This window comes from Schistocerca nitens, chromosome 6, assembly GCF_023898315.1.
Source record: "Schistocerca nitens isolate TAMUIC-IGC-003100 chromosome 6, iqSchNite1.1, whole genome shotgun sequence".
NCBI classification, from domain to species: Eukaryota; Metazoa; Arthropoda; class Insecta; order Orthoptera; family Acrididae; genus Schistocerca; species Schistocerca nitens.
This window is the reverse complement of record NC_064619.1, coordinates 473,176,100-473,248,188: the sequence shown is the minus strand read 5'-3', so window position 1 is coordinate 473,248,188 and position 72,089 is coordinate 473,176,100. Positions and strand designations below refer to the sequence as shown.

General features: G+C 42.4%; 1 protein-coding gene across 1 annotated transcript; it reads left to right on the top strand.

Moving 5' to 3' along the window:
- Window positions 1-26,178: 26,178 nt before the first annotated feature.
- Window positions 26,179-43,818, top strand: LOC126262965 (ejaculatory bulb-specific protein 3-like). The gene is made up of 2 exons (XM_049959914.1): window positions 26,179-26,413; window positions 43,382-43,818. Exons 1-2 carry the CDS (start codon window positions 26,218-26,220, stop codon window positions 43,576-43,578), a joined length of 393 nt encoding a protein of 130 aa, XP_049815871.1. The 5' UTR covers window positions 26,179-26,217; the 3' UTR covers window positions 43,579-43,818.
- Window positions 43,819-72,089: the final 28,271 nt, after the last annotated feature.

Genomic DNA, 72,089 nt, shown 5'->3' with positions numbered 1-72,089 from the left:
AGCATTCGAGATATAATAACGAACAATATAATAAAAGCTATTAAACAAGTTGGCAGTTACCAGTTTAACGTAACGAAGTATATCGTCTTTCTGTAGCTTTTTACGAGATGGATAGTCAAATGGGCAAAATAAAAGCCTTGCATTTCTTCTCAAGTAACAACATTGCAGAATTAGACAGAAGTATCTCAGCTTTATTATGTCCGAACAGGCCTGTTAAGGCTCAACGGTACCGACTGACAGTCATGTCATCCTGAACCCATAGGCGTCACTGGATGCGGTTACGGAGGGGCATGTGGTCAGCACACCACTCTCGTGGCCGTTGTTAGTTCTCGTGACCGGTGCCGCTACTTCTCAATGACGTTGTTCCTCAAATGGCCTCACAAGTTCTGGGTGCAGCCAGCTTACCAGCAGCGCTCGGCAGACACAGACGGCGACCCACCCAAGCTCTAGCATAGCCCTACTGCACTTAATTTCGGTGATCTAACGGGAACCACTGTTACAAATGCGGCAAAACCGTTGGCTGAGTCTATAAATCGGTTTGTGGAGGAACTACCGAAAATTATTTGGTTGGGTTACGTCTCTTCATTTTAAGCACACACTGGAGATGCCGTGCCGGTTTATCTTGGATGTAGCTCGGTCTTTCGCAGGTAGCAAGGGACAACCACAGCGGAAGTGACCAGGAAAAAGCTATATCACTAGTGTCATGTCACGATAAGTGGGAAACGACTAAAACTCTTACCCGGCCGGGAATCGAATTCGGGCCCTTTGCTTATCAATCTGATGCGCTGACCGACCAGCTACAGAGGCGACTGCGGAACTATGAGGACCGTTTAATAAGTAATGAAAAACAGTTTTTTCTCTCTGCTGATTTTAGTTGAAAAATGTAGAATTTGTTGTGAGAGACATCGTGGAATATTTCCGCTTCAGCCTCTGTGGTTCATGAAGTTCCGATAAGTGGCGACGCTATCAAAATGGCATCGGTAACAGAGGTGCGTTCCCAGCAGAGAGCTGTCACTCAATTTCTTTGGGCAGAAAAGCAGGTCATGACAGATATTCATAGGTTCTTGTAGAATGTCGATAGAGACCCGGCAGTGAACAAAAGGACAGTTGAGTGGTTGGGCGAGGCATCTGCCATCATCGCAACAGGGTCGCGCAAATCTGTCCGATCTCAGGCGTGCCGGACTGCTGCAATGTGATGTCGCCACAGAGATGCAAACAAACTCGTACTTCTTCACTATAACGCAAGGCCTCATACAAATCTGTGCACCCGAGAGAACTTCACAGAAATTCATCGTACTGTTCTTCTTCATTCAGCTGCCGAGAATTCTTCCGGGTTGTATGGCCGTGGTCCATGGAACTCTTCTACCCTGACGTTTCGTACAAAGCTACGTTGGACATCTTCGGAGGTGCTCCTGGTTGTGCTGAGTCTTGCCGACTGACGAGTCGGACGTCGAAGAACGGCCTTAATACCATGGAAAGTGGGCGTAGCCTGGATTTCACGGGATAGCAGAGATAAACCTTGTCAAGGATAAAATATAACTAACGATCATAGTACGTCAAAGATAAAAACTTCTCATCGATTCTGTAGCGCCACTATCCATATATCGCTGAGTTTCATAGCTTCTTCTTTTCTGTTAAAATTATCCCCATGTTTATATATTTCGAGGGCTTCTGTATATAGCCGTAGATAATAGTTCGTCATAGTACATAAAACTTCAGTTTCCGAAAATTTCATTACGTGATCACGCCACGGCCACGGCTGACTTGTCTGTTTTCCCTAGTCGGCAAAGACTTTTATGTTCCTTCAACCGCGTATTCGCACTTCTCTATGTAGGTCCAATGCAGACCCTACCACATGTACACAGAATCTTGTACACACCACTTGCAGACAGAGGGGGACGTTTATCCTTAACGGAACGAAGTGCATGGCCTATTTTCTTAGTTGGTCTGCAAATCGGTCGAACATCATGTTTCCTTAAAATATTACCAATCTGAGTGGTTACTTTTTTGATGAATGGTAGAGAGACCGTGTTGTTCCATCGCTGTGTCCTATTGTTGTCCGTAGGCCTCCTGTTATTCGGCCGCAAAACTCTATTTCTTTACCAGAGTACCAATTCTTCCCAAAAGCCAGCCTTAGATGTTTTAACTCGGCGTCCAGGTATTCCCGCGCACAAATTCTTTCAACTCTGTCCACTATACTTTTATTTACCTCTTTTCTGTTGTGGATAATGACTGGAGTACTTATGCAAGTATCTGTCGGTATGTGTAACCTTCCGAAAGACATTATGTTTCAAGCTGCCATCAGTCTGTCCCATAATGAAGACATTATGGCGTTCGCTGGGTTATTCAGTGATTTGGTATTTAACTAATTTGTAAATGGAAATGATAATCTTATTTTATTACATTGAGTAATTACTAAATAATTTTTCTCCCGGCTAAAGATTTGATCAAAAGTGTCACTAAATCACAGTTCATACAACAGATTCCTTACGACTATTGATTAAGATGGAAGCAGTTATCTTCAGCAAAATGATCATTAAAACCACCGAATATCAGCCGCGCACAACACTGACGTATGTTACCTGAAACAATATTCTTCGCAACTCGTGCGCAATTAATTTCGGCTCCATACATCAGCTGGAAAAGTATGTTATAACGTTCGTGCTATGAGCACTGTATTTTAAGAACCAATCCGATTCGAATTATTTTCATTAAAATGAGTTCGGGACCACCAGTGAACATTTATTTTTTCACATTTGTATCACCGTCGGCATTTATTCTGCAGAGTTACGTAATTTGAATTTGTCGCTGAGATAATTGTTAAGATGGCGGCAGACAATTGATAGAGACTTTCTATTGTTAGAGCAAATAAGTAAATATTTAAAATGGTTATTAAACGCTATAAAATCTACTTTCGTATTGTGCACTATTTAGACTTCATCAAGCAAACATTTGATTTGTTTCTAAGGAAAACACAGACACGCGATACAAATCGCTATCATCAATGGCTGCGCTCGTTGCAGCGGAAGGAAATAATTAACACAGATAATGCTTACTGAGAGAGGAGTTAGAGTTACAAATGATTAATCACTCATATTTATAATAATAATGAACTCTATTTTCAAGTAATACTTAACAAATGGTTCTAGGCGCTGCAGTCTGGAACCGCGAGACCGCTACGGTCGCAGGTTCGAATCCTGCCTCGGGCATGGATGTGTGTGATGTCCTTAGGTTAGTTAGGTTTCACTAGTTCTAAGTTCTAAGGGACTAATGAGCTGAGGAGTTGAGTCCGATAGTGCTCAGAGCCATTTGAACTATTTGAACTTAACAAATAATTACAATTTCTTAACAGACCTCAGTTTGATATGCGTCCGCAACTAACAAAAGCAACCAACAAAAGGTAAAAACAAAGGAAGACAAACGCAGATCAAAGGAATTTACAATTATCATTGTCTTTGTATGATACACATCGATATGTCTAATTACATCATAGAATATTTTATAAATAATTAATATTTATAAGTTTTCACTGCTTTTTCGTACGTCGAATACATAATGTTTATAACTGTTACAGGCATAATTTCCTCTCGTCGCACTGTAGCCAAAAATTTATCTCGTGGATGTTACAACATCCAAGAAGGATATTGCATTGTCTTTCTCCATCCATGGTAAACTGGATTTTAGGATTTATACTATTTAAATCACAAAAGAATTCCTCTAAAGCTTTTTTGCCATGTGACCAAACCACAAATGTATCTTCCACGTATCGATACCATCGACATGGTTTCTTATTCGCTTTTTACAGAGCTAATTGTTCGAATTTTTCCATGTAAAAATTGGCGAACGTAGGACTCAATGGGTTACCCATGGCCACACCATCAACCTGCTCATAAAAGTCATCCTCCCACTCGAACTGACTAGAGGTGAGACAGTGTCTGAAAAGAGCAGTCAAATCTGTTGGGAAAACATCCGCTGTCTAAACCATAAATTCGCTAAGTGGAATCACCGCAAGTAAAGACATTATGTTAAAACTGACAAGAACATCCTGCTATCACGTGAACTTTCCACGGTATTTAGGTCGTTCTTCGACATCCGATTCGTCAATCGGCAAGACTCAGCACAACCTGGAGCACCTCCGAAGATATCCAACGTAGCTTTGGACGAAACGTCAGGGACAGAAGAGTTCCATGAACCACGGCCATACAACCCGGAAGAATTCTCGGCAGCTGAAACATCCGGTCGTGGAAGCCTTCATTGTACTTCCTCATTCACCCTACAACTCGAATCCGATTGTCGCTTCTTTGCCCAATAAAGGACGCACTCCACAGAAAGCAGTACGTGGATATGGAGACGTTACTGATGCAGCAAGAGGTTGGCTCCGATGTCGACCAGTGCAATGGTAGCATGTGAACAGTCCGGCACTCACGGTAAAGTGGCTTAAGACCGTCGCATTGAATGGCGGTTACGTTGAAAAGTAGGTTTCTGTAGCTGGGAGTAATATGATATACTGGAATACTGAATAAAACCAACCTGCTTTCAGAAAAAAAAAATGCTTTGCATTACTTTTTGAACATTCCTCGTACATATGATCTACCAGCACGGGCTCGAGTTCACCACCTGCAATGGAGAATGAAGCTTTGGTAACGCCACTCACTTGTGCTGGCGAAACACCAGAGAAATCATCTAACACACTTTCAAACACTTGGTGCCGAAGAATCCGAGACAGAAGCCAACAGGCGTTATGTTAACAAGTCTCAGTAATTTTGTAATTATGTATGACGTATTTCCAGTGGTATATCGAATTAGAAACAAGGAACCGAACATTCAGTGTGTGCTTCTGTGTTATACACAGAAACTGCTGTATAATACACCCTCGTCCATCAGCGCCGCTGAAGAAGTTGTTCGAGCACTCTATGGATTCAGCAGGGGAAACAAACTTCAAAAAATAAGAGAGGAATCTTCTCGAGTTGTTATGGAAGATCATCCGCGAAGGAGTAACATATACACGACAGAGAGGACTGCACTACGGAACCTTCGACAGGATACCCAAACGGTAGTTCTTCCACCTGATAAAGGTTATGCCTTTGTTGTAACGTCTCTTGACGACGCGGTTATGTGTACTGTTAAATGTCTTAAGGCAAGTATCGGAAGGTCGATAAAGGACCGACTGACTGGTTGGTACGGAGGACAGCTTCGCTTCTGACCGCCTCCTCCTTCCCACCATAAACTGTGCGAAGACTGGAACAAAGGGCTACTGTTCTTCCGAAGTTTTCTGAACTTACAAAGCTCCGTAAGAAAGAATTTCATTAAATTGCTTTTCCACATTATGAGTGCGCCCAATACTTAGCCTTGTTATTGAGACGTCTTGTGGGGAAATTATACTCACCACATACGTAACTCTGCGGGGTTTGTTGGCAGTTTAAGGCACTGGAACTCAAATATTGTGATTTATTAGTTAGCTTCTATATGTTATCATTATTCACAAATGTTTCCATCTGAGTCTTCATCTCTTATTGGCAAAAGGCTAGATAAAAAGGTTTCAGCTTTGTTCAGGTTTGTTGTGACATCAACTTACTGTTTATTTAATAAGGAGTTTTTTGAACAGACTGGATAGTTGGATAGTTGATCATCGTTGGTGGCGAATTTTTTTATGCATGTCTTCGAGGAAAAGGCGCTGGAACCTGAAAGTCTGAAGTCCACTGTATTTTCAATATATCTTGACGACACGTTAGTAGTGTGCCCGCATGGTGAAAATAAATTACAAAAATTTTTAAACTGTCTGAAATTTGAGCAACAAATCCAGTTTACGATGGAAACAGAAATGCAGGAAGGTCATTTTTAGATGATTTCGTCTGTCATTGATCGGGAACACATTTACGTGCAGAGAACTGTCACTGTCCTTCCTAGACAATTAGTGATCCCAGAACTTTGGTTCACACATAAAACCTCATTGTTGAGGAACTCAGTCAGCAGGATGAGTTTCTACATATAAACTGAGTTTTCAAAGCCGGCGGGTGTTCTCCACAGCACAGCGATAAGGCGCTACGACATAATCCCGAGTTGGGCGTAAAGAATGCAGGAAAAGGCATACAAAGGTTTAAATCCACGAATTTCCTGCCATTCTAGGGACGCCTCCCGTCAGAAATAGGAGGGATCCCCAGCAAGCGCTAAGTGAAAGTGATTTTATGCCCTTCACCGAAGGCAGCAGCACTCTTGAATTCCGTTAACGATTGTTTGATACTCCGGTAAGCTGGGGTTTGCAAGATATCTTGCGAGTGTGGCCCTTCGAACGTCGGGCAGACAATCCATGAAACGTCCGATGAACACCGTAGATACACGCGGCGCCTACAGCCCAATAAATCAGCGTTAACAGATCACTGCGTTGACTTCGACCACCCTATGCTGTTCAAAAATATCAAAATTCTAGCGTTGACATCGTCATTTTCAGACCAGACGGTAGAATAACCAGTTGAAATTCATTTGCCATAGAGTTTTTTAAGAGAGATAACGATTTCCACTTGGAGAAGTTGCGAAATCTGGCGCTGTCTTTAATAAGCTTTCAAATCGCAAAAATTTTGCCACATTGCAATTCACGATGCATTGACTTCCCAGGGTGGATCGACGACATAGGTACAGTCAATTCATGCCTGCTTCGTAGGTGGCAATCGACGTCTCTGACTCACGTTTATCTAATTAGATATTTTGCTACTCATTTTCGCAATTCTTGTTGGTATACTAGACAAGTGTGCTAAACTCAATGATGAAAATAACTTTCGTATGATATGTCACTGCAGAATAACATATTTCTGTGAAAGTTAGACCACACATAGAAAGAACGGCGATATGTAGTACAGAAGGTTGCTGAAAGGAATATTCAGTGAGACGAACAGAAATGAAAATTTTATTCAAAGTCATTAATGAAATTGATATCACTACGAATCCCGATTTAGGTTTTCCGTGGGAACCACGGATGGGAAAGAAACCTTTGCAACCGTGCCCCATTCCGGCCATAAAGCTGGTCAGGAGTTCTTGCGGCAGGGCATGCGTTGAAGTCGTGGAGACAGAAGGACCACAACGCCCAGCGGCAGCGCCCTCGCTGGTGGAACTGCAAGACTCAGCTGCCGTCGGTACTGTCGCTGGCTGCAACAGACGTAGTCTTCTGGCCTCTTCTTCTCGAGCAAATTTTGGGGATGGCGGGATTCCACGCGTTATTCAATTGGTAACCACTGTCACGGTTCATTAGATTTCCTGTGATGCGTGTTTCAACGATTCCTTGATAATGGAGTCCCAGAAAGTTCTTGTTGTTGTTGTTGTGGTCTTCAGTCCTGAGACTGGTTTGATGCAGCTCTCCATGCTACTCTATCCTGTGCAAGCTTCTTCATCTCCCAGTACCTACTGCAACCTACATCCTTCTGAATCTCCTTAGTGTATTCATCTCTTGGTCTCCCCCTACGATTTTTACCCTCCACGCTGCCCTCCAATACTAAATTGGTGATCCCTTGATGCCTCAGAACATGTCCTACCAACCAATCCCTTCTTCTGGTGAAGTTGTGCCACAAACTCCTCTTCTCCCCAATCCTATTCAGTACCTCCTCATTAGTTATGTGATCTACCCATCTAATCTTCAGCATTCTTCTGTAGCATCATTTTCGAAAGCTTCTATTCTCTTCTTGTTCAAACTATTTACCGTCCATGTTTCACTTCCATACATGGTTACACTCCATACAAATGCTTTCAGAAATGACTTCCTGACACTTAAATCTATACTCGATGTTAACAAATTTCTCTCCTTCAGAAACGCTTTCCTTGCCATTGTCAGTCTACATTTTATATCCTCTCTACTTTGACCATCATCAGTTATTTTGCTCCCCAAATAGCAAAACTCCTTTACTACTTTAAGTGTCTCATTTCCTAATCTAATACCCTCAACATCACCCGACTTAATTCGACTACATTCCATTATCCTCGTTTTGCTTTTGTTGATGTTCATCTTATATCCGCCCTTCAAGACACCATCCATTCCGTTCAACTGCTCTTCCAAGTCCTTTGCTGTCTCTGACAGAATTACAATGTCATCGGCGAACCTCAAAGTTTTTATTTCCTCTCCATGGATTTTAATACCTACTCCGAATTTTTCTTTTGTTTCCTTTACTGCTTGCTCAATATACAGATTGAATAACATCGGGGAGAGGCTACAACCCTGTCTTACTCCCTTCCCAACCACTGCTTCCCTTTCATGTCCCTCGACTCTTATAACTGCCATCTGGTTTCTGTACAAATTGTAAATAGCCTTTCGCTCCCTGTATTTTACCCCTGCCACCTTTAGAATTTGAAAGAGGGTATTCCAGTCAACATTGTCAAAAGCTTTCTCTAAGTCCACAAATGCTAGAAACGTAGGTTTGCCTTTCCTTAATCTTTCTTCTAAGATAAGTCGTAAGGTCAGTATTGCCTCACGTGTTCCAGTATTTCTACGGAATCCAAACTGATCTTCCCCGAGGTCGGCTTCTACTAGTTTTTCCATTCGTCTGTAAAGATTTCGTGTTAGTATTTTGCAGCTGTGGCTTATTAAACTGATTGTTCGGTAATTCTCACATCTGTCAACACCTGCTTTCTTTGGGATTGGAATTATTATATTCATCTTGAAGTCTGAGGGTATTTCGCCTGTTTCATACATCTTGCTCACCAGATGGTAGAGTTTTGTCTGGACTGGCTCTCCCAAGGCCGTCAGTAGTTCCAATGGAATGTCGTCTACTCCGGGGGCCTTGTTTCGACTCAGGTCTTTCAGTGCTCTGTCAAACTCTTCACGCAGTATAGTATCTCCCATTTCAGCTTCATCTACATCCTCTTCCTTTTCCATAATATTGTCCTCAAGTACATCGCCCTTGTATAGACCCTCTATATACTCCTTCCACCTTTCTGCTTTCCCTTCTTTGCTTAGAACTGGGTTTCCATCTGAACTCTTGATGTTCATACAAGTGGTTCTCTTATCTCCAAAGGTCTCTTTAATTTTCCTGTAGGCAGTATCTATCTTACCCCTAGTGAGATAAGCCTCTACATCCTTACATTTGTCCTCTAGCCGTCCCTGCTTAGCCATTTTGCACTTCCTGTCGATCTCATTTTTAAGACATTTGTATTCCTTTTTGCCTGCTTCATTTACTGCATTTTTATATCTTCTCCTTTCATCAATTAAATTCAATATTTCTTCAGTTACCCAAGGATTTCTACTAGCCCTCGTCTTTTTACCTACTTAGTCCTCTGCTGCCTTCACTACTTCATCCCTCAGAGCTACCCATTCTTCTTCTACTGTATTTCTTTCCCCCATTCCTGTCAATTGTCCCTTTATGCTCTCCCTGAAACTCCGTACAACCTCTGGTTCTTTCAGTTTATCCAGGTCCCATCTCCTTAAATTCCCACCTTTTTGCAATTTCTTCAGTTTTAATCTACAGGTGATAACCAATAGATTGCGGTCAGAGTCCACATCTGCCCCAGGAAATGTCTTACAATTTAAAACCTGGTTCCTAAATCTCTGTCTTACCAGTATATAATCTATCTGATACCTTTTAGTATCTCCAGGGTTCTTCTATGTATACAACCTTCTATCATGATTCTTAAACCAAGTGTTAGCTATGATTAAGTTGTCCTCTGTGCAAAATTCTACCAGGCGGCTTCCTCTTTCATTTCTTAGCCTTAATCCATATTCACCTACTACGTTTCCTTCTCTCCCTTTTCCTACACTCGAATTCCAGTCACCCATGACTATTAAATTTTCGTCTCCCTTCACTATCTGAATAATTTCTTTTATTTCCTCATACATTTCTTCAATTTCTTCGTCATCTGCAGAGGTAGTTGGCATATAAACTTGTACTGCTGTAGTAGGTGTGGGCTTCGTATCTATCTTGGCCACAATAATGCGTTCACTATGCTGTTTGTAGTAGCTTACCCGCATTCCTATTTTCCTATTCATTATTAAACCTACTCCTGCATTACCCCTATTTGACTTTGTGTTTATAACCCTGTAGTCACCTGACCAGAAGTCTTGTTCCTCCTGCCACCAGCCGGCCGAAGTGGCCGCGCGGTTTTGGCGCTGCAGTCTGGAACCGCGAGACCGCTACGGTCGCAGGTTCGAATCCTGCCTCGGGCATGGATGTGTGTGATGTCCTTAGGTTAGTTAGGTTTAACTAGTTGTATGTTCTAGGGGACTAATAACCTCAGCAGTTGAGTCCCATAGTGCTCAGAGCCATTTGAACCTCCTGCCACCGAACTTCACTAATTCCCACTATATCTAACTTTAACCTATCCATTTCTCTTTTCAAATTTTCTAACCTACCTGCCCGATTAAGGGACCTGACATTCCACGCTCCGATCCGTAGAACGCCTGTTTCTTTTCTCCTGATAACGACATCCTCTTGAGTAGTCCCCGCCCGGAGATCCGAATGGGGGACTATTTTACCTCCGGATTATTTTACCCAAGAGGACGCCATCATCATTTAATCATACAGTAAAGCTGCATGCCCTCGGTAAAAATTACGGCCGTAGTTTCCCCTTGCTTTCAGCCGTTCGCAGTACCAGCACAGCAAGGCCGTTTTGGTTATTGTTACAAGCCCAGATCAGTCAATCATCCAGACTGTTGTCCCTGCAACTACTGAAAAGGCTGCTGCCCCTCTTCAGGAACCACACGTTTGTCTGGCTTCTCAACAGATACCCCTCCGTTGTGGTTGTACCTACGGTACGGCTATCTGTATCGCTGAGGCCCGCAAGCCTCCCCACCAACGGCAAGGTCGCTGTGGCCAAAATCGAAGTTTTGTCATACTCCATTGAATGTCCGTTGGAAATACAATGTTCTGCAACTGCAGACTTACTGGTTTGCAGTAGGCGAGTGCCACGTTGATGTTCCGTACAACACTCTTCCTCTGTACATGTTGTCTGTCCTGTATAGGCCATACCACATTGGCACGGTATTTTGTAAATTCTCGTCTTCCGCATTAACAAATCATCCTTTACTGATCCCAACAAATTCGAAATCTTAGAAGGTGGACGAAAAACCTCTTTCACATGAAAATTATTAAGAATCCTCGCATTTTGAAAGAGATATTTGCAACAAAGGAAAGGAAAGCTAGGGACTTGGCTGGGGCGTTCTCCTCTTCATCCACATCCCGGGTCCTGGCTCTAGTTGCAAAGGCCATGTTGATTTGCCAGGTCAAGTATCCATTGTCTCTGAAAACCATCCTTAAATGTGTAAGTTCCTTAGGCAAATGCTCTGCATCCGAAATCGTATGTGCCCTGTGCACAAGGGTTTCAATTACACTCATGGTCTGGGATGGGTGATGGCAACTCGTGCAGAGGGCACATACGGCGTCGGATGCAGAGAATTTGCCTAAGGAACTTGCATATTTAAGGACGGTGTTCAGAGACAATGGATACTCGACCCCGCAAATTAACAGGGCCTTCGCAAGTAGAGCCGGGAACCGGGATGTGGTTAAAGGGGAGAATGAGCCAGCCAAGTCTCTAGCTTTTCTTCCATTTGTTGGAAATATCTCTTTCAAAATAGCGAGGATGCTTAATAATTTTCAAGTGAAAGTGGTTTTTCATCCACCATCTAAGATTTCGTATTTATTGGGATCGGTGAAGGATGATTTGTTACTATGGAAGGCAGAAATTTACAAAATACCTGAGCCGTGCTCACTCCGAACTATGCGTTTCCTCGAATTTGGCTGTCTACACTACCGGCCATTAAAATTGCTACACCACGAAGATGACGTGCTACAGACTCGAAATTTAACCGCCAGGAAGAAGATGCTGTAATATGAAACTGATTAGCTTTTCAGAGCATTCACACAAGGTTGGCGCCGGTGGCGACACCTACAACGTCCTGACATGAGGAAAGTTTCCAACCGATCTCTCATACATAAACAGCAGTTGGCCAGCGTTGCCTGGTGAAACGTTGTTGTGATGTCTCGTGTAAGGAGGAGAAAAGCGTACCATCACGTTTCCGACTTTGATAAAGGTCCGATTGTAGCCTACCGTGATTGCGGTTTATTGTATCGCGACATTGCTGCTCGCGTTGGTCGAGATCTAATGACTGTTAGCAGAATATGGAATCGGTGGGTTCAGGAGTGTAATACGGAACGTCGTGCTGGATTCCAACGGCCTCGTATCACTAGCAGTCGAGATGACAGGCATCTTATCCGCATTGCTGTAACGGATCGTGCAGCCACGTCTCGATCCCTGAGTCAACAGATGGGGACATTTTCAAGGCAACAACCATCTGCACGAACAGTTCGACAACGTTTGCAGCAGCATGGACTATCGGCTCGAACACCATGGCTGCGGTTACCCTTGACCCTGCAGCACAGACATGAGCCCTTGCGATGGTGTACTCAACGACGAACCTGGGTGCACGAATGGCAAAATGTCATTTTCTCGGATGAATCAAGGTTCTGTTTACAGCATCATGATGGTCGCATCCGTGTTTGGCGACATCGTGGTGAACGCACACTGGAAGCGTGTATTCGTCATCGCCATACTGGCGTATCATCCGGCTTGATGGTATGGGGTGCCATTGGTTACACGTCTCTAGCAGCTCTTGTTCGCATTGACAGTACTTTGAACAGTGGACGTTACGTTTCAGACGTGTTACGACCCGTGGCTCTACCCTTCATTCGATTCCTGCGAAACCATACATTTCAGCAGGATATTGCACGACCGCATGCTGCAGATCCTGTACGGGCTTTCTGGATACAGATAATGTTCGACTGCTGCCCTGGTCAACATATTCTCCAGATCGCTCACCAACTGAAAACGTCTGGTCAATGGTGGCCGAGCAACTGGCTCGTCACAATACGCCAGTTACTAATCTTGATGAACCGTGGCATCGTGTTCAAGCTGCATGGGCAGCTGTACCTGTACACGCCACCCAAGCTCTGTTTGACTCAATGCCCAGGCGTATCAAGGCCGTTATTACGGCCAGAGGTGGTTGCTCTGGGTACTGATTTCTCAGGATCTATGCACCCAAATTTCGTGAAAATGTAATCACATGTCAGTTCTAGTATAATATATTTGTCCAATGAATACCCATTTATCATCTGCATTTCTTCTTGGTGTAGCAATTTTAATGGCCAGTAGTGTAGATGCCAAGCTGTTGATGTGTTTCGAATGGTTCTTTTTAGTCGAGTCCATGCAAAACATACTTTCTCCCATGCCAAAGCTGACTGCCGTGTTTCTTGATTCTTCTAGCCGTCCAGTCAATGCGATACGCTACCTTGACGAATTTCGGCACCATGCGTCCTTCACGTCACCTCACAAGCGATGTAAAGACATTCAGCAAACGGTTCTTCCAGTGGTTCAGCTTGTCAGGTCTTTTCTTGCTGCGGTACATCCCTGGGTAAGGACTTATGACGTGATTTTTTAACATCTCCCAGCATAAGCCATGACGAAATAGTTCGTGGGTGAAAGTGACCACATCATTTTCGCAACTCGATATGTTTTGTAGGGCGTCTTAACAATTTTAAGCTTAGTGATTATTAAATTCTCGTGAGCCTCAACGTTATCTCTCTAGTCACCAGAGTATCTTTAAAAGAATACTTGAAACTTATTCGTCAAATATTTGACGTACAGATGACTGACATTTTTGGGAGTATCTTGACGTGACTGCCTACTACGAGAAAAAGTTACTACGAGAGAAAGTTGGATGAATCATCGGGAGTCGGCTTCTACAAGTTGTCGCCAACACGTGTATGAAACGACTCGAGGAGGAAACCCTGGAATCAGTCCAACGGAATCCTATATATCTTTTCCTTACGTCAACCACACCCGCGTCATATGGCCACATGCTGGAGACAAACAGAATGATAACATCTCACATCCTGAGTGCAATAGTGTATGAAATTGCTAGTGGCGGAATACTGCCTATCCTAATTACACGGAATGAATTATCGTCATATTAAGGGACTGTCGCACTCGTCTCTCTTCTGGAACTGTGTTATTGAAGAACCCATTGTGGTTCGATAAATGGAGCAGCTGATCAATCGTGACGGTGGCTGCATCCTTTGTAAGGCCTGGAAACACACACTTTGACTATTTAAGAAGAGGATGGGTTAATGGGTTGTTTGGGGAAAGAGACCAGACAGCGAGGTCATCGGTCTCACCGGATTAGGTAAGGACGGGGAAAGAAGTTGGCCGTGCCCTTTCAAAGGAACCATGCCGGCATTTGCCTGAAGCGATTTACGGAAATCACGGAAAACCTAAATCAGGATGGCCCGACGCTGGATTGAACCGTCGTCCTCCCGAATGCGAGTCCAGTGTGCTAGCCACTGCGCCACCTCGCTCGGCGAAACCATGGACAACACAACACTCAGTCCACGAGCGGAGAAAATCTCCAACCCGGCCGGGACTCCAGCCTGGGCCCACTGCATGGGAGGCCAGCACGTTACCACCCAGCTAAGCAGGCGGACGAAGAGGAAGGAGATATCCCACAACGAATTTACTGTGGGCAAGACGGAGCAATAGCCGAAACGCTACAAGCTTCTGTTCTACAGCGCGGATCGGGGTCGGAGCGACGTGTCGACGGGAGGAGTGAAAATAAGATGCTGGACACGTGAACACAGGTGGGTGCGGACAACGACCAGAGACTGAGATGCAGCGAGAGGGAGAGGTGATATGTAAGCCTTGTGCCAGCTCCTAGGCAATCACTTCAATAGCGCATCTGATAACAGCAAACATGGTCACTTGTCGAAATAATGTGCCCATAGAACACTGACATCCAGTCTTTCATTCATGAACATATTTGTCATTCCACCTCCTGTTAACCTACCCTGAAGTGCAGAAGTTAGGGCGGAAGTAACTTTCGAATGATGAATCACACCCATGTAAAATAACTTGATGAAACAGGTCATATTACGTGGAAAGAAGTATTACAGTATAGTACAGAAGCTAATTAAAAGAAATACACAAGTGACTAAGAGATATAAGCTTTTATTCAAAGACTATCACACTGAAGTCATCGCGATTCATGATGGAACTATGGACGTTGCTAAGGGCGGGACATGCTTCTCAGTTAAGTGAGTGACCACCACGGACGGCAATGTATGCTATGCAACAAGCTCCAGCTAAAACGATCACGTTCACCAACGTTCGTGGGTGCATTACGTGTTTCAGCCAGTCGCCATGAGAGAGTACGTTATTGTCTATCGTGATCATTTTGGTGGTCTAGGTGTTACGTTGTGGTGAGGCATAACGTTGCGTGAGCGCACTGACCTCTAAATATTTGAACACGGTTCACTTACCTATAAAAGTTCTTGTGACTACGCCTTCCCCTTTATGCGTTTTTTGAAGGGCGAATGATAACACATGGCCGCATGGAACAGCGCAGATGTGGGAGTTCTTGGAAAGAGGGAATATTCGGCCACCGTAGTGGCTATCCCATGGATCACGTGTCAGATGTGGTGGGAAAACGCACTGCAGCGCGTCGGTTTACACCAAAGACCATCCAGCAGTTTTCAGCCAAGCTGAAGTTGTGTTTTTCAATCATAGGCTTTCAGCTGTCTTAAAATTAAAATTCCTTACTTGTTAAGAATTAGATTGTTTGGGCCTTCAGCCTCCTTTTCTTAAAAAATCATTCAAGGATAAAGCTTTGGGACGTCTGCCTTTGAAAATTTATTGTAGTGCCAGTTACACTCGAACACATATAACTTTATTTAGTTGGCGAAATATTACAGTCCAAATTTCCGAGCTTAACTATCGACTGAATATGTCACACAGTCTAATGGCTTAAAGGCCCAACCTCTTTGATTTTTAAAACGGCTGAAGGCCCATGATTTCCAGCACAACTACAATAACTTTTCAAAAGGCAGAAAGCGCAATGTTTTATCCTTAAATAATATTTCAAATGAGGCTAAAGGCCGAAAAAATCTAAGACTTGACAAGTAACGAATTTTAATTTTAAAATGGCAGAAGGGCTATGATTTAAAAACACAACACAATAAATTTTTCGTTTGTTTGTAGGTACATGTCAGCGGCCCTGATATGAACTCAAGTCCTCGCCGCTGGAACAGGCAAGACATAATGGTGCAACCATTGATCAAGTGGGCCGTGGTGCAGTAATTCTGTGTCTGTTTTTGGAGGGGAAGATTACTGCAACAATCCATTCTAAGTTGGTGGAAATGTACGGCTGCGAAGCTCCACCACGTGACACAATCAGTCCATGTTGGAGGCGCTTCAGGTCTGCTCAAACAAGCTTGAGTAACGAAGAACGGAGTGGCGGATCACCAGTCTGTGAGGAACCGGGAACCACAGGAGAAGTGAAAGCCTTGGTGCTCGAAGACCGGAGCATCACAGTGGAATAAGTGAGATACAGTCTTCGATTACATTGTAACATCTTGCGCGTAATTTTGGACAAGACAATATCGCAGCCCGATGGGTTGCGGAACTGTCCGCACCAATTTTATAAGACCGCCAGAGCATGACCATAGCGAAAATGTTGCAGCCGTAGTAGATGAATCCCGATGGCTTCTTTAGATGCCTAATCATTATGGACGAGTCGTAGGTGTATAACAGTGACCTAGAATTACACGAGCAAAGCAGGCAGTGGGAAAAGTCAAACACCCGACCATCATCAGAAAAGATCATACTGTGTTTTGGGAATGCCATGGTGTGGTGCTATTACTCGTAGATCAGATTCGTAAGAGACAAACCACCAGACGACCATCTTACCTCGATTTATACGACGTCACGGGAGGCTGTAAAGACGTAGCCTCAGCTTATTCTGCAAAGGGCACAGTTTCATTGAGCTATCGAGTTTTGCCTCATCCCCCCGTATTCTCCTGAAATGACTTCCAGAGCCTTCTTCCTCGATCCTCGGGCGAAGAAACCATATTGTTGCACGAATTTTCAGAATTCGTTGAAATAATCAGCAGGCAATCGAACAATAGAAATTTTATTCCTTTGCCGGATTCACGCACCTAATGCCCTTCTTCAGTAGTTTATAACTATCACATTATTAGCCACCGTCAAAAATAACATGTGTTCGAATGCTTCATACATCAGCTTAATTTCGACGCTCACGAATAATGCAAATTTTGAAGGAGGACATTAGGTGTCTGAAACCGGTAAAGGAATAAAATTTCTTTTGTGCAAATGGTTGCTAATTATTTCAACAGAATAAGTATAGATGCTGAAAATAGATAAAACATTACATTTCCAGAAAGACGACGATTTGATTTTTCAGGTGGAAGTTTTCTCAATTATCAAAGTGAAGACTTCTAGCAACAAAGTACCGCCAAGTCATAGAGCTCTGATAAAAATGTGCGTCATTGAAGCGTTATTATGTAGAGAAGTGCTAGCACCATGGTTCCTTGTCGCAGTTTGATTATTTCGAGGTGATAAATACAATTTCATCGGTAACCTATTATTTCAGTTAACAAGTCTTTGGGAAAATGGGCAGAATGTTTTAACCTTACCCACACCATGGCGTACTGCCATCTGCTTTCACCTGTTCGGTTCAATTAGGGGCAGTTTTCACTCACAACGAGTTACTGACGCGGACGACGCGAATTGGGCTGCGAAGGAGTCAGTATTAAATTCCACATCGTACTCGTTACAAGTACAGTTACAGTGTTAGCTTCAGAGAGTATCTAAATGCATAGCACTGAACTCTCACACCGTAGACGGCGTCGCTAATGCTAGTCTATGCTGTGACGGTCAATTCGGAGGCATGACGCTTCGAATCCTGGTGGTGGATAAACTTTCACTGCCATAATTTGGCCAGAAGAGGAGACATAACCATCCCCAACAGTAGTCTTGGCGACAATGCCACGTGTTAAATTCCAAACCCATCTGCAGCGTCAAATGAAATGAGTACATGTAACATCCGTTCTTCGGATGAGGGCACTGAGCTCAATGGAACCCTTGGTGGTCTTCTAGAGCAGTAGGCTGTGGACGAGCACCGGCTTACACCCTCTCCCTTCTCTCATAATTATACAACCCAAATACATCATCAGACCACCATTAACACATGCGTTAGTCACTTTCTTAATAGTCTACAAATACATATCAGAGTTAACTCCCACATTTCCGCAAGGAGAGAGGAGCGATATGCGCGAACGAATAACAGCATTTCTGACATGTGCTGAACACATACCGTAGAAAAACTTAGCCAACAAAACCATAAGCTACTTCCATTTTTATATACAGGGATTGGACAAAAGTATGGAAACAATGCGAGAAATGCGCTTCGATATAAACGCAGATTCTAGCCTACCCTGAAGGTTGCACCGATGTATGAGAACACGAACGGCACCTATGCATTGTCATCAGTACGTTGCAAATGTCACTCGCGGACAGAAGACTGTTCCGTGTAGTTGCAAGTGCATTATGTCTGAGCTAAGTGACTCCGAACGTGGTGGAATCGTTGGTGCTCCTATCGTGGGTGCTTCCGTGACCAAGATAGCCGAAGTGCCTGGTGTTTCAAGAGGCACTGTATCGAAGATTTATACCGCAGAAAGGAAAATCGGGGAAACATCAACCGCTAAGTTTTATCGAAATGATGTGGAATGAGTCGGTTTAAACGATATGTGTATATGGTTACTGTTAACTTTAACGAACACATTGTCATTTTATTCCTACTCATCCAACTACGCTTAAAAAGTTAACAGTTTTTAAGTAGAAATTCGTCAATGGCATGGAAGGAGGTGTCCCAGAGAAATGATTTAAATTAGATTTGAAACTTCTTTCGCTACCCGTCAGATATTTTATGTTATTGGGCAAATGATCAAAAACTTTTATTGCTGCATATTGAACTCCTCTCTCAGCCATGGGTAATAAAGGTCCTAATTCCCTCTAGTGTTTGACACATTCCTTTACCAACAGTATGTATTGTGATGGCACAGTTATAATGCCTAGCTCCTTGAAATGGTACCTACGTAACGTCCGTGGGTAAACACAACATATTACCACCGACTGCGACATAGTCGCGCATACAAACAGTGATCCAATACTGTCAAATGTTTTTTTATTCCAGTCTTTGATCACAATATCAATTCTTTAGACGATGACCGGTTTCAGTCCGTAATGACCATCCTCAGATCTACAGTATACAAATATATACACCTAGAGAGCAGTATGTCTTTCAACATAATACACCAATACGTATGACAATACACTATCATGCAACCAGGGAAATGTGCAGATTAAATACAGTAAAACGTACCTTTTTTACACCATGTCCTAAAGTGATAGGGCCATAATGGCATCGTCAAAACATATAAATATGATCAGCACTGCATCGTCTAAAATAAGGTGCAGAATGGGCCACATCGTCCACACAATCAATAGTGCAACTAGCTACTGAAGTACAGTAGCAACCAGAAACCTGTATGCCTTCATCCTCCCTAGATGTCGCTACTGTGGGCTTAGATGTAGTCATCGTTTACGCAAAAACATAATCTGATAAAAACACATTATGTAAAATACATGCAGCAGACTTTTAAAATTGATAACTATCATAGAAACCAATTGTGATACATTAAAAGACAATTACAGTTACCCATATAAAAGTATTAAAAGGAAATATATGAGTGGAATAGGTCCGACCCTTTTTATGGTGAATTTACAGTCAACAATTAATATACATAATACACTGTCTGTAGCAACCTATAAATTGCCTATGAAAGATAAAATGCCTATATGACAGCTGAAAAAAGACAGATCAACGATCAGCGCCCTCTGTTGGGTCTGCCGCCAGGATGTTATGTAGGTGCGCACCGATCGTAAGAACTTCACCACTAGAGGGCTTTACATACATCGTGATATGTCTCCAACAGAAAACGTTTAAGCAACATATCAACAGTCAATAATTAAAGTTATTTAGTGTGGCTGTACATTCCATGAGTATGTAGGACATAATCAGTTACAGGATTAGAGCGACTAATGTATGGAAGTAAGGCAAATGCCTACTGTTCTCGACATAAATCAAGTAAGGCTAGGTATAAATACGCGATGCATTTTTCGGTTATTCACTTCCTCCGGCAGTGCCCTAATCTCCAATCCCCTCCCTCCTGCAATACCTGCAACCTCCCCCATCCCACGTACTCCCAAAAATGTAAAGCCCGACCCCCTCCCACCACTCCTGAACTCACCGTCCCTGTCCGTCCCCTGGACGCCCCCACCCCTCCTGGCAATTCCCTTCGTCCCCCCCCCCCCCCACTGCTGAGGACATCATCAGGTTCCTCACCATCGTCCTCCAGAATGTCCATCCCTTTCAGCGCCCCCACACCCTACAACAGATCTCCCTCGCCGCCCGTTCCATATTCCACCTGAAAATGTTCGCCACCTATTCCAATAACCAGGCCCATTTCACCTTCTCCCGCCTTGACACCCTCGTTTAAATCCTTGTCATGGCGCGACAGCATCGTATCCTTTTCAACAACATCCGCTCCCTCCCCGCCAACAAGAACCTCTTTCTCCATACCCTTGCCTCCCACCGCGTGGACGCCTTCATCCTTAATGAAACCTTCCTCCAACCCCACCACACCGTCCACACTTCGCCCTACCTCCTCCACCGCTCCGACAATCCCCTCCCCATTGCGCGTGGCGGAGTTGCCATTGGGCACCATCGCCAGATCCCCGTTCGGCTCCAACCTCTCCTTCCCGACCCCACCGAACACCTGATCCTTAGTCTCTTCTTCCCTGGCCTTACCGTTACCTGCGCCACCATCTATGTCCGCCCTAACGCCCCTATTCCCTTCGACTTCCTCTCCCACATTGACCGTACCTTCTCCTCCTACGTGATCGCCGCCGACCTCAACATCCATAGTCGTTCCGCCGCCCAGTTACGGCGGTGGCATCGGTTCCTCTCCTCCCTTCAAGGCGACCTCATTCCCATCCCCCAGCACACCCGTCCCGAATCCAACTCCACTCCTGATGTTATCCTCTCCTCCCCCAACCTCCTTGGCCGCATAACGGTGGATGTCCTGGAGCCTATTGGTAGCGACCATCTCCCTGTCCTCCTCACCGTTTCAGACGGTCGTCGCCCTCGCCCCGACCCTCGTACTGACCCTCCCCCTAAGTATGTCCACGACTATTCCCGCGCCGACTGGAATGCCTACCGGGATACCCTTTCCGCCCAGGTCGATAGCCACCCTCTCACCTACCACCACCCGGACGATGTCACCCAAGCCGCCTCCTTTCTCCAGCAGACCTTGTCTGAGGCCGTGGAGGCCCACGTCCCTACTGTCGCCATCCACCCCCACCGTCCTACCTTGCCCCCACAGGCCGTTCTCCTCCTCCGTGAATCCCGTCGTCTCTACCGTGCCTTCCTCCGCACGCGTGACCCGGACACACTACGACGCCACCGGCAACTCCAGCGACACATTCGTAATTTGCTTGCGGCTAAGAAACGCCGGGACTGGCGGCAGACATGCACCCGGTTAAATGCTACCCTACCAATCAACTCGTCCAAGTTCTGGTCGGCCTTCCGTCGCCTTACCGGAACTAAACCCTCCCCCTATTATCCTCTTCTCCATGATGATCACCCTTTCCCTGACTCCCTTAGTAAGGCCAATCACTTTGCCTCCTACCTCTCCGATGTATCTTCCATCCCCGATGATCCCCAGTTCGATTACTCCCTCTTCCCGGATATCCGCGATCGAACTGACACCTCTTCCCCTCCCCTCGCTCCTGGTTTCCAGTACTTGGACAACATTGCACACACGGAACTCAATGCCCCTATCACTACACAGGATCTCATTGCTACACTCCGCACGAAACGCAACACCGCTCCTGGTCACGATCGTGTCACCTACCGTCACCTTCGTGAAGCTCCTGTCTCTTTCCTCTCCACCCTGGCCAGGCTCTACAATGTAGTCCTGTCCACCGGTTACTACCCCGACCTGTGGAAAACCTCCCGTATCCTCATGTTCCTTAAACCCGGCAAACCACTGTCCGCCGTCTCCTCCTACCGCCCCATCAGCCTTACCTCGGTCTTCAGCAAGGTCCTGGAATCTATCCTCACCCACCGCATCCACCAGCATCTCCGCCAGCACCGCCTTCTTCCCGTTACCCAGTGTGGCTTTCGGCCGTCCTTCTCTTCCAACGACCTTCTCCTTCACCTCACTCATCTCCTTTCCGAACAGCTAAATTCCCGTCGCTCCGCAATCTTCCTCTCCCTGGACCTCGAACGTGCCTATGACCGCGTATGGCATTCCGGTCTCCTCTTCAAGCTCCAAACCTTCGCCCTTCCCATTAACTACGTCCGTCTGATCGGCTCCTTTCTCTCCCGCCGTCCTTCCTATGTCACCATCCATAACGCAGATTCCTACACCTTTTTCCCCTCTGCCGGTGTGCCCCAAGGCTCCGTCCTCTCCCCCCTTCTGTACCTTTTGTACACGGCGGACATGCCGCCGCCGCCAGCCCCCGTCCACCTTCTCCAGTTTGCCGATGACACCGCCTTCCTTGCCCTTGCCCCCACCCTGCAGCGCTCCCAACACCTTCTCCAATCCCATCTTGACCGGTTCACCGCTTGGTGCAACCAGTGGTTGCTCAAGGTCAATCCCTCCAAAACCCAGGCGATCATTGTAGGCAACACCACCCCTTCCTTCCGCCTCCTTGATTTCTACATCACCATCTATGGCCGTCCTATCGCCCTCACTCCTACCCTTAAGTACCTTGGCGTCACCCTCGACCGTCGCCTCTCCTGGACTCCCCACCTCCGGACAATCCAAGCCAAGGCACGCTCCCGACTCAGTCTCCTCAAGCTCCTCTCCGGCCGTACGTGGGGTCTGGACCCCTCCACCATCCTCCACACCTATAAATCCCTCATCCGCCCTATCCTTTGTTATGCCCATCCGGCTTGGATCTCCACCCCCCCCTCCCTTTTATAAATCCCTCCAAATCCTTGAACGCCATGCTCTCCGCCTCACCTATCGCATCCGTCTCCCCTCCCCCACGCGGATCCTGTATGATCTCATCCCCTTCCCCCACCTCCTCCTTTTCCTTGAAAGGATACGTATCCTGTACACCTCCCGTAAACTCGACCCTCCTCACCCGCTCGTCTCCCCGATCCTCTCACACCCCCGCCCGCTGCCGCGCCTGTATTCCCACGTCCCGCCCGGTCTCCATCTGTCCACCCTCCTTACCCTCTCCCAAGGTGGCTTCCGCCAGCTCCCCCTCCCTGATGATGCCCTCCTCCCCTCCATCTACCCATCCTACCAACTTTGATCCTCCCGCCCTCCTCCTGTGCTTGCTCCTCTGGGCGCCCTCCTCTCCCTCCCTCCTCCTTCTCTCCCCCCTCCTCCCCCGGGCCTCCCCTCCCCTGTCCCTCTCCTCCTGCCCCCGTCTCCTCCGCCATTGGCATCCTTTTTCCCCCCTCTCCCCCACCTCACCCCTGTTCCCCTCTTGGCAGGTCCCCGGACTCGCACACGCTAAGTGGACATTCGCGCGCCGGAGATCACCGCCATCAGTGTTTCGTGTGTGCCGTCGTGTTTAGTGTTCAGTGTTCCCCGTCACACTCCCTCGTTCACCAGTGCCATCGTCATCTTCAGTGTTTGTGCGTCGTCTCATCAGTTAGCAGTGTGGTTTATCGACGAGTGTGAACGGCTCCGTGTTTGTCTCTCTGTGTCTCCTGTTTTATTGCCCACCATTCTGTAACTTATGTGTCTTCACCTGTTTACTGCTTGTATATTCTATGGCTGAAGAGCAGCGCAGTGTGCTGCTGACAGCCTGCCTGTTGTCCGGGCTTTAAAATAACAATAAAGTAAAAAAAAAAATTCGGTTATTCTAGTACGTAATCAAACAAAGTAAAGTAGGTGATAGGCCCAAGTGGGCTCATGCTCTTTGTCTTTGAAAATCTCCAACAAGTCGACAGCGCAACCCTTCTCTGCCCTGTGTAGAATAAGCATACAACTTTCGATGTTACCTGCAGTGTTGCCGGTTTCTGCCAAATGTATTCCCAATGCAGTTTTGTTATGTGGCTGCGAATGCTCCCTGAATCTAATTTTAAAAGAACGGCAAGTTTGACCGATGTCAAATTGGTCACTACTACTACAAACAATCTTGTGAACCTGGTGTAAAACATAGTTTGAGTAAAGATTCTGATAAATATGACGGTTCTGGGGTTGGGATGTAGGCAAACAGATTTATGGTAGCTACTGTGCTTCAGTAGCCAGTTGCAAAAATGACTGTGTGGACGATGTGGCCTATTCTACACCTAATTTTAGATCTATGTGACGATGCTGTGCTGATTATATTTATATGATTTGACGATGCCATTATGGCCCTATCACTTTAGGACATGGTGTAAAAAAGGTACGTTTTACTGTATCTTATCTGTACATTTCCCTGGTTACACGATAGTATATTGTGATACGTATTGATGTATTATGTTGAAAGACACACTGTTCACTAGGTGTATATATTTGTATGTTGTAGATCAGGACTGAAACCGGTCATCGTCTAAAGAATTGATATTGTGATCAAAGACTGGAATAAAAAACATTGGACAACATATTATTCTTACTGTTAGCTTTAGTGCAATCAATATTTTCATCCTTTGTGTGACTGATTACATTATGCCATACCTAATTATAGGGTGGAAATCTGCAAAATATGTCAGGAGATTAATTGTTTCTTTGCAAGGTTTCGCAAATATACGAAGAGCAAAAGTGGTCAACTTAACTGCTTGAGAAACTCACTAGTAGGCGTCTCATATTTCAAGTTTTCATCTTTATTTATACCCAAACATTTGGAACATTCTACGCTTCTTATTGATTCCCTGTAACGCACTACATCAATTGTTGGAATGACACTATTTCTTGCAATGAACGGCATGTAGTGTGCTTTTTCAAAATTTAGGGAGCATACATTTTCAGAGAAACAGTTAACAATATTTTGTAAAAATTATTTCCTAACTCTTACGTTGCTTTCTCTGTAATGGGATTTATTATAACAATAGTGTGGTCTGTAAAAGGTTCTAATGTTGAATGTTGAGTGGAAGGTCATTCACATATATAAGGAATAGGAGTGGACCCAAAATTGAACCGATTGGGATTGCCTTTGTGATTTTACCCCTATCACTAAAATGTCGTACTCGCCAATCCTATCAGAACCAAAACATGAAGGAACTCCATAAGCAGGGAAATGCAGGGCCAGCTAGAATTCCAAGACCACTCATCAGCGATGAAAATGTCCTTAAGAGGAGAAGGTGGTGTCCGAATCAGGCAGTGGAGCAATGGAAGAAAGTCATCTGGTCGTATGAGTATTGTTTGACACTGTCTCGAACATCTGGCCGAGTTTACGTCCCAAGAGTCAAACTTGACGTGGGTTTGGCTAGCCATATCATGGTACTCCATGAGCCCCATGCTTACTCTGTAAGGTAGCATTACTGTCAAGGATCATGTGACCGATTTGGCCGATGAGGACCATCCTCTTGTACAATGTTTGCTCCCACATGGTAATGCTGTGTTCCAAGAGGACAGTTAACACAAACTCACATCGTCCAAGATTGATTTTTTGAGCACGACGATGTTAGTCGCCACGTCTACCAAATCTCAGTATTTTCTAGCCTTTTGTCTACTTTGGAGAGAAGGATGTGCTCTCCACTTCCATAATCGCCACCAGCATCTTGTTTTGCAGGAAGAATGATATAAGATTTCCTTCATAACCACACAGAACCTGCATATGTCAAGTCCAATACGACTGGAACCTGTTTTGAATGCGAGCTGGTTTTTTCACCATATTAAGTGTGGTGGGGTTTCCATAGTTTTGTCGAACCCCTCTAGTATCGAATAGGAATGACAGGGAGTGGTAATTTTGTATTCAGGAAGTATCTGTAGCATTCAGGGAAGACAATAAGTAGTTTTAGCGTTACTTTCGGAACAGCTCTCGTATTATCATGAAGGGAAGCAGTGTTATGCGGCAATGTTACATGCGGCGTGTGGAAGGCAGTCACATATCTACCGAGACTTCTGAAAGATGTGGGCGTGCTTATGCATACCAATGAACACCTGTCTCTTATTGGCCTCTGGTGGAGGTCACGGGCGGCACGGAAAAGTGCGATCAGGCCTCTCTGCTCTGAGAGGTGCCAGTGACCGGTCCCGGGTGGGGACACCCCATGGCCCACACGTTTGTTGCTGCTGCGTCACGTGCAGTCGCTGACGTCACAGTGGCGGCTATAAGAGGCGGCGGCCGGCCAGCACGGTACTTCATTGCCACCGACCACGGACCGCGGACATGGCCAGAATCCTGATCGCCTGCTGCCTGCTCTCGCTGGCCGCGGTTGCCACACGCGCGGCGCCGCAGCAGGACAGACTCGACAGAGTCGACATAGACGAGGTGCTGGGCAACGAGCGCCTCTTCAGGGCCTACGTGCAGTGCCTCCTGGACGACGGCGACGGCAAGTGCACGCCAGAGGGCAAAGACCTCAAGAGTGAGTACCGCCGTTTCGCACCTCGCACTCGCCTTTCTCTGCCACCTCTGTCGGCCATTTGATAGGTTTAACTTCCTCTCTAACTCTTCTTCTCCTTCTTCTGCTGACTAGGGATTCCCCTGTTTGTCTGCTGACGAGTGGTAGTAAGGGGCCGACTGCTGTTCAATTTGGGAGGTCGTCCAGGTAACCGTTTCCCTTACGGTCGTCCATGTTTTAGCTAGTATTCAAGGGTCTATCCTTTCCACACGACCCAATTTCCTTCCTTTGTCTTCGTCCTTTTACTTCGATTTTGTATTCCACACGGTTCCCTTATCGACCTTTACTCCTTGGAACTATCTTAGAATCTTCATTTCCACTACCATTAATTTTTGTTTTATCTTTTTCGTTTCTGCTCTAGTTCCTGACAGATATGTCAAAACAGGACATCCCATTGTTTTATATACTCGTATTTTTATTTTCCTCTCAGCAGCCATAAATTTGTTTCTCCATACATTTGGCTACCTTTACTGCCTCTGCCACTTGATTTTTCACTTCCACAGTTAAGTCTTTGTAGCTAGTCATAACAGTGCCTAGATAATAAAAGTTCATCACCTGTTCAATTGACACACCATGTGCATTTAACTTACTTCGCACAGGTTCTTTTGATGTTACCATACTCTTAGTTTTTTAGTTAAGGTTTCCATAACTGATAAGCTGTTTTATTAAACTGATGAAGTTACTTCATCAGTGATGTTGTCCCTTATTAAGCTGAACACGAGTTTGCTTAATGAATCCCTTTGTATAATTCCTTTATTTAGTTTAATTTCGTGTGTAAATCTTTGTTGTGTTTTAATTCTAATTCCAGCACACTAAGGGCTAGTGGGAGGTATTCAGTTATCGTTGCTTAAGGAACCTTCCTATAATGCCAGTCTTATGAAAATTGAGAAAACGTACGTAAGGAAGACCAGGTTGTAATTTGAGCTGGCTGCTCGCAAAGGGAAGCAGTGTTACGGGCGCATTTGTGTTACATGCTCATATCTACCGAGACTTCTAAAAGGTGTGTCCTCGATGCTGAGTGTTCATCGGAGGTGAGGGTGTCATCTGGAGTGCCCCAGGGAAGTGTGGTAGGTCCGCTGTTGTTTTCTGTCTACATAAATGATCTTTTGGATAGGGTGGAAAGCAATGTGCGGCTGTTAGCTGATGATGCTATGGTGTACGGGAAGGTGTCGTCGTTGAGTGACTGTAGGAGGATACAAGATGACTTGGACAGGATTTGTGATTGGTGTAAAGAATGGCAGCTAACTCTAAATATAGACAAATGTAAATTAATTCAGATGAATAGGAAAAAGAATCCCGTAATGTTTGAATACTCCATTAGTAGTGTAGCGCTTGACACAGTCACCTCGATGAAATATTTGAGCGTAACATTGCAGAGCGATATGAAGTGGGACAAGCATGTAACGGCAGTTGTGGGGAAGGCGGAGAGTCGTCTTCGGTTCATTGGTAGAATTTTGGGGAGATGTGGTTCAACTGTAAAGGAGACCGCTTATAAAACACTAATACGACCTATTCTTGAGTACTGCTCGAGCGTTTGGGATACCTATCATTTCGGATTGAGGGAGGACATAGAAGCAATTCAGAGGCGGGCTGCTAGGTTTGTTACTGGTAGGTTTGATCATCACACGAGTGTTACGGAAATGCTTCAGGAACTCGGGTGGGAGTCTCTGGAGGAAAGGAGGTGTTCTTTTCGTGAATCGCTACTGAGGAAATTTAGAGAACCAGCATTTGATGCTGACTGCAGTACAATTTTACTGCCGCCAACTTATATTTCACGGAAAGACCACAAAGATAAGATAAGAGAGATTAGGGCTCGTACAGAGGCATATAGACAGTTATTTTTCCCTCGTTCTGTTTGGGAGTGGAACAGGGAGAGAAGATGCTAGTTGTGGTACGAGGTACCCTCCGCCACGCACCGTATTGTGGATTGCGGAGTATGTATGTAGATGTAGATGTAGAAGAAGAAAAATATAAATTAATGACCCATCCAATACACTACTCCACTCCATTTTGGCTTGGTGCAGCAACAGTGGTTCAATGTTCCGAAAACAGAAAACAGACACTGTTGCAAGAGATTCATTATTAGCTACGCGTTTCGCGTCGTTAACTCGTCTTGAGATTATCTGGAACAGCGGAGACGGCATTAGGCATATTTAAAAGCCATTGACATGGAGTTAAGGTGAACTTTTGTTGCGGTCATCAGTCCGATGGCTAGTCTGATTCAGCTTTCCATCCGACTCTATCCTGTGCAAGCCTCTTCATCTCCAAATAAGTACTTACAACCTACATCCTTCTGTATCTGTTTGCTGTGTTCATATCTTGGTTTCCCTTTATCTCCCACACTTCCATCAAACACTAAACTGATTATCCTTTGCTGTCTCAGAATGTGTCCGACCAACCGAACTCTTCTTCCAGTCAGGTTGTGCCACAAATTTTTCTGCCCAATTCTATTCAGTAACCTGTCCTTAATTATGTGATCTACCAATCTAATCTTCAGCATTCTTCTGTAACACCACATCTCAAAAGCGTCTACACTCTTCCATGTTTCACTACCGCAAACGGCTACACTCAATACAGATACTTTCAGAGAAGAAATATCAATACTCGACGTTAGCAAATTTCTCTTCAGAAATGCTTTTCTTGCCATTGCCAATCGGCGTTTTATATCCTCTCTACTGCGACCATCTTTAGTTATTTTGCTGCCCAAACAGCATAACTCATGTACTACTATTAATGTCTCGTTGCGAATCTAATTTACTCAGCATCGCTTAATTCGACTACATTCCATGGTACTGGATTTGCTTTTGTTGATTTTAATCTTATATCCTGCTTTAGAGATACTGTTCATTCCGTTCGTCTACTCTTTCGAGTTCTTTACAGCCTCTGACAGAATTACAGTGTCATCGAAGAACCTGAAAGTTTATGTTATTGTAATTCCTACTTCAAGTTTTTCTTTGGTTTCCTTTACTGCTTGGTGAGTGTATAGACTGAATCAACGATAATAATCTACAACGATGTCTCACTCCCTTCTCAACCACTGTTTCACTTTCATGCCATTGGCTGTTAAAACTGCTGTGTGTTTTATGCACAAGTGGTAAATAGCCTTTCGTTCCGTGTATTTTACCCCTACTACCTTTATAATTTCAAACAGTATACTCCATTCAACATTGTCAAAAGCTTTACCTAAGTCTACCTGTCCTTCACCTATCTTCAAAGGTAAGTCGTAGGGTCTACATCGCCTTACGCGTTCTCTCGTTTCTCCAGAATTGAAACTGATCTCTCCGAGCTCAGCTTCTACCAGCTCTTCGGCTCTTGCGTTAAGAATTCATCTTAGTATTTTGCAACCATGACTTATTAAACTGACAGTTTGGTAATACATCCGTCAGCACCTACTTTCTTTGGAATTGTAATTATTGTATTCTTCTTTATGTGCGGATGTATTACGTCAGTCCCCTACATCTTGCACACCAGATGGAAGAACTTTGTCGCGGCTGCCTTTCCCAATGCTGTCAGTAGTTTGATGCAATGTCGGTTACTTCCGGGACCCTGTTTCGGCTTAGGTCTTCTACTGCTCTATGAAATTCTTCTCACAGTATTAAGTATCCCATCTCATCTTCATCTACATTCCCTTACAGTTCTAGTGACCTCGAATTTACAAAGTACAGTCTCTAAATGGCTTAATGTTTTAACAATTATCTTTATAGGTTTCCTTCACGCTGGTATTTCTGATAATGTGCAGAATTAGCTGATAGAAGTTTCTCTACTGAGAAATTCATTAGCTATACAACGGCAATTTTTGTGATACATTTGGCGCAAATAAGTGACAAAAATCTGTAGGAAGCATAGTCAGTAACCTTTTGATTACAGACATTGTTGTGGATTGACCATTGGTACCGGAAGTTTCCCTTAGTGAAATGAATGGATACATTTGTGTCTAGTACTTGAATAACGTAAATCTTGCAGGAAGCTTCACAAATGGGTTCGTGAAAGCAGCTCACCTGCCTTTAGACGCACAAAATCGTAAGGCTGAAACGGAATCAATGGACACTCCGTTTATATGGGAATTGAACTACGTAACTCGTTTCAGCAATGATTGCCACTCTTTAAACAAGGGCCGTCGACGTAAAATGATCTGGTGTCAACTGGGACTCTTCGTTATTTATTGAACGTTAATGAAAGAAACGGCATCTACTTGGAATTATGTTTCTCTTGATTGCCAATGTCAAATATCTTTTGAGAGACCTGTACTCGCTCCTACGTGGACTCATGAATACTAGAATGCCATCTTAGGTGTCGCGAGAACAGTTTTAAAAAGAAAAGCTATTTTTCAAGATGATAATGATTCTCCTAATGGGTCTGTTATTCAGAGTATAGAAAGGCAGTATCCAACGACTGGAAGGACCTTCCCAGCTTTTGACCACTGGATTTCATGGAATGAAATATAAAGGCTTCCTGACTTCGTCCACATGTATGGTATTTCTTCCGTTATATAAGGGCATATGGTTTATTATCTTGGAAACTGAATTCTGCTTCGTTGTAAGGACTATGATGGAGTTCGGAGGACAGTGTATCTCGCGCAAATGTTATGAAAACTCTTACTTTGTATAAAATTCTTTTGAATTCGAATTCGTGCAGCTTGTTTTCCTACAAGAATTGCTATTTGAATACACTGTTTCAACGGAATATATAATCATAATTTTCGCGAGGTAGAGCGTGATCTAGTCTGCCTCCGTAGCTGAATGCTGACCACAGATGGCTGCCTTACGGAAGACCTTCGTTCGGTTCCCGGTACTGCCAAGGATTTCTCCTTGGTGGGGAGACTGTTACAGGGCGCACTCAGCCTCTTGATGTCAAGTGAGGAGCTACTTGAATGAGAAGTAGCAGCTCCAAGGTCTGAGAAGTCGGCAAAACAGCTGGCAGAGCGGTGTGCTGAGCACACACCCGTCCATGCCGCATCCACGTGACTCAGCGAGGCACAGGCTGCGACGGCAGGCGGACAGTAGCCCTTGGGCCTTCACGGTCTGCACGAGGAGCTTGTTTGTAGGTAGAGTGGAACTTGCTCACCTGCAGCTCGGTTCCGTTTGTGTCGTACTGACGGACGGAAATACTTACTGGATGCACATTTACGAACCTGTTGTTCAGTTATTCAAAGAAAAATATGATAGTCCTAAACAGTTCTGTGGGGAAGTTTTCCCTATCCTGCAATTTAATTTCTTTGGCTTAAAATGTCGCTTACGAAAACGTGTCACAAAAAAAGTGAAGACGTTCTACTGCGCTAGAACAAGGTTACGCTTACGGACGCTCAAGTTAGGAATGTGAAGCGTACTGGTGGAGGTGTAGAAAGCTGTTTTGGCTAATACTTCAGCCAGAAAGACACCGTTAAACAGTCACGCCAACAATACTTTAGGGAAGAAAGCTCTGTTCGCTGTTAAATATTTATGTGGATCAGAGATGTTTAGTATGACAGTACCGAAACATACTATTGTATGGTAATGTGCCGCGTCGTGGGGAAACTAGAAAAGAAGATTCTGAAAAAAATTTGAAGTGTGACGATGCCCCAGGACATTAGAATTAAGAGGTCACATTATTTGAGAAATGTAAAACGGTGGGAAAAATAGGTGGCGTGAGGATCCTTACTGGATTTTTAGGCGAATGAGTGGGACAAGAGGTAAGCCATCAGTAAAGGTTATCTTGCCAGCTGAAAGCGCAGCGCCGCGTGGGATTAGCCGAGCGGTCTAGGGCGCTGTAGTCATGGACTGTGCGGCTGATCCCGGAGGAGTTTCGAGTCCTCCCTCGGGCATGGGTGTGTGTGTTTGTCCTTAGGATAATTTAGGGCTTCAAAAATGGCTCTGAGCACTATGGGATTTAACATCTATGGTCATCAGTCCCCTAGAACTTAGAACTACTTGAACCTAACTAACCTAAGAACATCACACAACACCCAGTAATCACGAGGCAGAGAGGATAATTTAGGTTCAGTAGTGTGTAAGCTTAGGGACTGATGACCTTAGCAGTTAAGTCCCATAAGATGTCACACACACCCAGCGAGGTGGCGCAGTGGCTAGCACACTGGACTCGCATTCGGGAGGACGACGGTTCAATCCCGCGTCCGGCCATCCTGAGTTAGATTTTCCGTGATTTCCCTAAATCGCTCCAGGCAAATGCCGGCATGGTTCCTTTGAAAGGGCACGGCCGACTTCCTTCCCCGTCCTTCCCTAATACGATGAGACCGATGACCTCGCTGTCTGGTCTCCTTTCCCAACCAAACCAACCAACCAATTCCACACACATTTGAACATTTTTTGAAAGCGCAGCGGAGCAGAAAATTGCAGAACTGGTTAATAATGACGCGGAAAACAGATTTTTCAGGGACTTAGATTTGCAGAGCTAGGAGGATTTGATCAAGGTTGGCCGCCGTAACGATGCTTTCTCATTGTAGCAGAGGATACGTTATTACTAAATGTTGACAGAGATTGATGTTGAGCATCAAAATGTGTGCCTTGGTTGCTCAATTACACTAACATACTGCCGAAAGACAACGACTTACGTTTTCGTTCCAGTCCAAGAGAAATGTCAGGGTAATAAAATCGTTTCAGAGACCCGGTTCTCCATCTAACCCACAGCGAGGTAGACCAGTTCCCGCGAGCGCCGTCGAGGCGAAGGCAAACTACTGGGTGTATGAAGTCGAAGACAGAAGGTCGCGTTCCAAATATGCAGTGGTCGCAGTTCCAAGGGCGTGCAGCAGCCAGTGGGTCATTGTCACGATAGCTATATTTATCAACAAAAATGCAGAGGAACAGGTACGGATGGGTACTTGCAACACTGTGTATCGATATAGGAGACGTGATTCAATGTTATTTCTGTGAGTCCCGTCAGAAACAAAAGTTGTGGTCTGACGTTGCGGGCAAAAGAATGTTAGCTCTAGACAATATTCTGCGATGTAGTAACTAAACTGTGGATTGGTTCCGTAACCAATTGCCACAGAAATGATGTACTAACCTCTCGAGAACAATAATCGAAGGCAATAACGCGTTTTCATTATTCACTTTTGGTTACTTCTGGCAGCTATTTGAAGATATCATCAGTATTTGTAACGTGAATCCCTTTCCTAGATCTTAACCCACGTCATGGGGTCACTGTTTTTCATCATTTGGCAAATTTATTTTAACTTTGTAACCAGTTCCCTTTCTTTTCGCCTCAAAACTCTGCTAATTTCAATCGCGTGCGCCATCTGTTAATGAATCGTGTAAAATTTATTCAGTACTTTGTCACATTTTACATGCTGTGCGTCATATTTTATGAGGTGGACATTGTGGAAAAGCCCAATATTTGCCTCAGAGAGCTTGGAAAGCCACTTAAAAAGGACACTCAGTCTGTCTCGTGTACCAGAACAACAGTTGTTAAGCCACTGCGCGGATTCAGTGAGAATCTAGCGTACCTCCGTGCCTCAAGGTTAGACACCATGTTACGCGCTGCGAGGAGTGATAAAGTCTTAAACACGGGATTAGAAACATAGAAGCAAGCAATTTGGGCCGTAGTAAATATTAGCAAATGTGTCACAGGCGCGAATATGCTTGCCTTCAGAGCATAATTCAGACTAGATCGTTGTTCATGTATTGGTAATGAAAATAAACCAATGACTTTTTACAGGCGTATAAAATGAAAGCAGCATTGTTAGAGGTGAAACCATGGTCTAGGCTTTCGTTAGTAAGCAAAATAGTCTGGGTCCTAGCTTCGATTCCCGTCATTGCATTAATTCTAGATAAAAAATGTCAGCAATGGCCGCCGAAGACTTCCGGTATAAGGAGTGACCCGCCTTCTCGTCAGTGAATGCGGGGAGCAGAAAGAAGTTCACTGTACCCTCCTTCTCTCGGGATGGGAGGTTGCCCCTCAAAGACGGAAGAGTCTGCAATGACCAATAGTACGAGGATGCAGAAGGTAAGTAAAACCATTGTCTTAAAGACATATGGTGCATCCGCAGAACAAGTGGCCTGTGATTGAAACAAGAGTCGTAATGATCTCTCAATGGGCATATTTTTCCGGAATTAAACTGCTTTCGTGTCAGGAAGTCATTTCTGAAAGTATTTGTATGGAGTGTAGCCATGTATGGAAGTGAAACATGGACGGTAAATAGTTTGGACAAGAAGAGAATAGAAGCTTTCGAAATGTGGTGCTACAGAAGAATGCTGAAGATTAGATGGGTAGATCACATAACTAATGAGGAACTATTGAATAGGATTGGGGAGAAGAGAAGTTTCTGACACAACTTGACCAGAAGAGGGGATCGGTTGGTAGGACATGTTCTGAGGCATCAAGGGATCACCAATTTAGTATTGGATGGCAGCGTGGAGGGTAAAAATCGTAGGGGGAGACCAAGAGATGAATACACTAAGCAGATTCAGAAGGATGTAGGTTGCAGTAGGTAATGGGAGATGAAGAAGCTTGCACAGGATAGAGTAGCATGGAGAGCTGCATCAAACCAGTCTCAGGACTGAAGACCACAACAACAACAACAAACTGCTTTCGGATCTTTGGAAAGAGATTGCCCAGAGAGAGGTAACCTCGAGGAAAATATCGAATTACCAACGAAATGATAACATTCTCCATCTGAGAGAGTGGAAATTGAGAAGTTCGCACGTGGTAGGGAAGCTAGAAAAACAGGAAACAAAAATGCAAAGCCTCAGTCTAGATGTAGCGGTTGTTAGGGAAGTATAATGGAAAGTAAATAAGAATTTATGGCCCAAAGAGCGTAGGATAATATGAACAGCAACAGAAAACTGTTTAACGGGAGTAGAACTCTTTATGAATAGGAAGGTACACGTCAAACAATTTCAATTATCTGTCTGTGATAGGCTTATTCTCATCGTAGTCGAGAGCAACACAACGACAAAAATAACATTTAAGATACATATATACACGCGTCACAAGCAGAATGTGAAGAGATTGAGGGTGTATACGAAGTTTGCGAACTGGTATTTCAGTGTGTAAAGGTAGACGATAAACTAATGACCATGTGGGATTGGAACGAAATAATAGATGAAAGAAGAGAAAAAGTTACGGTAGTAGTAATGAAGAGAAAGAGACTAAAATGACTTTTGCAGTCCAGTCCAGCTAATAACAACCGCTACACTAATCAGAAATCAAAAGGAAAGGACACGTATTGGAAAAAGACCCAGGACACTGAAAGGTTTCAGCGCGATTACGTCATGGTCTGAGAGACATTCCCATACGAGATACTGGTTTGCAAGGCGCAACCAGAAGCAAATACGCACTCGGATAGAAATTAAATAATTACGAGTAGAGTACACCGAAGTTTAATCGGTATGGAAGGAAGTGGGATACTTGGGTGCTGTGGAATGATGAGGTGCGTGTGAAGTTCTCTGAGCACGTAGATAATGCGATAGTGAATAGCAGTTAATCTGAAGAGGAACAGACATATCTAGAAATGGCAGAAAATTTGGAAGGAAGTATATAGGTACAAGGAAGGTAACCACGAAGAAATCTTGGGTAACATTAGAAATTTTTCAGCTGATCGAGCAAAGAAGGAAGTAAAAAAAATGTGAATGACTGGAATATGGTCATTTAGTCGCTTGGAAATGGAACAAACAGGAAGAGCAGGGTAGCCAAAACGAAATGGTCATCGGATGGAGTAATTCATCGTATAAAAAAGTCAAAAAAGAATCTTAAAATCAAGGATACTAACATTTAGAGTATAATGGACAATCCACTGTCAAAAATAGACGACAGAGGTGATAGGTAGAATGAATACATTTGAATCCTCTAGGAGAGAGGGAACCATCTGATGACGTCGTATAAGAAACAATGGGAGTCGATATGGAAGACAAAGTTGATCCGGCATTAGGATTTAACATAGTTTTAGAATACTTGCTATTAACTAAGGTAGAAGATATTGTAAACTTTCCTTCGGTAATTCAAAACCTCTGAACGATATGGTGAACATACGACTACTCGCGTCAGAGTGTAGGATCTGTGAGACTTCGAATGTATCAGGCTTCCGGATACATATCAGCCACAGAGCCCGGAAAATTATCGGATAAGTGCGAGAACTGTAGCACACTCATCTTAGCCGCACGTGTACTCAAATTACTCGCAAAGGTAATATACTAGGTATAGATAAGAAAATCTAGGATCTCACCGATATCGATCAGTTTGATTTTGGGAAAGGTATGGCGACAGACCCCCCCCCCTCCCCCCCCATGAACAATGGACCTTGCCGTTGGTGGGGAGGCTTGCGTGCCTCAACGATACAGATAGCCGTACCGTAGGTGCAACCACAACGGAGGGGTATCTGTTGAGAGGCCAAGGCCAGATAAACGTGTGGTTCCTGAAGAGGGGCAGCAGCCTTTTCAGTAGGTTCAGGGGCAACAGTCTGGATGATTGACTGATCTGGCACTATAACACTAACAAAAACGGCCTTGCTGTTTTGGCACTGCGAACGGCTGAAATCAAGGGGAAACTACAGCCGTAACTTTTCCCGAGGGCATACAGCTTTACTGTATGATTAAATGATGATGGCGTCCTCTTGGGTAAAATATTCCAGAGGTAAAATAGTCCCCCATTCGGATCTCCGGGCGGGGACCACTCAAGAGGACGTCGTTATCAGGTGAAAGAAAACTGGCGTTCTACGGATCGGAGCGTGGAATGTCAGATCCCTTAATCGGGGAGGTAGGTTAGAAAATTTAAAAAGGGAAATGGATAGGTTAAAGTTAGATATAGTGGGAATTAGTGAAGTTCGGTGGCAGGAGGAACAAGACTTTTGGTTCAGATGAATACAGGGTTATAAATACAAAATCAAATAGGGGTAATGCAGGAGTATGTTTAATAATGTATTACAAAAATAGGATTGCTGGTAAGCTACTACAAACAGCATAGTGAACGCATTATTGTGGCCAAGATAGACACGAAGCCCACGCCTACTACAGTGGTACAAGTTTATATGCCAAGTAGCTCTGCAGATGATGAAGAAATTGATGAAATGTATGACGAGATAAAAGAAATTATGCAGGTAGTGAAGGGAGACGAAAATTTAATAGTCATGGGTGACTGGAATTCGAGAGTAGGAAAAGGGAGAGAAGGAAACATAGTAGGTGAATATGGATTGAAACGGAAGAGGAAACATAGTAGGTGAATATGGACTGAAATGAAAGAGGAAGCCGCCTGGTAGAATTTTGCCCAGAGCATAACTTAATCATAGCTAACACTTGGTTCAAGAATCATCAAAGAAGGTTATATACGTGAAAGAACTCTGGAGATACTAAAAGGTATCAGATAGATTATATAATGGTAAGACAGAGATTTAGGAACCAGGTTTTAAATTGTAAGACATTTCCAGGGGCAGATGTGGACTCTGACCACAATCTATTGGTTATGAACTGTAGACTAAAACTCAAGAAACTGTAAAAATGTGGGTATTTAAGGAGATGGGACCTGGATTAACTGAAAGAACCAGAGGTTGTACTGAGTTTCAGGGAGAGCATAAGGGAACAATTGACAGAAATGGAGGAAAGAAATACAGTAGAAGAAGAATGGGTAGCTTTGAGGGATGAAATAGTGAAGGCAGCAGAGGATCAGATAGGTAAAAAGACCAGGGCTAGTACAAACCCTTGGGTAACAGAAGAAATATTGATTTAATTGATGAAAGGAGAAAATATAAAAATGCAGTAAATGAAGCAGGCTAAAAGGAAAACAAACGTCTCAAAATTCAGATCGACAGGAAGTGCAAAACTGCTAAGCAGGGATGGCTAGAGGACAAATGGAAGGATGTACCGGAACCGCCGGACTGCTACGGTCGCAGGTTCGAATCCTGCCTCGGGCATGGGTGTGTGTGATGTCCTTAGGTTAGTTAGGTTTAAGTAGTTCTAAGTTCTAGGGGACTTATGACCTAAGATGTTGAGTCCCATAGTGCTCAGAGCCGTTTGAAGGATGTAGAGGCTTATTTCACTAGGGTTAAGATAGATACCGCCTACAGGAAAGTTAAAGAGACCTTTGGAGAGAAGAGAGCCACTTGTATGAATATCAAGAGCTCCGATGGAAACCCAGTTCTAAGAAAAGAAGGAAAAGCAGAAGGGTGGAAGGAGTATATAGAGGGTCTATACAAGGGCGATGTACTTGAGGACAATATTATGGAAATGGAAGAGGACGTAGATGAAGATGAAATGGGAGACACGATACTGAGTGAAGAATTTGACAGAGCACTGAGAGACCTGAGTCGAAACAAGGCCCCGGGAGTAGACAATATTCGATTGGAACTTCTGACAGCCTTGGGAGAGCCAGTCCTGATAAAACTCTACCGTATGGTGAGCAAGATGTATGAGACAGGCGAAACACCCTCAGACTTCAAGAAGAATATAATAATTCCAATCCCAAAGATAACAGGTGTTGATAGATGTGAAAATTACCGAACTATCAGTTTAATAAGTCACAGCTGCAAAATACTAACGCGAATTCTTTACAGACGAATGGAAAAACTGATAAAAGCCGACCTCGGGGAAGATCAATTTGGATTCCGTAGAAATGTTGGAACACGTGAGGCAATACTGAACCTACGACTTAGAAGAAAGATTAAGGAAAGGCAAACCTACGTTTCTAGCATTTGTAGACTTAGAGAAAGCTTTTGACAATGTTGATTGGAATACTCTCTTTCAAATTCTGAAGGTGGCAGGGGTAAAATACAGGGAGCGAAAGGCTATTTACAATTTGTACAGAAAGCAGATGGCAGTTATAAGAGTCGAGGGGTATGAAAGGGAAGCAGTGGTTGGGAAGGGAGTGAGACAGGGTTGTAGCCTATCCCCGATGTTATTCAATCTGTATATTGAGCAAGCTTTAAAGGAAACAAAAGAAATGTTTGGAGTAGGTATTAAAATCCATGGAGAAGAAATAAAAACTTAGAGGTTTGGCGATGGCATTGTAATTCTGTCAGAGACAGCAAAGGACTTGGAAGAGCAGTTGAACGGAATGGACAGTGTCTTGAAAGGATGGTATAAGATGAACATCAACAAAAGCAAAACGAGGATAATGGAACGTAGTCGAATTAAGTCGGGTGATGCTGAGGGAATTAGATTACGAAATGAGACACTTAAAGTGGTAAAGGAGTTTTGCTATTTGGGGAGCAAAATAACTGATGATGGTCGAAGTAGAGAGGATATAAAATGTAGACTGGCAATGGCAAGGAAAGCGTTCTGAAGAAGAAAAATTTATTAACATCGAGTATAGATTTAAATGTCAGAAAGTCGTTTCTGAAAGTATTTGTATGGAGTGTAGCCATGATGGAAGTGAAACATGGACGATAAATAGTTTGGACAAAAAGAGAATAGAAGCTTTCTAAATGTGGTGCTAAAGAAGAATGCTGAAGATTAGATGGGTAGATCACATAACTAATGAGGAAGTATTGAATAGGATTGGGGAGAAGAGAAGTTTTTGACACAACTTGACCAGAAGAAGGGATCGGTTGGTAGGACATGTTCTGAGACATCGAGGGATCACCAATTTAGTATTGGAGGGCAGTGTGTAGGTTGAAAATCGTAGAGGGAGACCAAGAGATGAATACACTAAGCTGATTCAGAAGGATGTAGGTTGCAGTAGGTACTGGGGGATGAAGAGGCTTGCACAGGATAGAGCAGAATGGAGAGCTGCATAAAACCAGTCTCAGGACTGAAGACCACAACAACAACTTGGCGTCAGAGACAGCTGTGCACTAGCGATTGATAATGAAAGCAAGACCTAGGAGATTTCATGACTTTTAGTACGAGTTGTCAACTTAAGAAAAGCGTACGACAATATAGAATGGTGGAAGGTGTTCGCTGCTCCGAGAAAAATGAAAGTAAGCTATACACAAAGACGGGTAACATAGAGTACGTACCAGAATCCACACGCAACTATGAGAATATAGGATCCCGAACGAAGGAATCAGGTTAAGAAGGTTGTAAGGCAGACTATAAATCGGAGAATCAATGACGTAAATGAAAGTAAGTTTGAAGTATAGGATTAAAATGTACTGAGTAAGAATATCAGTGATAAGATTCGCTGACGACGTTTATTACTCGACTGAAAATCATGAAGAGTTATTACAAGGCTTGTTGAACTGATTCAACGACGATAATCGATCAATGAATAATCAATAAAACCAAAGAATGACGAAATTAAGGGGAAGAAGCAGATATTAGAATAAAGATAAACTCAACATTAGAATGGGTGACCACGAAGTACACGAATCCGATTAGCTACTAATCTGACATAAAAACTAGGTCACCAAGAAGTAGATGAAAGTGAGGAATTCTTTTACCCTGAAAAAAAAAAAGAAATAACATTATAACGGACGAAGCAAGTAGGACACAGAAACCATGCTAGCACAAGCAACACTGCCCCAGTTATTGGAAGACTCAATGATCCTTGTTTGTAGATCTCTGCTTTATCACGTCAGGAGACGCTACTCTTACCAAAGTGACGCCAAGCCAAAAGTTAGCGCAGAGCTCAAAACGTCAGGAAAACTACAGTAACATGTCCTAGTTTTATAGGTTTCTCCCATACTTTTAACGCTAATGTTTTATGTTCCCAAAGGATCACCAGATTACTCTTTTATTTAATAAACAGTCGTCTGATATAATAGGTGATAATCAATATTTAAGTACGGTCCCTCTGTTCATATTTTGGATGGATTTAATGCAATTTTCTATTATTTAGTCAATCCAATTAAAGCTTAAGAATTTTCAGTTCACCCTAATTTTACATCCGGAACTTCATTATTTTATCTCTTTGTATGCCGCTTTGTATCTGCTGCTGGGCTCATTAGAAAATTGGGGAAATGTTGAAATTTCCTGGCACACTGGAACTTTCCGTCGGAGCGGGACTCAAACTCGGGATCTCTGCCATGATGCTGGCGGACGTAAAGCTTTGAGCAGGGGACCTGAGTCGTGCTCGGTACCTGAATTAGTACCTCGCGAAAGGCAATGGTTCCGGATTCGAGTGCCGGTCGGGTCCACAGCATTAATCTGTCGAGAAGTTACAATACTTCCCTAATTATCAGATAAAGCGAGAAGCAGATATAATGTAGCGTATAAAGAGATCTGGCAGCGCACACTCTGTTACAGAGTGAAATTTCATTCTGGGAAAGTATTTTTTGAAACGATGATTGACTTACACGACTTGAAAAGCAACACATGAGAAGCACAGAAACTAACAATAAGATTAAAAGCAGTACAAACACGATGTTCTTTACCGTGGTGTCGTGGATCGTGATTGATTTTGACCATAAGAGGCAATAATTTATCAGTTATATACAATGTTTTCATCAAAGTGTTACATAAACTTCGAGCATTTTGCTGTTACAGTTGTATTCGACATTAGATTTCATATTTTTATTGTTCTGTATTGGTTGGACACACCCTAATCTATTCGCTAGACGCAACTATGTCTCGTCTGTTAGCCTCAATAACTTTGGCGTGAGATTATAGAAATCTGTTCTCTAATGTAGAAACGATATTAATTAACAACATGGAACTCCACTACGTTTCATTAATGAAATATTTTGGCACTCGTAGTTGTATTAAGCTGAGATAGGAACGTAGTATTCATTTTCAAAATAATGTTCTGTAGCGCATTAGGTTTTCTCATCTGTAATTTATGTAACCAGCAAGTGTTCAACAAATATCTCTCAGGCTACATGCTGTTTAATTAGAACGGAGGGCCTCAAATACTTCAGTTTCAAAGCATCAGTTCCATATCTGCACCTCAGATGTGCTTAACTTCAACTGCAAAGTTCGAGTACGCCATAAGAGTTTTTGAAATCTACAATTTCAGGACCTAAGTGTGATATATGTGTCTCTTTCTTCCCCTTTTTCCCTGGTCACTAATTCAATGCATTTCACTACAATTTCTTCTCTTGTAAAAATCTACTCATCTTAGAGCAGCACTGCTACCCATTTATATAATACGTTTAAGTTATATCTTATATTTGCCAGCAGATGCTCAGTATCGGTAATTGCATCTGGTTAAGCTTAGACGAAGCGACTGTCAAAAGCAATAAGTGGTTCGACATACTCCATTGTCGACTTCCTTCCTGTAGTGTGCGTGTATCAAAAGTAAAGGAACCCTATCGTTATTTCTTCTATCCAAGACTCCCCACCAACAACGAGAACGGTAACTGCACCTGTTCTCCTCTACTCACAGTACGTTGCAGTATCATGTAACTATAACGTTTACATGCTATCTACATGTTTTGTACGTCTTCCAGTTTACGAATGCTGCGTTCGTGAGGATAATAATTCTGTCATTATCGAATTCCTAGTCACTACGTATTTCTACCAATTCCAAAACTTGCTATACACGTGACTGATCATGTCATTGAAACTTCATAGTTTCGTGAACCGACTCATAAGTCTCTGGCTTCTTTGGGAGATCAGCTCTGTCGCGTGTCGACCACGTAGGCACTAGTTTTGTCATAGAAATGAAGCACCGTTCCCCTACCCATGGATACGATAAACAGCGACTGTTTCATCAGGTATCAAGACTACGTGCCGACCTTATCTGTAGATAAAAAACTGCTATCGCGTTTTTAAACCATCTCTCGTATTGCTTATTTCAGTGACATGCCTCCCGTTACCACAGAAAACAAAGAATTATTTACAACCGATACAACAATGGTGTCAATTACAAATGGAACCAGTACGAATCATATCCATTAAAGTATTCCTGCACCTCTGGCTAATGTGAAGGAGTCCTGGATCGTAAAAGTTAAAAAGAAGTACGAATTGCTAGTTTCCTTAAAACTTAGGTGTAGGAGGATTTGAACATTTCCACCAATAGCAGACACCAACGCGCCATGTAGCTTTCGCCGTTATCTTAGCGATGAATTATCCCCTCACTAACCTCTTTCAGCCACTTCATTCGTGACTTTGTTGTTTCACATTTGTGCAGAACTGCTCCCGAACCTGGTGGCGACCGGGTGTAACGACTGCTCGCCGCGCCACCTGGAGAGGACAGTCAAGGTGCTGAAGCACGTCACGGAGAAGCGGCCGCAGGACTGGGCCAAGCTGAAGGCCAAGTTCGACCCTGCGGGAGAGTACACCAAGAAGCACAGCGCCACCTGGAAGCAGCGAGGCATCAACTTCTGAGCGCCTCTGGGCTCTGCCAGGGGCTCCCGCAGCTGTCTGTGATAACTTACGTACATCATCCACACTCAGCCCACATCTACATCTCCAGCACCTCACAGTCTGCCGCGAGACAGGCCGTGTAGACTAAAAGATAGTGACCGATGAAGATACTATCTAACAAATCAGCTTAATATTGTTCATACTGTACATCCTCAGAGTACAAAAATAAATACTCCGTGACGGATTCATGTAAAGTGCCAATACTTTGTTGTACATTACATTTTCTGTGCATAGTAGTCTCGATTTTCTCCCATCGACTGATTCTGTAACATGTTTGGTTTTTCCAGTGAAGAAACTGACAAATATTAACACTTTCTACGTTTCCTTTCCTCTGCACTCAACTATTTCATGAGTATTTCCTTCCTTAGAAACAACTGATATTGCTGCATATGTTAATCCAGCATCTACGACTCTCATTTATAGAAAAAGAATTTAATGATCTGTGATAGCTTTCTATATTTAAAGCTGGCTAATGTCAAGGTTGAGATATACTTTGCATCTTTTTGCTAACGTCAGTGACAAATAAAAATTATATTGTGAAATGTTCTCAGAATTTATGTTTCCGCTAACTTATTACTATTTGCAGTAATTGTCGTATGGCTTTTGTACAGACTGTTAAAGATTCGTCACCTTTTTTTTTTTTTTGTATTCTCAGGACTGTGAACATCAGATCAGAATTGGAAACAAAGCCATTGGGACTTTATTCAATGCTTCTTGGACTCCCACTGTAGAGCAACAACATTACTCAACTGCTGCACTACCGTTCTTCATCCCTAGAGGTCTGAAATGCTTCATATCCTTATCCAAACGCTGCAGTACCGTTTAACACCTATTTTAAGTAGAAAAACTTATGACAGTAAGAAAATGTAGAGGAAGACATGACTAACCAATGTTTTAAATTATGGTGGAAGAAGACCGGTTTGTCTGTGTTCATGAGATGTAGAATAAGTGGTATCTACTATCGAAGAGAAAGAGTTAGATCTTATTAAAAGAAAATTTAAAAAAATTATAAATGTTGTGCGCAGATCTCGAAATAAGTAACTCTGGTAGTAAAAGTAGGTGAAGATAGGAAACACTTAAAAGATAAATCACCTGAACGACTTACAAGAGCGGTGCAGTTTGCTCAGCTGCAACGAATGTAATGTAAATAAAGTTCTATGATATCTTTTCGTGTCCGTAACCGGATCACACAATCGGCTAAACTCAGTATTTAAAAGGTCCACATGGCCACCATTTTCAGACGAGAACTCTGTTTGCTGATCTCGCCGAAACTGATTCACTGTATCTTAGTTAATCTACGATCCGGTTGCAGACCCGACAAACAAATCACAAGCTAATAAGATCGAAAGCGTATATAGTCAAACTAAAATTCCATAATTCAAAATTATGTGGACGAGACTCTACCACACAAATCGCTTAAACTGGAAATGCGAATACAATTATTTGCACCCAATTCCTCATATTTGCCAAAATAAGTAAGTTCTAAATTGGCTATGGGCCTGTTACTGTAAACCACTGTGGCCGAGGTACACAATTTGACAGAAACCTTAATTTGTAGTGAAGGAAACATCACGCGATCCAGTGACTTGTCGTTAAATGTGGATCTGGGCTTTATTCTGACTCTGCACCTGCTCATCTCGTAATTGTGAAGTTCTGGATCAAATGTGACTCACAGGAATTTACAGGTCCGTTGACAGATACATCAGCTGGCGTATAGTGAAGGGCAAACTGCCAAGTAATCATTATGGCTGCCTCGGGAAAAATTTAAAATCTCGATTAGTACACAACCACCGAAAATGTTACAAGTTCTTGGTGAATCAGTTAAAAAAACTGGTGAATCTGCGGGAACTCACGAAATGAAACATTGTGTAAACTGTGCCCCAATTTCCAAAATTTCGTAAGTCGACGCGAGTACAGACTTGAGACTTTAAATTTAAAACGAAACTAGCGCTTAGTGTAACGCCCAGTGACACCGGTCAGGCGTTAAAAGCCATTCAAATCCCAGGACAGACTTTACGTAAACACGCGTTGTTACGCTTACAGTTCCACTGCTACAAATTTACAGTTTCTGTCCTTAATGGAAGCAAAAATTTCGCTAAACAAGAAGCTTCAAGCTTTTGAAGCTTTTGTGCTGATTAATTTGTTGTCGCAACCAACGTTAAGTCACATAGTTTATCCACTTTAAACAAAATTATAACTACAAATTATCATTATTGTGACAGAAACGTGTTGATAACAAACTGGCACACGTTTCTTAAGAGGAATAATGTAACTATACCCCTTCACTTTCTACGAAGCAGATTTTTCAAAACGTAAACAGAATTTTAATTAATGATGATTTAGATGGAAATATCAAGGCATCAAATCAACTACATAAAAAGTGAAGCTTTGCTGGTATATGCTGTAACCTTAATAAGTGTAGCTGCCTCATCTGACTATTAAATTAAATTTTTGACTAGACGAGAAAATGTGTTTCGTCTACTAGCGACATTTGACGTTACTAACAAAAGTATGTAGCTTAGCATATGCATATTGTGATCCTACTCAAGGACATGTCAATCACCCTTCTATCTCATTTGTTTAAACAGTTACTAATTTTATAAGATTTGTCACACTATTTATTCTATGATTGTGGTCATGATTGTCTTCCACAGTACCTGCTAGGTACCATTATTTTTATTATGTCTTAATCGTACTGCGCCAGGGGCATTCCGTTTTTATTTACAAATCATCATCAGTGGTTGTTCTGTAAATATTTGATACCTAATATAATTCAATATTCTGCTATTTATAGATTTAAAAGAAAAAAGCGTATTAAAGCAACCAAATATAGAAACCTATTATATGTTAATAGGGTATACATAAAACGTTTCTATACTTTACTATTTACAGATTTTCTAACAAAAGCTATTTTGTATCTATATTTTATCTACAAGTAACTAAATAGAGAAATATTTAACGTATACTAACTAACGGAAACCAAAAGGTAAAAAATTTGTTATCAGATTCTAGAATCGATAGCTCTGTTACCAATAATCTATTGCCCTGAAGAACTGTCTCAGGCAGAATATATAGTCTACTGGAGATACACAAGGACAGGTGCCTGCTGAGTCTTATAGCGAAAAGCATTAGCACTCGAACTTCTTTTTTGGTAAGTTAGTTATCAGGGAAATTGAGACATCTAGTTTTGTGAAAGATTAGAAACATTTTTAATTTTACACACGTGATTGACGTTGTAAACTTTGATGTGAAATTCTCATTTCTGGACAACCCAATAGCACATACCGTAGAGCTCATAGGGAACAAAGCTGTTCCACACGTGTGTGACCTGATCGAATTATGCTTACGATCTAACGATTTTAATCACAATGGAGAACTTTATGAAGAATTCAAAGGTGTTGCTATGAATTGACCTTTGCTGCCAGAAGCAGCTGCCGTTTTTATAGAACATTTTAAAGCACAGGCACTAAGTAAAATGCCACAAAGGCCCTCATTTAGGTTCCACTGTATGGATAGTATATATTTGTTCTATCGGCACACGTTTAGAAGCGCTTCATAGATTTCACAGTATTTAAATGAGATTCATCCCAAAATTAACTTCACTTTGGAAGAAGTGACTGAGGTCGTTCTCTGGTCCTAGATGGGTTGATGTATAGGGGTCTGGACAACACTCTGACACATAACGTATAGAAAGTTCAGTGCATATCTTAGCCAAGTGATAGAGGATGAAAGATCATTATGAAAGATTTTACAAAGCAGGTTCATATTGGGATAATGGGGGGGAGGGGGGGAAGGCCAAATTGATAAGGATCTGGGTTGCAATATTGAATGCTGCCTAGTAAAAATAGCACCTGCAATGGACCATATAAATGTAGGCTTTGTGGATGCTATGGAAGTATGACTGGACCCAATTGAATAGCTCGGGAGGGTCAGTAAGGAAGCAGATCAGCTTCTTCAGACAGATACTTTTTGTCAAGAATAGGTGTGGTTGCTTTTGATGTTATTGGTAGGTGGAACTTCACAAGGCATCGCCTGCATCTCAGTAGGAAATGGAAGGTTAAATTGGCCAGAATGACAGCAAAATCTTTAAGGGGAGGCACTGAATCTCTTGGGAATATCGTTTTCTTTAGGCTAAGGTTAGTGTCCAATGATTCAAAATGGAATGAAATTAAGCTTAAAGAGAGGCACAGACAGGGCGTACCACAAAATCACCATAAAGTACATTGAAAAATATCATTAGTATGTCACAAGGTTCTCATAAAAGCACAGTGAAAAGTAATGTTAGTATACAGCATCAAAATATCAGGGGATTACAAAAAAAGTAAATAAGCTTCTTGGTTTTTTTTTATAATATGTAGAAACTGAGGATGAAATAGATTTACTATGCCACACGGAACATCATATAGTCACAGGTATCGAAAAGGTAAATATAGGTGGATGTAAGCTTTGAGAACATGTCAGTAGCGACACTGTGGAGAGAGGAGGAGTTGCCAGACATTTTAAAATTGATCATAGTGTGAAAAATGTAGAAACTAAAAAATTTTGTGTTGATCAACATACAGAATCATGTGCACAGGAGCTTCAAATAAATGGTACTTTTATAGCTGTAGTTGTGTGTAGGTCCTTACTAGGAAATTTTCTACTATTTTTGAAAATCTTGGATTCTTTGTCGTGCCATCCGTCAGACACAGGGAAGAAAATTATTGTTTGTGAGGATTCCAATGTAGATTTTCTGAAAGATTCTGACTGAAAGCTTGACCTTGAAGTATAACTTTGTTCCTTCAGTTTGTCATTAGTTATTGGTTTTCCTACTTGGGTAGTACACGAAAGCAGCACACTGATAGATAACGTTTCTATAGATCAAGATAAATTTAATGAAATTATAACCTTTCCTACTGAGAATGGTTTGTCTGATCATGATGTATAGCCAATTACAGTATATGACATAGCTCCATACAGCAATGCAAAACTGTGCTCCGAAATAGTGCATTCAATTAACAATTTAACAATTGCAAGTTTTAGGGAAAGTTTGCAACATTTAAACTGAGATGAGGTCTACAGGAAATCTGATTCTGATCTAATATTTAACCTATTTCATGATACCTTTTTGAGTGTATTTGAAAACATTTTCCTTAAGAAGACAATGGAACATAATTGTAAGAAATCAACTAAAAAACTATAGCTTACTAAAGGGATAAAAATAACTTGTAAAAACAAAAGGAAAATGTATCTTATAGACGGAAGGTGTAATGGTACAGAAACAGTCAAACATTATAAAAACCACTGCACTGTATTCAGAAAAGTTATTAAAAAGTCCAGAGTATGTGCATTATGTTTTAGATTAGCACTTCTGATATTAAAATTAAAGCAATTTCGAATGTAGTTAAATGGAAATAGGGCAACCGAGAGCGCGGGAAGACGGTATGTCTATCAAACTCAATGTCTGTTAACAAAAAAGTCAGAAGTAAAAGATACATTACAGGCCATTAAAATTGCTACACTACGAAGATGACGCGCTACAGACGTGAAATTTAACCGACAGGAAAAAGACGCTGTGATATGCAAATGCTTAGCTTTTCAGAACATTCACACAAAGTTGGCGCCGGTGGCGACATCTACTACCTGCTGACATGAGGAAAGTTTCCAACCGATTTCTCATACACAAACAGCAGTTGACCGGCGTTGCCTGGTGAAACGTTGTTGTGATGCCTCGTGTAAGGATGAGAAATGCGTACCATCACGTTTCCGACTATGATAAACGTCGGATTGTAGCCTATCGCGATTGCGGTATATCGTATCGTGACATTGCTGCTCGCGTTGGTCGAGATCCAATGACTGTTAGCAGAATATGGAATCGGTGGGTTCCGGAGGGTAATACGGAACGCCGTGCTGGATCCCAACGGCCTCGTATCACTAGCAGTCGAGATGACAGGCATTTATCCGCATGGCTGTAACGGATCGTGCAGACACGTCTTGATCCCTGAATGAACAGATGAGGACGTTTGCAAGACAACAACCATCTGCACGACAAGGTCGATGACGTTGGCAGCAGCATGGACTATCAGCTCGGAGACCATTGCTGCAATTAAACGTCATTTTTTCTGATGAATCCAGGTTCTGTTTACAGCATCATGATGGTCGCATCCGTGTTTGGCGACATCGCGGCGAACGCACATTGGAAGCGTGTATTCGTCAACGCCGTACTGGCGTATCACCTGGCGTGATGATATGGGGTGCCACTGGTTGCACGTCTCGCTCACCTCTTGTTCGCATTGACGGCACTCTGAACAGTGGACGTTACATTTCAGATGTGTTACGACCTTTGGCTCTACCCTTCGTTCGATCCTTGCAAAACCCTAAATTTCAGCAGGATAATGCACGACCGCATGTTGTAGGTCCTGTACGGGCCTTTCTGGATACAGAAAATGTTCGACTGCTGCCCTGGCCAGCATATTCTCCAGATCTCTCACCAGTTGAAAACGTCTCGTCAGTGGTGGCCGAGCAACTGGCTCGTCACAATACGCCAGTCACTACTTTTGATGAATTGTGGTATTGTGTTGAAGCTGCATGCGTACCTGTACCTGTACACGCCATCCAATATCTGTTTTTCTCAACGCCCAGGCGTATCAAGGCCGTTATTACGGCCAGAGGTGGTTGTTCTGGGTACTGATTTCTCAGGATCTATGCACCCAAATTCCGTGAAAATGCAATCACATGTTAGTTCCAGTATAATATATTTCTCTAATGAATACCCGTCTATCATCTGCATTTCTTCTTGGTGTAGCAGTTTTAATCGCCAGTAGAGTATTTTTAATAATTTTTTTAGCGTTGTAGAAAAAATAGCGTCCAACTAATAATTAGTAAATGAAAGGCTGTATATGGAAGACGCAATGCCTGTGCAATTTGATATAACTGAAATTCAACCCACCTCTCCTACTGAAATTAGGAAAATAATAAATTCACTTAAAAGGAAAATCTTGCATGGAACTGATGGCATTTCCAATAGAGTACTAAAAGCTTATCCCAACAGGTAAGTAGGTTTCTCATCTACATACATAGTAACTCACCGAAACAGGGAATTTTTTCCTATATATTGAAATATACTACTGTAAATCATTGCATGAAAAAGGGGATATGTCTGCTGCTAACAATTACCCCCTAACTTCACTTCTGACTGCTTTATCAAAAGTTCTTGGAAAAGTAATGTATTCAAGAGTAGCTTTACATATTTGTGAAAATGAAGTTGTAACAAAATGTCATTTTGGTTTTCAGAAAGGATTTTCAACAGAAAATGCTATATATGCTTTCACTGATCAGATATTAAATGCTCTGAATAACCGAAAATCAGCCATTGGGATATTTTGTGATCTCTCAAAGGCTTTTGACCATGTGTATCATGAAATTCTTTGGGATAAGCTTAAGTGCTGTGGTATGAGTGGAACAGTAAACAAATAGTTTAATTCACATTTAACTGGAAGAATGCAGAAGGTCAAATTTAGCAGTACAGATAGTTTGAAAAAACCAGCAGAGTCCTCGAAGTATGGAGATACCAAGAATGGTGTCCCACAGGGTTCAGTCTTGGTACCCATATTTATGATGATGATGAGGGTAACTGTTGATAGTGGAGACCAATGACGATGTTCATGACTGTGGTGCCCACAAGTCTCACGACAGCGATTTCTTCTGACGTAACACAGCCCTGAGTGACCAGGGGGTGGGGGACGTTCACCTCTTCACGTCGCACCTTAATGTTGGGGGGGGGGGGGAGATATAGTCAATATTGTTGTAGCTAGTACATTACCTTGCAGATGTTAGCGACTCCACCTTCAATCCTGGGTTTGTACCTCTCTGCAACACTTCTCAATGGTAGTAAAGGCCCTCCGTAATATCCTCCATGTTGTTCCGAAGCTTTCTAGCGATTTAATTGATTGATATTCTTATCAGGCGAGGTGGAATTATTTATAATAGAATTACCATCTTTCAGTCGTTAAATGCTGACTTTTTTTTTACTAAACTCTGGTTGCTTCAAGTATGTTCCATTGACCACTCAAGGATTATACTCCACTTAGCTTCGATGCATGTGATACCAGTACATAAACTGGAAGTAAATGCAGGCTTGAGCACATTCGGTCATACAAAGCATTAATGAATCCCACATACAAAAATAAACACATTCAAGATAGAAATTACTGTGCACAGCTACAATATTAAGATTATACAATGGTTTCATAGAGTTCTTAAATAAACAATTAGCTGAAAGTTACATACAGTACAAGAACTTGGAACATGGTGTACAATGTACCATACAGTCGCCAGTCACATTAATGTGACCACCTGTCAGAAGCCTGAATAATCATGTTTTACAGCATGGGCCGCTGCGAGACGTGCAGGAACAGTGACAGTCTCGTTCTGGAAGGTAACGACAGGGACATGAAGCCACGCCGACTCCGATGCTGTGGTCAGTTACACTATGTTTCTCATTTGAGGATCCGTGGCGCAAACAGCTCATCTTGGTGTTCTTCCAACCAGGCACGTACACTACGAGCTGTGCTACACATTGCATTGACCTGTTCGTAGATGCCATAGTGCCAAGGAAAAACAAATTGGATGTAGGGACAGACATGGTCCCAAGGATGGATGCGTGCTTATGTTGATCTATAGTGCCTTCCAGTATGACGATATCACCCTGGGAATGAAAAGAAAACATTACCCAGACCATAAAGCTCCAAAGAGTATCTCATGGCATTTTCTTTCAGAAGTTTCACACCGTACGCGCCGAAGGCCATCTGCCCGATGGAACATAAAACGTGATTCATCTAGAAATGTCCCCTGTCGGAACGCAATGGGTGTCCAGTTGCGGTAGTGTTCTGTAAATTCCAGCGTTCGATGCCGATGAACAGCCCATTCCAGAAAAAACAGCTGAAGATATTGTTAAGGATGTCTTTCAAACAATTATTAAGTGGTTCTCAAAAATGGACTCTCCCTTAATTTTGAGAAAACTCGCTATATCCAGTTCTGTACACCGAATAGAGCCATACCGACAATTGATGGAGCATACGAACAGGGCTCAGTTAACAGGGTAGATTTCTCCAAGTTTTAGGGTCTTCACATTGATGACAGCTTGAACTGGAAGAATTATATTACTGAGCTTCTCAAACAATTAAGTTTTGTAAAACAAAAGCAGACAGGCGCTTTTCATTTATTAAGTTCAACTTCTTTCGCTCTTCGTACACTACTGGCCATTAAAATTGCTACACCACGAAGATGACGCGCTATAGAAGCGAAATTTAACCGACAAGAAGAATATGCTGTGATATGCAAATGATTAACTTTTCAGAACATTCACAAAAAGTTGGCGCCGGTGGCGACACCTACAACGTACTGACATGAGGAAAGTTTCCAACCGATTTCTCATACACAAACAGCAGTTGACCGGCATTGCCTGGTGAAACGTTGTTGTGATGCCTCGTGTAAGGAGGAGAAATGCGTACCATCACGTTTCCGACTTTGATTAAGGTCGGATTGGAGCCTACCGCGATTGCGGTTTATCGTATCGCGACATTGCTGCTCGCGTTGGTCGAGATCCAATGACTGTTAGCAGAATATGGAATCGGTGGGTTCAGGAGGGTAATACGGAACGCTGTGCTGGATCCCAACGGCCTCGTATCACTAGCAGTTAAGATGACAGGCATGTTATCCGCATGGCTGTAACGGATCGTGCAGCCACGCCTCGATCCCTGAGTAAACAGATGTGGACGTTTGCAAGACAGCAACCATCTGCACGAACAGTTCGACGACGTTTGCAGCAGCATGGACTATCAGCTCGGAGACCATGGCTGCGGTTACCCTTGACGCTGCATCACAGACAGGAGTGCCTGCGATGGTGTACTCAACGACGAACGTGGGTGCACGAATGGCAAAACGTCCTTTTTTTTCGATGAAACCAGGTTCTGTTTACAGCATCATGATGGTGCTTCCGTGTATGGCGACATCGCAGTGAACGCACTTTGGATGCGTGTATTCGTCATCCCGATACTGGCGTTTCACCTGGCGTGATGGTATGGGAAGCCATTGGTTACACGTCTCGGTCACCTCTTGTTCGCATTGACAGCACTTTGAACAGTGAACGTTACATTTCAGATGTGTTACGACCCTTGGCTCTACTTCCCACCCGTGGCTCTACCCTTCATTCGATCCCTGCGAAACCCTACATTTCAGCAGGATAATGCACGACCGCATGTTGCAGGTCCTGTACGGGCCTTTCTGGATACAGAAAATGTTCGACTGCTGCCCTGGCCAGCACATTCTCCAGATCCCTCACCAGTTGGGAACGTCTGGTCAATGGTGGCCGATCAACTGGCTCGTCCCAATGCGCCAGTCACTACTCTTGATGAATTGTGGTATTGTGTTGAAGCTGCATGGGTAGCTATACCTGGACACGCCATCCAAGCTCTGTTTGACTCAATGCCCAGGCGTATCAAGGCCGTTACTACGGCCAGAGGTGGTTGTTCTGGGTACTGATTTCTCAGGATCTATGCACCCAAATTGCGTGAAAATGGAATCACATGTCAGTTCTAGTATAATAGATTTGTCCAATGAATACCCGTTTATCATCTGCATTTCTTCTTGGTGTAGCAATATTAATGGCCAGTAGTGTACAATGGCTAGTCTTCGTAATAAAGAGATGAGTTTCCTAACGTACTTTGCATACATCCACTCAATAATTTGTTATGGATTAGTTTTTTGGGGTAAGTCACCAGTTAGACATAAAGTGTTGATTGCACAAAAGAGAGCAGTCAGAATAATTTGTGGTGTTCACCCAAGGACGTCATGCAGGCACCTAATCAAAGAGTTACGTATTTTAACTGCACCACAAGTGTACATATATTCGCTAATGAAATTCGTTACAAAAATCTATCTCAATTCGCGAAGAACAGTGATGTTCATACGTACACCACTAGAGGAAAAAATTACCTTTTCTATCCGTTATTGAGCTGTCAGTTGCTCAAAAAGGAGTACATTATTCAGCAAGATAAATCTTTGATCATTTGCGCAACAACATAAAGTGTCTGACAGGTGGCAGATCAAGTTTTAAATCTAGCTTAAAATCATTGCTTTTGGAGAACTCCTTCTATTCCATGGACGAGTTGCTGTTTCAGAACTGGTAAAAAAAAAAATTTACCTCTAAATGTAGTTGCATGTGTGGAACTAAAAATTTCAGAACATTTAAGATTAGCACTATTCATCTGTGTATATATCTTGTAATCTGACTTTTTCCACATCATCTCGATAAAATAATTGTGAAAATGATCTGCAGAATATGACATAACTAAACTAGTCTATGAACATGAGTCAATGAACCAGGAGCCTGGTGCAGAGACCCACAAACAGAAATGTTCAGAGAGAGGTCGTTGCGGAAACACGTGGTTGATCGTGGCCGTCAGCTGCACAACAGTTGCACGTCTATTCGGCCGTACACATATCGGCAGCCATCGTCCACCACCTCTCATCGATGGCCTATGGGGCATCACAGCTGCATCGGCGCCGGTTTTGGATAGCAGCATTTTGCCACCCATGGTATACTTAAACCACGCGAGCAGTTTACAAATTTATCTGCTTCGCAAATGCTTCCATCCTCGACCCACAATTCAGTGATCATGCCGTTTTGGTCATCACACAAATCGGTCCTTCATTACGACAACGAGTGTCGTCGCTCCGTCATTGCGACAACGACTGCACTGTTTTCCGCTCTACTCAATAGGATGTACTGGATATATCCTCCACTTCTAATGCTGTTGCCTCCTACCTATGAGCGATTATTGCACGATGACGTCGAACGTAGGCGGAGGTCACAATAACGTGACTGGATCATGTATAAACTACGGACAAGACATTCTGAGTTTATAACATCATATAGCAGAAAATAATACAAATAATTTCAGTTCACATAAAACAATAATTTAGTGTACATAGGGTGAGGGAGATTATGACGATTACCTACGACAATATCTTTAGAAAAATACTTGGATTCATAGAACGGTTAATGTGGTATCATCACAGTGCAATATTTCTCTATGAATTCATGACAGCATTTCTTTATGGTCATTCCAGACATGTTTGGAAACGTCATTTGCATCTCTAACCTAGTTACTAACGCTAATTGAGAACACATACTACACAAAAAATCAGCGCGTGTGCCTCTAATTGGTCTAGACCATTCTTAAAGCTTGCGGGGTCTAAGACAATATGCTCCTGGGAACAAAATGAATAGAACCATAAGGATATACAAATTTCCAACGGTTACATTACTATTCTCACAGGACAGCTCCAGTGAAGAAAGATTACCATCAAAGCATCACTATTTCTAGCACTAACATGTGAATACTTTCATTGAACAGCAGAAAGAAAGAAACTTGACCAGCAGATCAGTGGACGTCCAGTCGCGGTACTGGCGCCTGGCCTTCGTCGCCGATGAACCAGGCGCAGCAACGTTTACTGGACGGTCGTTGATGAGACAACGTGGTCGCAGTGCCTCCAACTGTATGTGCTAGTGAAAATGATCCCTAAGGGTAGATTCATATTCTTGTTAATCCATTGTGCCTTCCAGAACAACGAAATCATCATGGGAATGACGTGAAAACATCTCTCTATCCAATGGAGCATATAACATGTTTCATCTGAAAAGGCCAGCCGGCCGCGGTGGCCGAGCGGTTCTAGTCGCTTCAGTCCGAAACCACTCGAATCGTGCCTCGGGCATGGATGTGTGTGATGCCCTTAGGTTAGTTAGATTTAAGTAGTTCTAAATTCTAGGGGACAGATGACCTCAGATTTTAAGTCCCATAGTGCTCAGAGCCACCTGAACTTTTTTTTTTTTTTTTTTTTTTTTTTTTTAAGGCCACTTCTCACCATTCAATGGGCGGAAAGTTGCCGCATTGACGTGGATGTTCCAGTATTTGTCACCGATGATAATAAACTAGATAGTTTACATCAAACCAAAAATATGTAACTTGGAGGAGAAATTGAATAATACTCAAAATATTCAAGACCTCCGTCATCAATTGTCTCAGACCACATACGTAAATTTAGAATATGTTATTGGATGCGTTTTCCATCTTAACTCCAACAAATCTTACACATCTCTTTGTCTTTGAGATGGCTAGCATCAATTTGGGAAGAAAGCAAGAAACAAAAAATATTGTTGTTTATTATTATATTCATTTCCAGCTTCCACTTTTCTACTACTATTTATTTTCAGAGCAAGTTCTTGTTTCGCAAATATTCTGGTGGTAACAATTTATTTCTTCGTAAGTTTCTCTGCATGTACAAGGTGATCCATTGATAGTGACCGGGCCAAATATCTCACGAAATATGCCTCAAACGAAAAAACTACAAAGATCGAAACTCGTCTAGCTTGAAGAGCGAAAACAGATGGCGCTATGGTTGGCCCGCTAGATGGCGCTACCATAGGTCAAACGGATATCAACTGCGTTTTTTTAAAATAGGAGCCCCCAATTTTTATTACATATTCGTGTAGTGGGTAAAGAAATATGAATGTTTTAGTTGGACCACTTTTTTTCGCTTTTTGATAGATGGCGCTGTAATAGTCACAAACGTATAAGTTTTGGTATCACTTAACTATCCGCCAGTGCGGGTGGTATTTGATTCGTGATACATTAACCGTGTTAAAATATACCGCTTACCAATTCCGAAAAGGTCGATATCGTGTTAATGTACGGCTATTCTGATCAAAATGCCCAACGGGCTTGTGCTATGTATGCTGCTCGGTATCCTGGACGACATCATCCAAGTGTCCGGAACGTTCGCTGGATAGTTACGATATTTAAGGAAACAAGAAGTATTCAGCCACATGTGAAACTTCAACCACGACCAGCAACAAATGATGATGCCCAAGTAGGTGTTTTAGTTGCTGTCGGGGCTAGTCCGCGCATCTTTAGCAGACAAATTGCGCGAGAATCCGGAATCTCAAGAACGTCGGTGTTGAGAATGCTACATCAACATCGACTGCACCCGTACCATATTTCTATGCACCAGGAATTGCATGGCGACGACTTAGAACGTCGTATACAGTTCTGCCATTGGGCACAAGAGAAATTACGGGACGACGACAGATATGTTGCACGCGTTCTATTTAGCGAAGAAGCTTCATTCACCAACAGCGGTAACGTAATCCGGCATAATATGCACTATAGGGCAACGGAAAATCCAAGATGGCTGCGACAAGTGGAACATCAGCGACCTTGGCGGGCTAATGTGTGGTGCGGCAGTATGGGAGGATGGACAATTGGCTCCCATTTTATCGATGGCAATCTAAATGGTGCAATGTATGCTGATTTGCTACACAATGTTCTACCGATGTTACTACAAGATGTTTCATTGCATGACAGAATGGCGATGTACTTCCAACATGATGATGTCCGGCACACAGCTCGCGTGCGGTTGAAGCGGTGTGTTTCATGACAGGTGGATTGGTCGTCGAAGCACCATACCATGGCCCGCATGTTCACCGGATCTGACGTCCCCGGATTTATTTCTGTGGGGAAAGTTGAATGATATTTGCTATCGTGATCGACCGACAACGCCTCACAACATGTGTCAGTGCATTGTCAACGCATGTGCGAATATTACGGAAGGCGAACTACTCGCTGTTGAGAGGAATGTCGTTACACGTATTGCCAAATGCATTGAGGTTGACGGACATAGCATTTATTGCATTAATGTGGTGTTTACAAAAAATGGTTCAAATGGTTCTGAGCACTATGGGACTCAACTGCTGTGGTCATAAGTCCCCTAGAACTTAGAACTACTTAAACCTAACTAACCTAAGGACATCACACACATCCATGCCCGAGGCAGGATTCGAACCTGCGACCGTAGTGGTCGTGCGGTTCCAGACTGTAGCGCCTTTAACCACTCGGCCACGTGGTGTTTACAGGTAAATACGCTGTATCAGGATGCTTCCTCAGAAATGATAAGTTCACAAAGGTACATGTATCACATTGGAAAAACCGAAATAAAATGTTCAAACATACCTACGTTCTGTGTTTTAATTTAAAAAACCTACCTGTTACCAACTTCTACAATTGTGAGCCATATGTGTGTGACTATTACAGTGCCATCTATCAAAAGCGAAAAAAGTGGTCCAACTAAAACATTCATATTTCTTTACCTACTACACGAATATGTAATAAAAATTGGGGGTTCCAATTAAAAAAAGAAAACAGTTGATATCCATTTGACATACGGCAGCGACATCTAGCGGGCCAACCATAGCGCCATCTGCTTTCCCCCTTCAAACTAGACAAGTTTCGTTGTTTGTAATTTTATCGTTTGACGCTTATTTCGTGAGATATTTGGCCCGGTAACGATCAATGGTCGACCCTGTATATACATGACAAATACATTGTCGCTTCTCATGCTCTTTAAAATAGACATCTATTTGATTCTTTCCAAACTTACAATACCATACAACCTCTTACTCCTAATATGGCTTAAATAAAACCGAGGATTTCTTCATCATTAGACATCTATAATCGCTGTTCTCATCTCTCCTATCAGGCAACATTTTCTCAGCAGTGTTTACCTATACCAGCAAAAATCTTAAACATGTTCACTGTGGTCCTGGTTATACTCCTTGAGGTATCATAAAACAGAAAATTCCTCATAATCAGTTCTCATATTCTCTATTTCTGCATTCACACAAGTCATGGTCCATTTCATACAGCATCTTCCAGGAGATATACTGTAACAGTTGTGATACTAAATGTAACACTTCTGTCACTAAATGTAACTGGGTTTTCTCTTTTGACGCTGTCAATTGTCAGGATGAGCATTCTAAAGCATTCTGTCAGGGTGAAAATATTAAATAAATTAACTTTTCTCTCTTAACAACATGTGGGCAGGGTGGGTTCTTCCTTGGCTCGGGTATGAGGTCGAATGAAACATCATTTTTACATAAGATAACTTTTATTGAATATTTGTACAACTGTATCTTACGGAATGTTCTGGTTCGGAGAGCGGCAGCTGTGTCGTTTGTGAAGTCTTCTGCTGCGGCAGCGGCGGCGGCGTCTGATTACGCGTAGCGGTGTGTATCTCGTGTCGCCGCCTCGCCCAGCTGACTGGAGACGCGCAGCGTGAGGTGGCCGGTTTAATTATTGCGAGCGAAGTCGTGCATCGGATGATACCTTAGGTGTGGCGTCCCAGTGTTTCTCTTCTCTAAGCGGCCGCGTGTGTTGTGCGTCGGCCAGCGGAGCGGCGCGGCGGGGGAAGGCCAGTGTCCCGGACTCGAACAGCGGATTCCCGCTTGCCAGTCTTCGGCTGTCAGATCTTCATCCCAGCTCACAGGTGACTGCTGATGCGAGGCCGTCTCCTTCCCGTCCTCACAAGTCACCCGGGTACGTAAAAATCAGACTTCAAATACCTTTTAACTTTTGTCTTCTGGCGCCGAGGCTGCTGCTTGCTATTCCATTACAGCGGCGGACTTGGTTCGTCTGTGCATGATGCAGACTCTTCTTGCATGACGGTCTTCAGCACCGAAACTGACTGAAAACTACTGCTACTCTTCTTTTCTTCCTTCGTCTCTCGTCTTCGTCTCCGTCCCCGTCTCCGTCCCCGTCTCCGTCTCCGTCCTCGTCTTCGTCTCTCGTCTTCGTCTCTCGGGCCCACTGCGCCTCGCGTATTTATTCACTTCAGTTTACTGGAGGTGAACGACTTCACGGTCATTGCCTCTTCTGTCACGTTGAGAAGCTTCCCGAAGAATCTTCTTAACGTCGGTCACTGGCTCTTGGAATGTAGGCGAGGGCCTTTGATCACATGTGACGACTGAAAAACACGTGAGCCGGTCATTGCCTCTTCCGTCACGTTGAAAAGCTTCTCGAAGAATCTTCTTAATGTCGGTCAATGCCTCTTGGGATGTAGGCGAGGGCCTTTGCTCACATGCGACAACTGAGAAACACGTGAGCCGGTCGGGCGATGCCCTGACGGCTGAATCGACAGCGCCTGCTTATGTGGAACTTGCTGACTTCACGGTCATTATCTCTTCTGTTCTGCCCGCTGAATGCCAGTATGTAACTCTCTAAACTAAACCAAGTTTTTCATTTATATTCTAATTTCTACTTCACTTTGATTTCACTAATTTATTTACTAAAGTACGACTCAACAATACTTAGGAAACATGACATCATTAAGATTCACGATTCTGATGACACCTTCTTTCCAGAATCTCTTCTGGTTTTTAAACAATATCCTGAGTGTATGAGTAAATACTGCACACCAGAAATTAATGAGTCTTATCAGTGTGTTGGTATTAAATTCATTACTCATCAGTCGATAATCTTCTCAAGAATAAATTTAAGCTCCAAGTGACTTGTCTAGCTATTGCTCTACTACTCATGGGAAATCCAACAATGATCATACACTTCTTCCAATTCGCAAGACAACATAAATGAAATCCTCCAAAGTACACTGTTCCTTCCTCTGCCTCCGAGAATCAATAACTTCACAAATTCACTCTTGAAGTAATCTCACAAGAACATTAGTCATAGCAGCCATAAACAGAATACTGCATCAACTCGAAATAAACCAGCAATAAATGGTAAGCACCACCACAGTTTAGAGAAACCAATAAATCATGCAATGTGTTCATACCTCATTGCAGCAGAAAATTTCACTAGATCTGCATGCATTATTGCTTCCCTAATACAACTCATTATGGATCACAAACATGAATCATACCCAATTTATGGTCACTTTGTACAAGAACACAACAATTACTTTCAATTCATTCTTCACTCAGAAAACTATTGTGGATGACATGAATAATTAAAATAGTCGTCATACTCACCAATTTCATTCATTATTATTGTACCATATTCTATTAGAAGACTAATATTTTCAAAACTTGCAACACAAAGCTGTGTTGTTAACAAGAGATTAATATTAGCACAGAATAGTATTAGAATAAATAACAGTACGGAAATTTGTGAAATGAAATGAATATTGCTGATAGCTTGGGGCCTTAGGCTTGTTACACCATGTTGGGTAAAGTCTATGTGTCCTACAGAGGGTTAAAAATGTAACCTGACAACATATCAGCTGCAAGAAAGTTCATCCTCACAGTTCAGTCTTAATGTGCAAATCCTTCATCGAACTAGCAAAGCATTTTTCTCATTACTCAATCAGGTCCCACAGACCAGTAGCCAGTAATTTGCAGAAGTTTAACTTAACAGTGCTAAATATTAAAATAAAAATAACAATAATTTATTATCTAACAACTGAGTATATATCCAAAAAGTTCAATATACCAGAAATTTTTGTAACATATCAGATTGTGCCTAACTTCGTGTTCCAGTAAGAACTGCTCTAGTTTAAGAAGACAGTCACTTATCTACAGTAAAACTACATCATCACAGAAAACAAAATATTAAGAGAAAGTGTGGACACAACTACCTTATAACTTCCTACCTGTTACTAACTCTTCATCATGTAATAAGCCTCACTGCATAGCAAAGACCCACTCAAATGATTTCATTTGATCTCTTCCAAAAACACAAAAAGCTCATCTAGTATAATATGTAAGGAACTATCTTTGCCAACTTCTCGACTCTTCAGCCACCAAACAGAAAAGCATCATGTATTCTTCGCATCACAAATGACACTTAAAAAACGAGGTTATGTAAAACATGTAGACAATTACCACAGCAATGGATAAAGCAAATATAAGAAAATATTTTGAAAAGCATATTGGATATGCATCAATGACAAGTTGCTAACACTTATATACCATGTGAAAAATCACTATATACATTCCTCATATATTGTATGTAACAGCACTGTCAATTGCCTCATCAAAAATTATCTGGAAAATCACTGAACATAGTCCTCAGTCCATATATATCCAACATTTGCATTTAGTAGAACTACATAAAAACATGAAAACTGCTTCATCAGAAAGAGAATATATCAATAGAAGAGAAGTGCACATTTCCCATATCATATGTGCCATTTACATACAAGGAAAATTCTTAGAGTACATGACAAATATCTCATTAATGCAAAAAAACACAACTCCTGAAAAATTATATCACAGGTATCTCGAGGACGCTGCCTGACTTTAGAAGAAGACTATTAATTAATACACAGTAAAAAGCAATGAATACTTTACACTGGGTACAGTAATATTAGAAACCTTTTCGTCCCAAAGCTCATTTAATGTCCTTCCAAATTGAGATTTACATATCTCCCCTGTAATACCACATGAACTGTAATGTGAAGCAACTCATCTTGAAAATCTTTCATCTTAAACTTATTTATTCCAGAATGTATTAGATTTCCCTTACACTTGGTACCACCAATACAAACACAATGAGACATTTCCTCACACCAAGGCAGCAACAGAAACAAACGTGTTTTAGTCCTGAGAAAGGACTCCACCTTTTTAAAAGTTGAGCCCTCATTGATACAGTACTCATTAAATTACACTCATTGTTTTCAACAAGCAGAGTTAGAGCAGTTGGCAACTCATCTCTAAACTTTTATCCACTGTAATAGCTCCTTTACTTATTACCGATTTATTTTCAGTAGTTTTTGGTCATATCCGATACATGGTTTGTTCTACTCTCCTTATTCACGTTAACTCAAAAATCATTCTGTACCTTTACTGTAATTAACCCTGATACAGGTTTTCCTCCAAATGTTGGTTAATATGCACCATGAAGTCACTAGATTCAGCCACAGCCTCTTCCTGAATAGCTGTGACCTTATCTTCTACTACATTCTACTGTTCCATTACTTTACAAACGCTGTCCGCTCTTCGCTGCTTCATTTTCTTTGTTCATCCAGTAAACTGAGCACTCAACCTTTCCATATTTCATCTACTTCATTTATATCAACCCTCACCTGGAATTAGGAGAAATGTTGTACTGCAAAATAGTATTGGAGCCAAAAATAAAGTTTTTGAGTTTTCCGGAAAGATGTCCAGGTGTGGCGCACCTGGTAAGTATGCAATGGTTACAGAATGGGTATAGACACTCAGGTCTCTGGAACACAAACAAGCAAGGTGCACATTTCCACAGAATGTGCGAGAGTACATTAGGAAAACCAGATAAAGTACCATGACATCATCGCAAAGGAGGTATTGTGGTACTCTGTTAGTGGGACAGTGTGATAGAACTACATCTAAACACAGTAGTATACAAGAACACCTTTCAAGTTGCAAACCTTGCATAAAAGAACGCTCTTAAGCTCTGAAACCAACATTAGTCCAGCAGTAAACGTTGACAGGCTCGAGTAACCTGAGTGCATTCGACCACCCATATGGGGAACCACGTCATAGACCATTGTATAACGATCACCTTCCTTCCACTCTGTGTTCAGACCCTGTACTTTCCATCGACATCATTAACGACGGTAAGGAGACCGAGAATGTTTTATACTACCGATTAGTTCTCCAGATGTGGAAGATCTGTTTGGCCCTCACCTTCAGTCACCAGTGTGACCAGCAGGTACCTCCATAGGTGGATGTCTGCAGCCTCTAGGAAGAAGACTCCAACGTGGCAGCGGCAGCTAACACTTCTTCAGATATAGATAGGTCATCCTCCAACTAAAAGAGCTCGCCCTCACTGACAGAGTTCTTAAACTAAACGCAAACACTTGTGAACTGAAGCATAATACAGAGGTAGATAGAGTCCTCTTGCCAGAAGCCGAGAATGGGACCTTGGACATATTCGTAAGGGGTATTTCAGCAGATATGTAGCAGCAGGTGGGGATGGAAAATCATACTGCTTTGTCCTCGATTATCGGGGTAACCACGCAGCTGGAAGAGGTCGGTATTACAACTCAATTACAGTGTAACCATGGTGTCTTCTATTCTGACAACAGGTGTTACAAATGTGGACAGCTTGGCCACATAAGGAAGCACTGTAGCAAGCCACAATCTTCTGTGATGGGGCGAGGTGACTGCATGTGACTGCAAGAATAAGAAGCAGGGTAAACGTAATGAAAATATGTATTCGTCAAAAGCAAACGGGATCGCCTCAGTCGTCGAAGATCATTTCCAATGAAACGATACACTGTAAGGGCATGCACAGACGTCAATGTTTGCTTGCTTAGCACGGTAAAAATTGTAAACTTGCCTTCTTCAGAAGTATTGGGCACCTAAAATGATATATTGGTGGCGAAAAATTTCAGAGGAAGGGAGCTCATGTCAAGTAACATGGTGTGTGTAACCATCAGTGAAACCTAATAAATCCATTAAAAAATTCCCATTTGAGCTGGGCTAAGTGTTAAAGTCTCCTCGTGAAAGTGTACTTCGAATTAAAAGACAATTAAACGGTCCATATGTTGTGGTGCCATGTGAAGGGACTTCAGTTTCCGCCATACACGTTATGTGGAGTGGGTAACAAAGACGTGAAACCATTAGGTACTACCTTGCTTACCTCTGGTATTGGGATTAAGAGTTTTAAAGAGCATATGGAAGTGTTGCCACATGGTGACGAAGGACTTCATTTTCTGGAGAGACATCGTGACATAACAGTTCTTCCATGGCGTACGACCGAGCTTGGTGGAATTTTGTTTTGGCTGAGGAGAGAGCCCCTAGTGAAAAAATGTCTCAAGGTGTGCCTATCATGGAGGTATTGCCAGGTAAACCGCGCAGAAGTTAACTAAAGGTTAATTTGCAGGTTAATTTACCATCAGGTACAGGAAGACTGACTCGGGTTTGTGTAAGTACGGACTTATCAAGGGAACTGTTGCGTGCGGTACACCTTTGGACTACATGGAAGATTTTGACAAGTCGAACTGTATGGTGCACAGGAGCGTATTACGCGTTATGGATACAGGTTGAGAATTTATTGTTCCTGTAACTACAGACAACTTTGGCATGGATGGGGTTAGGCTGGTTAGGCTACCGAAGAGCCAAATAATTGCCAGTTTGTGTGACTCACAGAAAAACGATAGTGGACAGGTTGAGTGACAACTGCAATCATACCGTTAGCAAGTCTGCACTACTTGAGAAAGTTAAACACTTGCAAGGGAATGGCAGGGAAGACATGGAGGTTTTAATGCCTAGGTTCATGGATTTGTTCAGCTCGATATGTCGTTTGTCAGCGCCACCAGTTAACACAACGTAAGATATCAACGGGGAGGAATAGTCTAGTGGATAAGAAGCAATAGAGGGTTCCAAGACACTTTTAACCTTTGATGGAGGAAATCATAGATCAACAGTTAGGTGATGGAGTCACCGATCATAACACCAGTCTCTGGGTTGCAAGCATTGTCGTGGTGCTTAAAATGTCGTCAGAGTGTACCTTGAAATATATATTCTGTCGTGACTAATGTTACGTAAATGCAAGGGCTACCATTCCTAACATTATGGATACACTCAACAATATGTTTTAGTGGACGTGGAACTGTGGCTCGTCATAAACTTGTAGAAATAAGGAGTACCAACAGCAGTACCTTTTCTAAAATATATTAATTACGTGGCCAGCTTTGACATTGCGTTAGTGTTATGTTTAGGCCCCTATGCAAACTGAATGGTGATGTCCAACCATCGGCTCATTAGGACAGGAGTCATGTGTATTCATTGGAATCATGGATTTTTATTTGCACGATGTATGCACGCCAGCCATCTAACAACAACTGTGTCACAGATATTTGTCAAAGAATCTCCACAGTCATTGTCAAAATATAACATATCCTACAATGTCATGCAAGTAACTCAACAGTAGCTAGTGAATAATACATGCAATTATCAAAGTATGTATATCCTTTTTTCATTAAAAGCATTCAGAAAATACACTAAATCATTAAAGGATGACCATTTGAAGCACAACACATCAGCAACAAATTACAATAATGTCAACATTAGTTCGAAAAAGCAAGAAAGATATAAAGTCAAATGTGTTAACGGACCTAGCAGTGAAGCCTCTAATTACAGTAATTACATAGGAATAATGCAAAATTTACGCATTAGTTTCACACAAATGAAATTTAAACTTAATATTCAATTATTCACAGAATAAGTCAGTTTCCATGTGCCTTACCAGGAACAGAAATACCAGTTTATTTCCATATCACAGAATAACTGCTGATCCATTGTCATTAGTAACTACAGAACAATCTACTTATTTCCCCTCAACATCAAATCGACAGAAGGCATCAACTGATTGCACTATATTGATTAAAGTTTACTGTATCCACAGAGACAGGCACGTTTATTGAATAAATGAAACGTGATTGCTCCTCATCATGTTTGTAAGCGTATTAGCACAACAATGGGAACGGAAAGATCACCAACATGAATCACTGTCAATGAACTTAGCAGCAATTCTGCTGCTGAAAGGTTGCACATATCCGTCGTACCTTTTATCCTTTTATACCTTACAATATATATCTAATGATCACACAGGTTTGCCCAATAGAATAGTCCATAAACATAAGAATCTCTTGTGAAACTGGCCAATTAGTCATCAGAAGAAATTAAAACCTTTAAAAATAAACTTAAATACGCATAAGGGCTGACTAACTCGAATACCACGTCAATTATCAACCACGCCTCCCAGTGAAGCTGTGTGCTGCATATAATAATCTCACTATGTTCCAGACGCAAATTCATAAAGAATTGAAGGTTTAATGTTGTGGAATTCCACCAGTTACATTACGTTCTACTTAAAGTAAAACGCGGAATCTGAATTACGACATCTTCAAAAAACAAGAAATCGTCTTTGGAAACATCACTGACAAATTACACAAAAAAGGAAAAGTGAACCCTCGAAAGAAAATCCCTTCTATTAATAGATGACATATGTAGTCCCAGTGAAGCTGCTTATTATCAGAATATTAAAACTAACCTACCTGAAATGCATTTATTGACATAATTTCACACAAAAGAATTAAAGTTTGCATTTCATATGCTGACTGGAAGCAGACAGATGATATGGTAACTTGGAAAGGATTTCACACAAAACAAGGACCACAACAGCGAAACTGAAAATTCCCGGACAAGTGGAGATTAACATAAACATCAAAGGATTGAAGGATAATAACGTCAGACACCCAATTTAGATAAAGATTAAAATTAAATTGTTTTATTCCTTCCAGTCATAAATGTGCTTAGCAACTTCTGTATGAATTAATGTTATGAAATCCTTCAATATCAGACGTCTTTCAATTCTTCTTCTTCGTATATATGTACTTGTACTATTGTTGTGGGTGTTTACTTTGTTTCTGTCTTGTCTAGTGTAATGCGTTGACTATGCTGTTCATGACAGCTTACCTTCATTCCTAGATTCTTATTCATTGTTTGACCTGATTTGCATTACAAGACACGTCGTCTGGCCACCGTGCTTCACTAATTGCCTCTATAACTAACCATGTTTCACGGGGGGAGGGCGGGAGGGTGGGAGGGGCTGAGGGGAGGGGGCACATGTGGTAAGTACCCATAACGATAGTGGTAACCTACATCCTTGCTGAGATAAATTGCACCTAAAAGCAACAGACCTCAATTTTAAAGCAGTGGCGTTCAAATCTTCATCTGTCTATATTTATATTTCCCCAAGTTCTCGTTGATTACCCGAGTATGATTCCCTTCAGATATGCATTGCTGATTTCATTCCATATACCTGACCTATTCAAGAATCTTGTTTGCCTTTAATGACCTGACATCAAATGGCTTCAGTATTTACCACCCCATCCCCCTATTTTTGTGCAGTAGATGTATTGTACGTGTACAGACAAACAAATGATTACTGTTTCAGAAAAGTTGGATGATTTATTCAAAATAAAGTGAGTCACAAATTGAGTTAGTCAATAATGGGTTGATCCACCTCTGGCCCTTATTCAAGCACTCATTGGATGCCCTCCGAAGAGATATAGTACCAAAATCTATCCAAATTCGGCCTACCAAATCCAGCACGTAATCTTATTGTCTTGAGTAGAACTGTCATCAGTGATGAGTGCCGCTTCGAAAAGAGCCCCGATGACCAACGAAGACGTGTCTGAGGCTCCTTGGACAATGGTGGTACATCAACCTGACTGTCACCCACCATATGGCCCTACAACCAGGGGTGATGCTCTTGTGTGCCAATTTTTTTTCACAACAGGATCTCTTTGGTTGTCATCTGAGACACCCTGGCATCACAATAGTACGTCAAGGATATTCTACACCCGATTTTGTTATAATTCATGGTAAACCATCCTGGGCGTATATTTCTGCAATATGATATCCGCCCACACAAGGCGAGAGTTTCCGCTGCCTGTCTTCGTGGTTGCCAAGCTTTATTTTGGCCAGCAAGGTCGCCGGATTTCTCCCCAATTGAGAAATTTTGAACCATTATGGCAGGGCCCTCCAACCATCTGGGTATTTTGAAATTATGACGAGCCAATTGGACAGAATGTGGCACGATATCCCTAAGGAGAACATACAAGAACTTTATCAATCAATTCTAAGCCGAATAACTGGTTAGATAAGGATCAGAAGTCGACCAACTTCTTACTGACTTGCATAATTTGCGAAACTCTTTCTGTTGAATAGATCATCCACTTATTCTGAAACTGTAATAATTTCCTTTTCTGTACATATACATCACATCTATCGATGTCCGTCCCATTCGGATAATTCGTTCGCTGTGCTTCAGTTTTTGTGTCTTAGCGTGTACATAACTCATTCCTTCATCCTCTTCCCTGCAGTTGCTTCCCTGCAGTCGATGTTTTCACTTTCAAGCGGTCTTTTTTTTCTGTCAAAATGTGAAATATTCAGTAACTTTTCAGAATTATAGTAGGCATTGATAAAGTCGTATTTTGTTCTAAGGAAATCGACCATAATCGCTTAGAAATAGCCGTCACTGGTAGCATACCACTTTCTTGAAAGTGTATGAAACTGCTTCACTGAGAGAAGACATCACGTGTCTGATCACCTCCACATCTGACACTGGCATGTACAGTGCCACCTACATCAACATTAAATTGAGCTATGGTAGGACTTATCGTCGACGTCGAGACAAGGTGCGGCAGCAGAACACTGGAGACGTTTGAGGGAGTGCGATGCCAATGACCACTGATGTCGATACAAACGAAAGGTGTTAAGTATTTCAGGTCCAAGAATGTAATGAAAGAATCTGAAAACTTCTTTTATTTTCACTGAACTCTGTCGTGCATCGTAAAGCAACAACTCCTTCCGATTACTTCGGTTACAACATATTGTCTATAACTGCCGTGTAGAAGTGATAAAACTTCTCACTGAAATCGGTAAAACCTTTGGCTTTGGTTATCTAAATGCTTTCTGTGCTTTGTTTTACCATTCATCCTTCCTTAACACACGCTTGTCTTTATAAACGTTATCTCTGATTTCAAGTACTTATGAAACTGAATAAGGAAATCGGCATTTCTCCTGATCGACCTGTATCTTAAAACCTACAATTATTGAATCAGTCTTCATCAGCATGATCTCCAATGTGTTGTTGTGGTTTTCTGTACAAGGGCTGCAGCTTTCTATGCTGATCTATGTTGTACAAGCCTCTTAGTCTCTGTTTAATTATTGCAGCTTGCCACTATTTGAACCTATTTACTGCAATCAAGCTTTTGTCTCTGCTACAGTTTTAACCCCACCCCCACCACACCCCTCTGAGTTCCATTGACTATTTCCTCCATGGTGCCTTAGGATCTGGCCTAGTAACAATTCTAGCCATCACTTGAAACGTTCAATAATTATTTTCCTCACGTGCTCAGATCAGTACCTGATCTGTTCATCTAGTCTTCAGTTCCTTTATAGCATCAGGTCTCTAAAGCCTCTATTCTCTTCTTGGCTATACAGTTCACTGTGCACTTGTCACCTCTGTACACTTCAGACTAATACCTTAAGAAATGTCCTCCTGAAAAATTAAAATTTTAAATTTATATTCGATATTAACAAATTTTTTCTTGTGAGTATTTTTTTCCCTGGGATTTACAATCATCATTTAATATTGTCTACTTCGACCATCATCAGCTCTTTTGCTGTCCAAATAACAAAAGTCGTGTACTATTTTTAGTGTTTCATTTTTCTAATCTAATTCCTTTTGCATTGCATGATTCGATTCGACTGTATCCCATTGATTCTGTTTCCTTTCATTGACGCTTATTTGATACCCTCTTTTCAAGACATATCAGTTCCTTTGAACCACTCTTTCTAATCTTCTACTGTTTCTGAGAGAATTACAATGTCAACAGCAAACCTTAAAGTTCTTATATCTTTTCCTTAAACTTTAATTTTCTTTCCAAATTTATCCTTGGTTTATTTTACAGTTTGCTCATGTAGAGACTGAACAATATCGGTGACAGGTTTAAATGCCATCTCACTCACTTGTCAACTGCTATTTCCTTTCTGCTCTCCTTCTAAGTTCTTTGTCTTTTACAGCTGTATAATGGCTTTTCTACAAGTTGTAGAAAACCTTATCCCTCTTTTTCCTTATTCTCTGATTTCTGATAAAGTAGGAAGGATGTATTCAATTTAATATTTTTTATCGGATTAGTGTATCTACAGTTGCCCCAGTTTCTCTGATCACCATGAAATTTAAATAAGTTCAAGACATATCTACTGTTTCAAACCTTTATGTGTTTCGTTCCATTTGCACTAACTCTTGCTTTCCTTCTTTGGCAAATGCAATTTGCGAAAACATATCAGCTTTCTTGTAACATTTCACTGTCCTCACGTGATGAGTTGTTGGAGTTTTTATATAACTTTTACTTTATTTGTCTCTGTTATTTGTATATTCCTGTGGCATGTCTTGGCAGTATTTATCTAACAATAATGGAGTGTCAGTCGACAATGTTGCATGGGGCTGGCTAGAGGGTTGTATCTCACGATATAGCACAGTAATAACGCATGTTAAATTAAAAGAGAAGTAATGCTACTCATGTCTTACAGTAAATAACAAGAGTCACAGTAATGAGTGATGTATGGAATTACATCGATTATCTGTGAAAGGGAAGGGATTAACTTGGCGCTGTTTAGCTTGTAATAGAAATGGGTTGCATTACACACTTGACTAAAGAAGGAAACAAAATGAAATGATCGTGTGGCCTTGATGGTCGGGAGGTCCATACAGGGAAGATCGGCCCCAGGTTGCTATTCTTATTCCACGTGACGCCACACTGGGCGAGCTGTGCATCAGTAATGATGAGATGATGATGAGGACAGCATAAGAGCCCGTACACGAGCGGAGAAAATCTCCAACGCAGCCGAGAATTGCACCTGGTCCTCTGCATGGTAGGCAAACACGTTACTTGTCACCTGAGCAGCTGGATGACTAAAGAAGAAAAACACACCCAATGACTACATTTGCACTGACTAGATGACAACGTAAAGTATGAAGGTAATAATGCTATGGTGGCTATCGCTCAACTAGAATCTGTATACTCCTATTACCTGGGTATTTACTGCATTTTGGTCATGAAATGACCTTGAAGGTCATCGCGTG

What these genes read in the sequence shown, in the direction of transcription:
- LOC126262965 (XM_049959914.1), top strand. Translation starts at nt 26,218, where the DNA reads ATGGCCAGAATCCTGATCGCCTGCTGCCTGCTCTCGCTGGCCGCGGTT. An exon ending in AGAGGGCAAAGACCTCAAGA is followed by an intron (nt 26,414 to 43,381) that starts GTGAGTACCGCC and finishes ACATTTGTGCAG; the next exon opens with AACTGCTCCCGAACCTGGTG.